Genomic DNA, 72,089 nt, shown 5'->3' on the forward strand with positions numbered 1-72,089 from the left:
AGAATCAATACTACTTGAAAAACACGTAGTGGCGAACCAACCTGTGGTTGGATGGTTAGAGGGACAGTGGTATCCCAGCCCATCAGGGTTCAAGTCCTGGTGCTCGCATTATTTCCGAATTTATTTTAGGATTTCCGGTGACACGACAATGAGACGCGTACGGTGACTTCGTAAATCTCAAGATGATATGCCGGCTTAGTCACAGCGAAGGAGAAAACTCGGAAAGCCCCACACGCACGGATCTCTGACGCTCTCTCCTCGAACCCACGACCCATCGCCGCCGCCCCACGTATGCCACTACCCCATATGAGCTACTCTGTGCCGCCACCAGCCATACATCGTGCGTCGCCATCTCTTCCCCACGGGCCCCTTCTTCCCTTTGTGCCGCCATTCTCAGATCCTTGAAGAGCTCGACGTCAACACGCCGGAGAACGCGCGTGATTCCCACGACCACGTGTTCGACCCTATGCCCCTCTGAATCACGTCGGGGCCGCATCTTCTTATTCAACTCCGACATCGCACCGCCGTGTCGCCAATCTCCTCCGTGAACAAACCCTAGCCAAAATCCCATATCCACCCTGACCAACCCGCCCGCTGATGCAGGCGGAGGCGCGGGAGGGCAATATGGTGCGTCGGGGTGCCTACCGCTAGGATCAGCAATGTCGGCATCGCCACCGCGGCGCACCTCACGCTGACGGGTTCGCAGACATCGTCAGCAAGACCTGCACCACTCCCCTCCCCTGCCTCACCATACTTTTCTTGGTTATTGTTTCTGGCTCCCAATTTCTCTCGCGCGTTCTTGTATGAAAGATTGGGGAGCTTAGGCAGGAGAGGGAGATTCTCATAAAGAATTGGGAGCTGGCTGCCACTACTCAACACCAACCTGGTGGTAGTTTCCTTGGTACAATGCTTTCCTTCAATTCAAATTTCATGACTATCATATGCTGCATTTTTGCTTTATTCTGCAGAATCCTCAAATGGATTTGCAGGCTATGGATCGATACCACTGCATTGGTCAAACACAGCCAGTTCATGTTTATAGGTTGGCAACATAGAATTTTTTCCACCTACTGCTTGGGCTTGGAAATTTTGTCAACATTAAATTTTGACAATTTCGTGATGAAGCATGAGCGGGTACGGTCAAATCTTTCACGTCCGGGCATGCACCCACGCCTCAGTCTACGCCGAGCGCCTGGTCCAGCCCGCTCTGCCCTCACCCGCGACATGCACACACACATCCGGGTCGTGGCGAGCCCGCCTTGGACCAACTCCACGCGCCCCCCTTTCTCGCCAACAAACAGAACACACACACACCGACGGTGTACCAGTCCACGGACATGCCCGTGCACTCCACACGCACGCACACACGGACCCGCCGCGGACCTAACGCGTCCAACGGACCCGGTGCGCGCCCATACACGCGTCAGGCGCGTTCGACCCGTCGCCACGGCTTATTAGCCCAACAAACTAGGTCTCAAACCTCAGCTATAATGACATTCTCCGCCACTGTCTTCATCATGAAAATGAAAATACCAACATGTCCCATAATATCAACAGACAATGAAGCTTCGCGTGACACCCTCCTGAAGCCACACGTGCTGAAATAGGGCGCACACGACCGAATCCGATCCGATCCAGCAATCTACATGCGTCAAGCACCTAATGAAGATCTCTAGCGGAGCCTTCAGAAAATCGTCAACGGCCAGATGAATGAAGGTCGGCATCAAGCAGAACACCATCTTGCACTAGAAGGACCCTAGGACTGCCGCCGGAGGGGAACATATCTGGGCCAGGAACACGAGATCCCCAGCCGTCGGAGTGCTGCTCATATGGCCGCATGAGATTGCAGCCGCTCACCGCCAAGCCGTGCAGCAGATCAAGTCCTGCATGCAATGCCGCCGGAGATACGTGCAGCCGCCGGTGGTTGAGCCGTGCGGCAGATCGAGGTGGTGCTCCCATGGCCGCAGGAGATACGTGCAGCCACCGGACACCAAGTCGTGTAGTAGATCAAGTACAGCATGCAAAGGTGGTCAGAGATACGTGCAGCCGCCGGTCGCCGAGTTGTGCCGCAGATCAAGTGCTGCATACAAGGCCGCTGGAGATCCATGCAGCCATGCAACAGATCGAGGGACCGTTGGGATAGGAAAAAGCTTCCGATGGAGAAGCGGAGCGCCCCGCCGGCCGCCATCGTCCTAGGTATCCGCGCAGGCTTTTCTGGCGGTTAGCCTCTGATGGCGGCGAGACAGGATTGTAGACGGCGGACTAAGAGGCGGCGGCGCGAGATCCCCTGAGTCGCTACGGGCAACGCGGGGTCGTTTTTGTCCGGAGGCGGGGATGAAGATGAGCTCGTATATGATACTGTTATCTGTTTAGGAAAAAAAAGGTAGAAACAGGAGCTTTGTTCTATATTCTGAATATTAACGGATGGATTGATCTGGTAGATTGTTGTTACCTGCACAGTACTGACAGCTACCAATGCTCCACCAAGAACACCTTCAATGACATGCCTCTCCGGGTTGCAGAGCGTGACGCTGATCCTGTCAGTTTGATTTTGCTGGCCATCATTCAGATTGTAAGAGCCGGATAAACTCAGGATTTCATGCAACCCCTACAAACAAATTCACATCATGGATGGGTTACATACAAGTCAACCTCAGTGTTGATAGGTGCAGCAGGATAGCAGAGGAATAAAATGGAATTCAGTAGTGTTTGTATCAGTGTTGATGCCGGTCTAATTTGTCATGCCCCAGAGGTCATGCCCTCTTCGTGGGACTGCTCTGGAAAATGGGCCGTGGAGCTTGGGCTGGGCCTAGTGGCAAGGATCTGGAGCAATGCTATATAAAGAGGCGCGTGTCACAGAAATCGGCATGGAACGATTGAAACGTCTCGAAGCCTCTCATCCTCTTGCTCCTGTTCCTCACCTCCCTGCTATCTGTATCTCACCCTTGTTGCTGATTCTCACCTCAAATCTCTTCTCTTGTATCTGAAATCGGTACTGATCTGATTGCTCACCCCAAGCACATACAATTGTCACGACCCAAGCACATACATGGGGTGAGCAATCAGATCAATACCGATTTCAGATACAAGAGAAGAGATTTGAGGTGAGAATGAGCAATAAGGGTGAGATACAGATAGCAGGGAGGTGAGGAACAGGAGCAAGAGGATGAGAGGCTTCGAGACGTTTCAATCGTTTCATGCCGAATTCTGTGACACGCGCCTCTTTATATAGCATTGCTCCAGATCCTTGCCACTAGGCCCAGTCCAAGCTCCACGGCCCATTTTCCAGAGCAGTCCCACGAAGAGGGCATGACCTCTGGGGCATGACATTCTCGCCCCCTTAAAATGCGGCTTGTCCTCAAGCCGATGATGTGAACCACCCGGATCCCATGGTAGTAGCAGATCAATGAGAAGTCCAATAATGTCGACGAAGCGGACACCACCTGGGTCCCATGGAGATTGTCTCACGGGTACTCTTCCTACGAGCTTAACAACCTGTTGCATATCTGATGGAAAAATCGGGTTGTTTTCTCTGTCCCTCGGGTCAAGATAACATGATGTGCATACATATTCCGAGTAGTCTGAGCAAGCTGGGTGACCATGCAGGTTCTGAGTATGTAACATAATTCCTCCATGAACACCAATGGAATGTGGTAGGAGCGGAGTATACTTGACAACTGTGAAACTCCCTGGTGTGCAACTGTTTTCAACCGAAACTGCTAGAAAGATATTCGTGTTGGAATTTATCTCAAACATATGCCACTTCGTGAGCGTCCATCCAGGGCTGGGTTCAGGCAACATGTATAATGCTTTCTGAGAGTGGAATATGGTTCCATCACTCAAAATATCAGAACCAGCAAGAATACAGTAACTAACCACTTTGCTTACTTTCTGATCAGTTGTAGTAGCCCTCCTTGACATTTTGTCCTCAAATAAACACCATACTGTGGTGAGATCAAACTCTCCAATGATGCCGAGGAGCCATACAACCAGATAAAAACACCCACTGTCAACTTGCATAACTTCCATCGTGAGATGTAGCGTTGGACGCCACCAGGGCAAATGATATGGCAAAGCTACTCTACTCTCGTGCAGATGTATATATCCAATGGATACACTACTAATGTTAAGAACCCACTGTAACTTATGGTCTCCTGGATCAAAAGGCAACTCAAGATCCATAGGAAAAGATTTATAACCGGAAAGATAGCCACCCTGAGTGGAGAACTGAAGTTCCACCACCGGTAACTTGAGCCGCTCCAGTGAGAGATAAACATTAGCTTCACCACCAGAAGATATCTTTCCATCAAGTTGTATGTGCCACATCTCGTAACTGAGTCTTGCCGTGTGACATAGAGAGTATATCTCTTGAGCTGTAAGCCACCAAGACACTACTGTTGCACATTTTGTTTGCAGAACTGGCTTGGAATCAAAGGCATGGACACTAGCATGGTTTTGTTCTGTAACAGAGCTCGTGAGAATACAGCAGGGGTAAGCATCCATTTTCAGTTTACTAAGATTATGCAGATGAACAATAAAGGGAATCTTCAACTGCCCTTGGACTGTAATGTTTAACATTCCATTATCCCACCGAATAACATAGAGTGTCGTCAGAGCTTCAGGCTGCATAGTAACTGGAACATAGAGTGTCCTAAGAGCTTCAGATTGCATAATAACATAGAGTGTTCTAAGAGCTTCAGGCGTCCTAGTATCCATCTGTTTTGCAAATCCCAAATGCAAAGTAGCATGACAAATAGCATGAGCTTGATGTACAAATTTAAAATCAGACCACCAATCAATGTGGTGCAGCACGCTCGCTTTAGTTGCAGAAAATAGTTTGGAAAATTCATTTTGAAGAGACCACCAATATAAAGGCATGCCTTCACAGCGACCACTGGTTTTCCATGAGGAATTATGAACAATGGCACTGTCTAGCTTCCACCAAGACTGCATCGACTTATAGCAAAGAACATCTGTAGCACTGAACCGCCAAGTAAACGCAGAAGATGCAATGATATTACTGCAAGTTGGCTTTTCCCACACTATGCTGTGGGCAAACATAATTGAAGGGCGATAGGCTTCGCTAAAGAGTTTCACTTCTGCTCTGCATAATATTAGGGCCTGATTAGCCGCTGCGCAAATATGCAAACGCTTCTTTTCGATGGATTTCCCCAAGATACAACAAGGTACATATTGTGCTCTCCATAGACATCCATCCACCTGGCACTCTGTCATTAGTGAACTAGGTGCAGCCTCACTGAACAATATGTTCAGAACTGAACCAACACCCAAGACTTGCAAAGGGAGTCCAGTGTTGTGTCGTCCAGCAGAAAATAGAGCTTCAAAACTCACATCAACTGACCGTACATATTGAGCATCAGACCAGTAGTTTTGGAACCTCCAGAACACGTCCACCAAACACCAAGGAGAGTTGGAGGGATTACGCCTTAAGTGCAGCACCTCTGATTCTGCTAGAGCATACATTACTTTCGAGGACTCATTGAAAATAAACCACCAATACCAGTCGATGTTCCCAAGGCTTGAGTTGCTACGGATGATGTCTCCTGCTTGCGTAAGAGATTGAGGGGTTGTTTTGTGTGAGTGCGGTCGATGCCAGAAAGAGAGCTTCCTGCGGCACACCTTTGCACAGTAAATATCCTCTGTCATCATTCCTTGCCAATTCACACGGGGAGCCACCCCCCTGATTAACAACGTGGCGGCGCTTGGTGGTGGCTCGATGATGCCGCCACGAGCTGTACTGCTGTTCTTGTCAAGGAAAGAGGGCCATGGTGCCGGCCGGACCACCGTCCCTTGTGGCTTCAAACCCGGTGTCACACCTGACATGAACATGTCCGTAAACACAAAGCCTTTCAACAAAAACCTGGTGGGCGTCGTCATGATGAGCTTGAGGGAAGGAATCAATGGCCACCACGGGGTTGGTGTGGCGACACTAAAGGTGTTGGTGTCGAGAGCTTCGCCACACATAGCAGAAGTTGCAAGATCATGGAAGATGTCGATGGTGGCGTCATGACTCGGGTAATCCGTTGAGCACATGGTCGGTGTTGGAGCAACAAGGCTGCTCGCGTCGACGCCGTGATTTGCACTGCACAACACAGGGACATCGAGCTCGGTGGAGACGATGCAGAGGGTCTCGGTAGGCACGAGACCATGAACTCCATGGTCGCAACCATTGCCATGCTCCTCGACAGCCATGGCCTCATCCTTCATGATCTCTTCCTCCCTAATTCGAGCAAGGCAGGACGCTCTGGTGATGCTAGGTGGTGATTGCGAGTGCACCGCTGCTTGAATATCCTTGCGCAAGCCATTGATGTACGGATGGACAAAGCTCTTGATGCTTAGACTGGAGTCAAGATGCAGCACATGGTGTAGCCGCTCCCAGAACAACGTCGTGTACTCAGCCACGGTTCCCATCTGCGTCAGCTCGAGCAGCAAGCGCATTCGCAGGTGGAACTCACTCTCAAGCATTTCGTCGAACAGGTGATAGGCAGGAAGTGGGTTGGTGATTTTTTGTTTGCTCTGATTACCAAATTGTCACGACCCAAGCACATACATGGGGTGAGCAATCAGATCAGTACCGATTTCAGATACAAGAGAAGAGATTTGAGGTGAGAATCGGCAACAAGGGTGAGATACAGATAGCAGGGAGCTGAGGAACAGGAGCAAGAGGATGAGAGGCTTCGAGACGTTTCAATCGTTCCATGCCGAATTCTGTGACACGCGCCTCTTTATATAGCATTGCTCCAGATCCTTGCCACTAGGCCCAGCCCAAGCTCCACGGCCCATTTTCCAGAGCAGTCCCACAAAGAGGGCATGACCTCTGGGGCATGACATAATTGTTCGCAGGAGGACAAACAAAAGAAGGCGCTGCAAGTTCAAAGCATCGAGACTTTGCGGTATGTCGTAAACTTATGATGTCTATTTTCTGTGGTGGTTTGTGTTTCTTGTGACGATTGTGTATGACCATGGCCCTGCACAATAGGAAGCATAGGATCCCTGATGATGCATATTCACTGTTGCACACTTCAGGGTCTTTTTGAGAGAGATGCATGCCTGTCAAACTGCTCTTGAAGTGAACCGCTTTCAAACTCTGTTCATGGAGCCAATGGGGGTAAATAGGGTGTGGCATTGGTGGGTAGTGACCCAGTTTCTTCTTGCTTGTATGACCTCGGAGTCGCATTCCCCCTCCCCTGTCCGCGACAAGCCTACCTTGCTGGAAACAGTCGGTTTGAGCGTACCTCCAGGGATATGCTGAGCGCTTTGACGATCATGCAGGCATGTTTCTCCAAGAGGGCCAGATTTGCACACCCCCAACCAGAGCCTGCATGGGTTTGAGGTAACCAAGTGATCTACCCAAAAATTCAGTAAAATGAAGAAAAAACTTGTATATAGGAATAAAAGCATTGAAGTAAAGAAAACAACAATGGTTGAAGCATATATACTAGTAGTGGTTGAATATAAATGTTTGAATGAAGAAAGTAAGTGCATGGTGATTGTAAGTTGGTCAAATATAGCAACGGTGGTCGTTGGAGTCTGATCTTTTTTTTAAAGGGAGGAAAAAGCTTTGCCTCATCTCATTAAAAAGGGGGAAATAACAAAGTCTGTAGAGGGTCATTACACCTCACACAAATGGAAAGAAAACACAAGCCTGCTCTCGCAGCATCAAAAAACCCAAATGGGTCGCCCCTGCGATAGTCCTGAGCCTCGCCTCGGCTTTAATAGCCTCGACCAACACGTTTCGCAACCTACATACATGCTGAAACACCCTCGCGTTTCTCTATTTTCACATTTCCCAAGCAACAAGCATGATGAGTGATGAAATCGCCTTCCTCCTGTGGCCACGCCTAAGAACCACCGCCGTCCACCACTCTTTGACCGTGGGGATCCTGTTCCAGGCCGCAACATCCAGCTCAGGGGCATACATCCAAACTCCGATCGCATTCCAAATGCGGTCCGAGAACCTGCATTGGAAGAGAAGATGAGCTGCGGTGTCTGGCTCCCTCTTGCCAAGTTAACACAAATTGCAGTTGGGCCACCCTCTTCTTTGCAGTCTTTCTGCCGTCCAAATTCTATCCTCCATAACTAGTCACGCAAAGAACTTGCACTTGGGTAGTGCCCAGTTCTTCCACACCATCGTGGTCATGTTGGAGGCGACCACACCCTCGAATTGGGCCCTATAGGCCGAGGCCGAGGAATAAATACCGTCGGCGGTGATGTCCACTTGATATCATCGGGTAGCTCATCCTGAAGGTGTACCATAGTGAGCTTGGTCCAAAGGGCGCAGAACTGCTCAATGTGCTCCACAGAGAGGCCTCCGGACATGATGATCCATTGGATCCAATGATTTTCAAGCAAGACCTCCCACATAGACTTGTTCTTGTTGACAGAGATCGCGAAAATGGTCGATGCAATGTCCTTGGGCTTCACTCCATCTAGCCAGGGGAGAGCCAGAAGCGTGCCATCCTATCGTCCCAGACAGAGATCGTTGTGAAGCACAGACTTGATGAGCTCAGCCCTCCCCACAGTCGTGATGAGCCGACCCTGCCAAGGCACTAGCTTCCCGACGGCCTTGTCCACGAGGTGTTGGAGATCGACCTTCCGCAAACGATGGAATGGAAGACGCAGTCCAAGGTATCTCAGTGGGAAGGCAGTGCGAGTAGCCGGGAAGCACTCGAGGATGTCGTCTAGATTGAGAGCGTCGCAGCGAATAGGGGCCACCAAGCTGTTCTCCAAATTTGTCACAAGGCTGCTGACCTGACCAAAGCCCTCCGACAGAGAGGTAAACTGGTGAACGTCCTCCTTAAAGGGAGATACAAAGATTGCGGCTTCGTCTACGTACAGGGAGGTGCGCATGCAGGTGCTCCTCCCGCCTATCTGGTGAACTTGCCATGGCATGTGGCGGTGTCAATGATGCTCTGGATGGGGTCAATTGCCAGGACAAACAGTAGAGGCGACAACAGATCTCCCTGACGAAGGCCCTTGCCATGCCATATAGGCCCACCTAGAACACCATTGATTTGAACTCTGGAGGATGAGGACCACGACAGGACAGCAATCATATCTCTGAATCTGGTTAGGAAACCGCAACGACGGAGAAGCTCCAACAGATAGTTCTACCGCACGAAGTCAAAAGCCTTTTTGATGTCCAACTTAAACAAGAGAGTAGGCTTCCTCAACCGGTGCATCCGTCTAGCCATGTTGTGCACATACATCAAGTTATCATGGATCATGACTTACGTTTATATGTACCATCAGTGAGATGTATATTAGTGAAATTTATATACGTACATGCACGCATGTTTATACCAAAATAAAATCACGCGGGAGTTCCAAATTATCGTTGGTTTAAATTTTAGTAAAGGGGCATGGGATATTGGGCCGGTCCACTTCGCTTCACATCGTGGCTGCTTCACACCCGCACCTTGGGGAGGAAGTGAGGAGGGTGAGATGACGGGCAGATCCTATTTGACGCCCGCAGGCGTCAAAAGGATGACCCTTCGCTGAAGGGAGTCACCACATGGGCCGGCCCACGTACAGATTTGGTTTGCTGCTGTTTCCATGTTTCTTGCGGGGTTTTTTTTCTTTCGTTTTTCTTCTATGTTTTGGTTCCTTTTTTTCTTTCGTTTTTCTTCTATGTTTTGGTTCCTTTTTTCCTTTCTTTTTTTTATTTTACGTTTCCCTTTTTTTTGTTTCTGTTCCAATTCTCTTATTGCGTATTATATAAAAAGTTCACCAAGTATAACAAAAAAATCATCATATTAAGAAAATGTTCATTGTATACCATGAAATAGTTCACCTTGCATTATAAAAATGTTCATCATGTATTACAAAAATGTTCATCGTGTATTACAAAAATGTTCATCATAGATTATGAACTTGTTCAACGTATTTTTAGAAAATGTTTATTGTGTATTTAAATTTTGTTCATCGTATATTAAGACATTTGTTCAATGTATACTATAAAATGTTCATTTTTAGTATTTTTTGTTCAATATGTTTTGCAAAAAACGTCACTGTATTTTAAGTTTTGTTCAACGTATATCATAAAAATGTTGAATGCAATTTTTAAGGATATTTCCGCTGTACATTGTACTTTAAGGTTTGCGCTGCATTTATACCTCTCCACCTCGTTAGTTCGGCTGGCTAGCCTTGCTAAAATCTTTCGTGAGGTCAGGGGTTCGATTCCACGCGTTTGCTTCTTTTTAATTTTGGTAAAGCTTATAACAATGATTTTTCTGCATTCATCCCTTAGGATGATGTGCAAGCTCTTCGTGAAAAGTTCTTATATTCCATAGTCAACTGTAAAGACAACGAAATTCAATTCCCGGTGGTGAAATCATTCCTGCAGCTACATGTAGTTCTTCTTTCTTCACTCTAGTTTGTTAAGTTTTTGGAGCCTATTTTTTCTATCCATGTAGTTTCTCTTATGCATTTTATCTTTATTCATCAGGGATTCCGCATATTCAAATGAATCTCAAGGAGTACTTTTGCCTTGGAATTCGAACAAGTCTTAGTGGTATATATATAGACATACTTTACCTCATATTACAAGAAACATATTTTTTGACCCATTTTTTTGACACTTCATTATGTTCTTTTCTAACAAGTAAAAACATAATTAAATTTGTTGTAGGTAAAGGGAGAGCAGGAGATATGGATGAGCACATATATTCAAGTGGATTATACTTTTCAACTGGAAGAAGAGAGCGAACAAATATCCGGCCATACGTGAAACTTCTTCTTTCTTTTCTGAGAACATGTGTTCCATTTATTTGCCGCTACTTTGTGGCACGAACAATGTATTTGCTTATACTTCTTGTCTCAGTATTCTATGCTTTTTCCTCAACTTTTTTTCATATATATACATACATTTTATTGTATTCTTTGAACATTAATTTGTTCTTTTTAGCATACTTCATTTATTTTCTTTGTGTTTTCGGGTATATTTTTATCGTATTAATTATTTTTTGGTACTCCGGCTTCAATTTTGTTGCCAAGAGAACAGTTTTCTTGACCTATATTTGATAAACAAGTTCAGGAAACAGTTCAACATATATTGCTCAGGAAACAGTTCAACATATATTGCTCAGGAAACAATTCAACATATATTGCTGAAGAAAGTTTCACTCTATTACTGAAGAAACAGTTCAACATATACTGAGAACAGTTCTACGTCTCAACGTCTGGCAAGCACCATCAAACAGTCACCAAAAAAACGAATTCCTACCTCCACGAAGAAACCATCCCGAAACAGACACGAAACAGGCACGAAGAATCCAGCGGGAAACAGACGCAACGTTCCAGAAGTACTTTACAGAAAAACTTTCTTAGGAGGCCACGAAGAATCCAGCCCGCAAACAACTCCTATCAGCGGAAGGTCGACTTTCTGACGCTAACGAGCGTCCAACAGGGACTCTCCTAGCTGACGCTCGCGTGCGTCAACAGGAGCAGCTTTCACGCAGGGTGTGAATCGAATTGGGCCGGCCCATTCAGTGGCTTCAATTAAATTACTTACCAGTTGAGCTCTCAACCAACGATAGAGAGTCAGCATTACTTACCAGTTGAGCTGATTATTACTAGTGATTACAGTGGTGCGAGATTGTTGAAGAACTAATCGCATCGGTAGATTAAAAAATCAAATAAATTCAACCATTGAACATCTTTTTAAATATACGATGAACAATTTTTAAATACACATTGAACTTTTTTGTGATATACACTGACTTTTAAAAATACACATTGAACATTTTTGTGATAAACGCTGAACATTTTATTGATATACGCTGAACATTTTTTAGTACACAATGAATTTTCTTAAATACAATGAACATTTTCTTAATATATGGTGAACATTTTGTTAAATGTATGATGAACATTTTCGTAATGCATAGTGAACTTTTTCATAATGTACAGTTAACCATGTTTTTCATATACGATGAATATTTTTGTAATAGGAGGTGACCTTTGAATATAACACACAGGAAAGAGAAGAAGAAATAAAAAAACAGAAAAGAAACGAAAAAGAAAAAAAACGAAAGGAAAAAGGAACCAAAACAAAAAGAAACAGAACAAAACCAGTGAAGACCGGACAAAACATTGCAAAGAACCGGAAGCAAAAAAACACAGAAAAAAAACGAAGGAAGCTGTAGCGAACGGATAAAACGCGGACCCTGTACATGGGCCGGCCCACCCGGTGGCTCACCTCAGCGAAAGGTCAACCTTTTGACGCTAACGGGCATCAAATAGGTTCTGCCGAGATGAAGGCAACCCTCCGCAGCGGCCCCACCTCGCCGGCGGCGACACCACCGCTGGAAGACGAAGATCTCCTAACCGAGGTACTCCTCCGCCCCCGCAGCTCTCCTCCCTCTCGTGCGCCTCCTTCGTCTGCGGACGCTGGCGCCGCCTCGTCTCCGACCAGCGATTCGTGCGCCGCTTCTGCCTCCGCCTCCGCCGCAGTCCTCCCCTCGTCGGCTTCTTCGACATGGGCACTCGCGGCCACTACTTCGTGCCTACGATGGAGGACCCCAACCGTGTCCCACCCAGGGGCTTCGCCTTGCAGTTGGACGACGGGGACCAGGCCATGCCCCTCGGATCACGCCACGGCCTGGTGCTCCTCTTGTTCCTCTCCTCCTGTGTACGTCAGCATGGCAGACAGCTGAAGTTCGTCCTCCCCTATTCCCAAGTTCCTCTCCTCCCCTATTCGTCGCCATGGTCGTCAGTCCCGGGATTGTCTTCAGCGCTCGGCCTCCGCGGTAACATGGGGTCGCCAATCCCCTATTGGCAGCTTCCGTACGCGACCACGTTTGCATCCGGCCGGAGGTAAGACCATTCCGTAGTAACATTCACATGATTCCAATTTAATGGACTGATTGTTCGATCTTTCAGGCTGAGATGGATAAACTTCTACTGGATCATTGATGAAGTTGACCCTGTGTCACACTCATGGCTACTATCCTCTCCCAGAACTATTAAGTAGAAAGAAAAGAAACATCAGCTAATATCAGGACAAAAGAAAACATCAAACTAGTATGAGATTTTTGTACTCGTTTAAAATAGCTGAAACCGTATAAGATCCAGCTAAAATTAGATTACTAGTTTTGGTAATTATTCCATATGTGTACGATCCTGTGACCTTGTTTACAACCAGCCGGAGGTAATGGTAATATTAGATTACTAATTTTGGTAATTATTCCATCAGGAAATTTGATTTGCTCTTTTGTGTGCATAATTGGTAGGCTGATGGATGTAAATACTTCTACTGGCTGGAAGCAAGTTGGACACACATGCTGAAGTTGTGACAGCAAGCTTCAGAGTTTGCAAAGAAGCCAGAGATTCAAGAAAAGCTAGGTGCACAGAAGCTTTCTAAAGTTCAGAAAATGAAGAAACTTGCAATGCTGTTCTGGCTTGTTTCAGTTGTTTTACCATTTGTCTGTGTAAAGTGTAATGGTAGTGTTGGCTTAGTTAGTATGAGGGTGAATTAAGCAGTACTTTGGCATTGTGGCAGGTTGAGAGATAATAAAAAGCAGTGAATGTAATGTGGAACTATTGCTGAATTTTGGCTATGTCCTGCTTCTTAATTTTCCTTTTCAAATTAGCAGTATTTGGGCTGTATGATGTTGCTCATTTTCTATGTTAATTGGCAGTATTCTTAGTGTTGTATTAGCTGACCGAAACCGAGCCATGCATAGGAGGAGCCCCACGAGAGCGCCACCACCCAGTCCGGGGCTGACGGCCCGCGCCGGCCTCCCCGCACAAAGGGACGAAAGGGGCCTTCGCCCGGCCCCGCCCTCTGGCGACGGCGAGGGAGGAGGAGGCGGGAGGAGGGGGCGCTGGCGGCAGTGGCGAGGTCGCCCTCCCCGTCGCCCGTGGGAGGAACGCGCAGTGAGATGGTTTGGATCTGTTGGATGATTTTGCTCATGGGGGTCTTTGGACTACTCGAGTGCTTCGTTCCTCGGGCTAGGCGGCGAAACGGCGTCGGCGTCCTGGCCTTCTGGGATTCGCTCTACCTTACCTCTTCGTCGTGGTGCCGCGTCTTCCCTGGCGTCGCTGCGGAGGCAGGGTCCTATGCTTGTGGGGGTGCTCCAAGGATTTCTGAGATGTATTGTCGCTGGTGTGGTGTACTGATGGTTGTCCTTCTTCTCTCTCCGTCGTACTGGTCCTCTAGGGCCGAGGTTGAAGACTTCCCGTCCGTGTTCAATCTATCTGCAGATTACAAGGTCACGCCAGCTCTGTGTGGGAGCAGCGGTAGCGGCAGTGGCGGCGCGCCTGCAGCCCGTTGTGGTTGGAGGAGTGGGTTGGTTCCCCAGGGACCTGTTTGTACTTTCTTATTTTGTTGGGGTGCTTTGTACCACTGTTTGGTTGCAATATAAATCAGAGGTCCTTTTCGTAGAAAAAAAAGATGTGTTCTAGGAGTAGTGAAATTTATATACGTACATGCACGCATGTTTATAGGACAAAAACAAAATTACGCAGGAATTCTAAATTATCGTGGGTTTAAATCTTTTTTAGAGGGCTCGTGGGCTTAAATCTCTTTTAACATTTGGGCCGGTCCACTTCTCTTCACATCGTGGCTGCTTCTTCACACCCGCACCGTGGGGAGGAAGTGAGGAGGCCGAGATGACGGCGACCCTCCGCAGCGGCCGCACATCACTGGCGGCGACGCCGCCGCTGGAAGACGAAGATCTCCTCACTGAGGTACTCCTCCGCCTCACCCCGTAGCCCTCCTCCCTCCCGCGCGCCTCGCTCGTCTGCGGACGCTGGCGCCGCCTCGTCTCCGACCCGCGATTCGTCCGCCGCTTCCGCCTCCGCCACCGCCGCGACCCTCCCCTCGTCGGCTTCTTCAACATGGGCACTCGCGGCCTCTACTTCGTGGCGACGCTGGGGAGTCCCGACCGTGTCCCGCCCGGGCGCTTCATCTTGCAGTTGGATGACGGGGACCAGACCGTTCCCCTGGGATCCCGCCACGGCCTCGTGCTCCTCTTCAATGTACCGCGGAAATAGGTCCTGGTGTGCGATCCCGTCACCGCCGAGCAGCACCGCATCGCCCTTCCCCCGAGGTTCACGGGGCATGTGAACATGGCTGCAATCCACGGGGCGGTGCTTCGTGCCGTCGGAGACGTCCAGCACTTTCAGGTGGTCTTGCTAGTGGTGGACAACGACGATGACATACACCATATACGAGCGCTGGTCTGCGTCTACTCGTCGGAGACCGGTGTTTGGGGTGATGTCATCTCCGCACCGCTTCTGCCCAAGTTCGACTTGAACAGCCTTTACACCAGGGTTTATCGTCCCAAGGCGGCTGTGCTGGTTGAAAATTTCCTTTACTGGATCCTTGTTGGGAATTTGGTTGGCATTATCAAGCCTGATTCGGTGAAGCAGAGCATAATCGTGATACCGGCGCCGGTGGATGTGTTTAAGGAAGGAAAACATGAATTCACAGTTTTGCGGACAGAGGGCGGTGGGCCTTGGTTTCCTCTTCCTGTGAAAGTGAGACTTCAGTGCCCAATTATGGAAGAGAAGACGAACAGTGATGGTATTGCTTCATGGGTACTGGAAAGAACTATCGAACTGAACAAACTAATTCCCCTTAATTCGGAGGAGAGTGCGCACCCCTTCATAGTAGGGTTTGCTGAGGACAATAATGTGGTGTTCCTGTGGACGGTGAAGGGCGCCTTCATGATCCATCTTGAATCACTGCAGCTCAAGAAACTTCCCAATCCCACCGTGATTTCATGCTATCATCCATTTGAAACTGTCTCCGCAGCAGGTAATGGCATGTCTTTACACATCTCAAAATAGATAAATTAGCATGCCTTTACACCGTGGTGTAACAAACAAAGTTTATTTTTCGATGCTTAGCTGATGGCAGTATGTTCAGACTTCAGACCCTTTCGTGTAATGCTAACAATTTGTAATAGTGCTGCATCACTTGTTTCTTCTACTTCTTGATGACCTTGTCAACATATAGCGATGTTCTTTTGCAGTATACTCTTCTGATACTTGTGTCATGGCATTTTGCCTAGTGCATATAGGTGCAGTGTCTTTTTTCTCTCTCAAGAATCAGGATGACTGATTACTTAGGTCCCCCTGTGTATGCATAGGATCATTTCTGCTCAGAGATGCGAATGTTGTCATGCTAAGTAGTATCAAATGTTCCGGCATTTTTTTTAGTTTTACTAAGCTAGTTGCCATGCCATTTCACATTCCTACTTATTTGAAATCATTGTGATAACTAGTGAAGTAACGATTGTTCCAATACTTAATGAGTATGGATTCAACTTATGCTGCTGTTGATTCTTTTGCTTGCAGCAATATTATTGTAGGTTATGGATGGTTATTCTAGATATAGGTTGGTTGTTTGATAAAGAACTTGCTCAGCATGGCACTTCAATCTTGGCCTTCATTGGCTGGTCCAAACTATATGTTAGCTATGCTTTATGTGCGGTCTGATTTCTTCAATCTTGGCCATCATGGATGTTTAATACTCCTTATTGAACACATGATCAAAATAACATCACTGGATTGTCCATATCGAACGCATGATCAAAATAACATCACTGGATTCATCATAAAAGCTTCTTTCATTACTAATAACTTTTATACATATTTTCTAGCATATTATCATTAAAGTAGTGGTGAAAGTATTGCCTGATGCAATGCACAGTAAAATAGTGAGAGTCATTTTGAGACCGGCTTGTACTGCATATTTTTTTATATCAAATTTGATTTGTTAGTGATTAGTGGGTAGCCGTAGTTTGTACATTTCTAGAAAGTATCCCTGTGAGCAAGAAACAAGACGTTTCTGTTTTTCCTACTCCATGTGTGCCCCTCGTGTGTTCAGTGTTGTGTTAGCCACTAATCAGACCAGATGTAGCCAAAACTGCTAGTATTAAGAGTTAAAAGGTGTGCCCCTACCAAGGTTTTGGTTACCGGTCGAAATTTGAAGATTTCCCATGGTTACCGCGTATATCCGTGCCCCTCGGAAAATCACTATACCAAGCAAAAAATATCAGTTTTTTTGAATTTTTTGAATTTAAACACTCAATTTATAGTAAAGTACGTAGGATCTAATTAATGCCATGAGAGTTGGTTCTGGCGTGTTGGTAGCAACCTGGTTCCTATTTGAGAGGTCTCTGGTTCAAATGTTCATTCATTCACTTATTTGAATTCAAAATTCAACTATAAAATTTGTTCGATATATTGTCGGTATTTCTCGGTAACCGTGGTAACCGCGTTTACCGGTCCCCCTTAGTAAAAATGCCTCATTCGGTAACCAAAACCTTGGCCCCTACACTAGAAGCGGATTTTTTACAGCTCCCCGCAAATGAAACCCCAAATCCCTCATATATTCAGGTTTTGAAGCCTTTTTCCGGTTCCCCTCATCCGATGAGGCAGTTGCCAGGAAGGAAGTTTCAGCCCAACCGTCACCGAACCGGTGTCGAACTCGTCGGAATCCCGTCAAATTCCACCACTGTGCTACAACTCCGTTCAAATTCCCGCTGCTTTCTTGCAAGTGGCGGAGCGGCGGCCAGCCTCGGTCCTAATAGGATTGGGCACAACGGTGGCGTCTCCGCATGCGAGCAAGAGCTGCCCGGCAGCCGTTTCTGCACGCCAGTAGGAGCATCTCTCCACCACGACGGCGTCTCCGCAAGCGAGCAAGAGCTGCTCTAGCGGGACTACCCCGTTTTCGTCGCCCATGGCCAGGATGGTGAGGCGTGCCGCCGAGCCAGGCTAATGGCCGCTGCCACATTCGGCCATGCCAAGGGAGGCCACGGACACAGATGTTGCCAGCCGTTTGGCACCACCTCCACCGCACCTAGGCGGCCACGCCGCCACAAAGAGCCAGGCCGAGGGCCATCGTTCCAGGAGGAGTAGCGTCGGGCCGGGTCGCCTCTACGCCCGTGGGGGCAAGGCCGTTGGCCAAGCGCGGGGCGTGCCGGGAAGAGCAGCACCGGTGGCGGGAGGAACGGCCGCTCATGATGCTCTCTTCGCTCGTGCGTCGGAGGGTGCAGCCGGCAACCAGGGGAGCGAACCGGGCTCCATCCCCTTCTGCGACAAGGGGAGGGAATTGAATAAGGATCCATTTATAATCTTTACTTTACTTGTAGGGGCTTTATGCTATTTTGCAGGTACTATATTTTGCTTGTAGGAGGGGGGGGGGGGGGGTGGTGGTGTTTTTATACGGGATCCGTTCTGCCGACAGACAAATCATACCATAAAAACATTTTACGGTATACCCTAAAATGATCTTACAGTACGAACTTTTAGAGGATCTGCTAGAGTATTAGACAGTTCACATGATTAGTTGGATTTGGCCACTCGTGCTTTTATAGTGGTATATAGTAGAATGTTAAATTTCACACAGTGGATGAAGCTTGAGGAGACAGAGAGAAGAGAAAGACGGAAGGCCTCTCACGGTACAAATTTCTTACTTTTGTCCACGACTCGTACAATTTTTATCTACAACTCAAGGAGTAGTCCTGATTGATTTACAACTCAACTCAACTAAAAACTCCCAACTTTTGTCTACAACTCGTATATAAAAAGTGACAAAGGAGACGTAACAAGGGATACGCCATGAACCTGCCGGCCTAGGGACGATGGATTCAACCAACGTGCCATCGGCGGTGTGCAACGGCGGAGCGCATATCAGCGACCTCAGCGACGACCTCTTGCTCCACATACTCAGCCTCCTGCCCACTGGCCGTGACCTGGCACGCACGTCGGCGCTCTCGAGGAGATGGCGCGACCTTTGGATGCGCGGCCGCGTCCTCCGCTTGGACAAGGTCGGATGGAGTACCGCTGATCCCGATGCTGATGTGCGGTATAACGATCTCGTGCATGACGTCCTGGTGCGGCGCGCCAACAGCGGCGCCTCCGTGGACACGCTGAAGGTGAGCAGCTGGCTCTGGCCCGGCGATGCGCGCGCCCAAGTCTGGCTGCACCGCGCCATGGAGCTCGCGGTTGGTTCCCTAGCCTTCCACCTGCAGACGCCAGAGAGGAAGACGGTGCCGGGGCATACGATGGACGAGCTGCGGCCCAGGCTGACACTGCCTAGTTCCACAGGGGCGACGTCCATGTCGCTGGAGTTAGATAACACTTTCCTTCTGCTTCCGCCCACGGTGGAGTTCCATGCGCTAACGGACCTGACCCTCTGCGCCATAAGACCCACGGTGGAGGTCAACGGCGGCCGCCTCAGCAGCCTTCTGTCCTCGTCCTCCTGCTGCCCGAGGCTGCAAAGGCTAACACTCAAGAAGCTGGCCTGGCTGACGGAGCTACAGCTCAATGGCAGTGCGCTGGAGATCCTGCACCTGGAGGACCTGTCCGTGAGGGGGCTGCTGGATGTGAACGCCTCACGGCTCTGGGCGCTCCACGTGGACTGCTACTTCATGGACTGCTACACCATGCCCCCTAACAGCCTCACCATCCGGGCACCGGCGCTTCAGACACTCGATCTCACCCTCGACATCAACTATTGCCAGATCGAACGCCAAAGCCACGCCATCCAACTACTGCAAGAATGCAGTCCCATCCATGGCCACGTCTTAAGCATACATGTTCCAGAAGTACGTAATTAATCTCATGCATTTTGCTCCCTCCACATAATTAAACCGCGTTTTGTTGATTTTAATTTTATTAGGAGTACTTAATTTACTTTGATTTTCTTATATATCAAAACTTTCCAATGTGGTTAACTGGCGACACTTCCTCTGAGATGAAGGGAATTTTTGTGGTGATGGTGGCACTGGTGGGGGATTGTTCAACATATACTCCCTACGTCCCATAATATACGCTTTTATAACATCCAATATACTCAAATATTAAATATAATAATATCTTATATTATGAGATGAAGGGAGAAATTAGTACTATATAACTTTTAACGGGTGTATGTATTCTATATACAGAAGCTAAAGAAAAGTGTGGCAGAGGATCAATTGGAAGAGATGCCCAAACTCCCTAGCGTCACAAACCTGACCTTAAAATATTACTCAAAAATAGCCACTGCTTTGAAGCATGTGTGACCACTCTCCTGGCTCGATGCAGCAACCTCCGGCATCTCCGCCTAGACAACTTTATCCACAAGGTGAGTTTTTAACGTTTCATATAGTACCCCATACGTATTTAGAACATTGATTATGACTCCAAGGTCACTAATTGTATTTCTCGGGTTGAATTGAATGGATCGCCACCAAAGTATGGTCCTCCTTGTGATGTGGGGTGTAGCACCTGCGACCTCCGTGGGAGCTGGAAAGACAATGTGATCTCGTTGGACCACCTCCAAGAGGTGGAGTTCAGTGGCTTCTCTGGGCAGGAGTACTGCCTCGACATGGTGCAACTGCTGTTCACTAGCGCGCCCACATTGGAGAGGATGCTCTTGACCACACATGTACCTATAGAAGGTTGTTCACGTCCACCAACAATTGCCATGGAATTGTTAGAGTTGAGGCTGCCACGTGGGATGGGGAAGTGGACGGCTCACCCATACGCTAACATGACAATGCTCGAGTGGATACCCGCTTCATCGACGATGCTCGCCGGAGCAGTAGATGCATGAACTACAATCTTGCAACTTATAGTGAAACCTTTTTATGTGCATGGTGAATTCCAAAGTGTATGCATGCCAAACATTTAATAAGAGATCCTTGTGTTTGTGTTTGAAATGTTTAGACTGAAAACTTTTTGTGATTCAGAAGGTGGGAGACCGGTGCTCCATACGAAGCTTAGTAGTCCATGATATTTTTTATGTTGAATACATTGTTTAGGCATGCTGCAAACTCATGCTTGTTTTGCTTCAAGCTCACGAGGTACACGCTGCAATGACTTTACATTTGTACTGTAAATGTTGTGTTTGTGTTGAAGCCTTTTTTCGTGGATTCTGTGTTGCATGCACACGAATGACTTTCTAAGTGATTCGTTGTGACAAACGAGATTTGTTGCTACTAATTAATGGACTTGCGTTGCATGGGTTTTGTGCTAAGTGTTGCAATAATATTCATGCTTTGTGCCATACTGCCATGATTTTTTATGTCACGATGTTGCAAACCAAAAAAATTACTACATTGACAATTTTCATGCTGCAAGGATCAGCCATTTCAATTTGTTTAAGTAGGAACTAACGGTAGGAGAGGTGGTCAAGTGCTACCTTTGCCTAGCACGCCCCTTATTGAAGTTGGGATTTTGTGACACTTAACTTGTGATTGGATGCTTAGAAGCCAGGGATCATCCTTATGTTTGACGTCATGTGTGTCTCATGAAGACGAGATATTATTTTGGTCTGTCTTTCAATGTTACTTATCTGTGGTCTGTCTTTCACAGTTGCATTTATATTTTGCTGCGTCAATGTTAACTATGTGTTTTTTCCTCGGGCGTAGATAGTTGAGGATGAAGAAATGATAAAAGAAGAGGAGGAAAGGATAAGAGACAGCTTCGATGTAATTTTATAACTGTGTGGCAAAAAACCATTTTGCGGCAACTTGATACACTTGACTAATTATTTCTTCCGTGTTTATCATCTTCTGAAGTACCTTGATGATGCTGTTTTTTGGGAGAATGTCCGCCACAAACGTCTTCATTTTCGCATATGGGAATCAGAGACAAATATGCAGGTTCGAGTCCCAATCTCCTTCAATTTGTTAGTAGTTGTGTGCCTGTCAAGTTTTTGTCCGATTCCCATGTGAATTTTTAGATGTATTAGAAGAAGAATACCTGAAAGCTCCTCGATGTTTGTAGTTATCAAACTGTTTTTAGTTTCGAGCCTGTTTTCTGGCGACCTGTTTATCTTTTTCGTGCTTGTATCCCCTGAAACTTGATGATTGTTCTGAGGTTACTAAATCTGTTTGGTGTCCATTTTTGGTGTTTGAAACTGCTCTGCTATTTGTTTTTCTTTGCTCTTTTAGTTGTGCCATGTACAAGATTAGTTGTGCCGTTGCATGATTTTGTTTAGATGACTCCATATACTCGTGGACTGTGCTGAGAAAAGTAGTGTTGCTGATGTGATTTTGAAAATTGAACCACTGTACAATCAAGAGCACTAGTTGGTCTGTAACTGAAGTGGAATGTCACTATGTATTTGACCATCAGCCACCTTTTTTGAATGTTAGTCGTCTGCAATTCTCTATCTCTATTGTCTTTTTGGGAAACACTGCACATGTGTGGACATGTTGAATATGCGACATGCTGTCAATTCATCTTGCATTCAAATCTTGTGTTCTTCACTAGTTTTTTTTTCATTGCTGCCATTTTATAGAGGATGGACAAAGGGCTGCCTCTAAAGACTGAAGAGTGAAGATGAACCTTGCTTATTATCGCCTGTTTTCATTTATCAGTAGTTTGAACACAGTGGAGCTTTTGAGTAATTGTCATTTGTGAAGTAGTGACCAAGTTAAACACTCAACTTATGTTAGCTACTATGATGTTTGTGTGTAATGTCATATGTCAACAAGGCTGGAAGACTTCTCCAAATTTCTTGTGTGTATTTGGAGAGCATATCAAATGGAACTTCACGAAGTTTCTAGTTACAAAGAGGGGTCATGAATCGATATGCGCCGACCTGCTCCCCACTCGGCATTAAGGTGATGCTCAAACTCAACAGTTTATTTTCCACATTCCTCGTCTCCACCGGAATGGTAATTCACTTGGGGAATGTTGTTTCCACAGAATGACAAGCTGTTGCAGGTAAGAGCAACTCCAGCCTTGTACGTTACGATGTGTTCCATATGCTGAAAGGAAAATAACATTTTCGCTGAAATATAAACAAAATTATATTGATGCAACAGCAACACAGCCTGGCGAATAATCTATAAGAATCTCTACTAGTAGTGGCGAACCAACCTGTGGTTGGATGGTTAGAGGGACAGTGGTATCCCAGCCCATCAGGGTTCAAGTCCTGGTGCTCGCATTATTTCCGAATTTATTTTAGGATTTCCGGCGACACGACAACGAGGCGTGTACGGTGACTTCGTAAATTTCAAGATGATATGCCGGCTCAGTCACATCGAACGAGAAAACTCGGAAAGCCCCGCATGCACGGATCTCCGACGCTCTCTCCTTGAACCCACGCCATACGCTGCAACTACCCTCTTCCACCCATCGCGGCCACCCCATGTATGCCACTACCCCATATGAGCTACTCTGCGCCGCCACCAGCCATACACATCGTGCGTCGCCATCTCTTCCCCACGGGCCCCTTCTTCCCTCTGTGCCACCATTCTCAGATCCTTGAGGAGCTCGACGTCAACACACTGGAGAACGCGCGTGATGCCGCTTGGGAACCCGTTCGACGACCACGTGTTCGACCGTGTGCCCCTCTGAATCACGTCGGGGCAACATCTTCTTATTCAACTCCGACATCATGCCGCCGTGTCGCCGATCTCCTCCGTGAACAAACCCTAACCCAAATCCCATATCCACCCTGACTAGCCCGCCCGCTGATGCAGGCGGAGGCGCGGGTGGGCGGTATGGCCGGGGTGCCTGCCGCTAGGATCAGGAACGTTGGCACCGCCACCACGGCGCACCTTGCTACTGACGGTTTCGCGGACGTCGTCAGCAAGACCTGCAGCACTCCCCTCCCTTGCCTCACCATACTTTTCTTGGTTATTGTTTCTGGCTCCCAATTTCTCTCGTGCGTTCTTGTATGAAAGATTGGGGAGCTTAGGCAGGAGAGGGAAATTCTCATAAAGAATTGGGAGCTGGCTGCCACTACTCAACACAACCTGGTGGTAATTTCCTTGGTACGATGCTTTCCTTCAATTCAAATTTCATGACTGTCATATGCTGAATTTTTGCTTCATTCTGCAGAATCCTCAAATGTGGATTTGCAGGCTATGGATCGATGCCACTGCATTGGTCAAACACAGCCAGTTCATGTTTACCGGTTGGCAACATCGAATTTTTTCCACCTACGGCGTGGGCTTGGAAATTTTGTCAACATTAAAATTTGACAATTTCGTGATGAAGCATGAGCGCGTACGGTCAAATCTTCCGCAGCCTTGTAATTTTGTCATGTAGTAAGCTGCAGACCTCAGTTATGTTGTTGACTGTATGATGTGTCTAAGAAGCATTAATTGTCATGTAGTTGCTACTTTGACTTACTTTTGAAAAAAAGAGCTAATGGTGTTATGCATATCATCATTGTAGACAGCTTTCATGTCACTTAGTCGATCTAATTATGATATATGAAATGTCCAGGTGCTAACCATAAGTGATCGGAAGCCTGCAGTATGTGCAATATGTGGTGTTGTGTTACATTTGATCAGTCTAAGTGGCCATCAAATAACAGTTTTGGAGGTTTGATAGTGTGCTTCAGCGGGGATACCACACTTCCAATCTTGAATGGCCGGGAACGTATTGTCAATTGGATGTGTTCTGTGAAACTAAGACAAAGATATATCTAAAATACCAGTTAAATGGATGCCTATCTATATATGTTCCGTTTCTAAATAAAATGGTGCTATCATTTCTTTCCTAACAGAAATTTCAAAGCTTAATGTTGCATCTTATAGTTGTTTTCTGTGGGTTGTAAATCACATGAATCTGTGTACATTAGTGCATCTAAAGATAATCACGGAGTCGCTTGTTTTGGGACTATGGGGAGAGTTAGAGCTTTCATCGTGCATGTCATCTTAACTCTATGAAGTCCTTTATTTGAAAAATGAATATTTCTAAAAAATAAATTTTTCTTCTCTATATATAGTTCAGTGAAATGATGGAATCAGTACCTGCATATTATTGTTCCCTGATAAAATAGCCCTTATTTGACTAAAGAGAAATTCGACTGATATCATTAAGCTGGAAGAGTTTTTGTGTAGTCCCTTTGGTCAGAATATCAATGCTTAAAGACGGTGAAGTGTTTCCGTTAATCTGGTGTAGGTACTTCATTTTGTTAGTCAAAATTATTCAGGTAGCTGGTTATGTATGCAATCTGGGTATTGCATGTCACAACCCTCGAAACACACTAGAGACACATGGTCTGCTGGCTTGGCGTTTGTATAATTATAGGCATGCAAAATCATGGATGGATGTAGATTCGAATTGGGATAGACTAGATGTATGACAAAGTAAAGTTTTAAGAACAATACTTTTTAGCAAAACATGCCGTTTTAGATAGAAACAAGGGTTTCGACCACCTGAGAGTGCTAAAAGGAGACGTGTTTATAACTCACTTGAAAGTGTTGCAAAGTTCTTACTTATTTGCTTACATGAATATTGTCTTCAAGCTGGGAAGAAACTTTCAGCTATTATGTCCATAAGGAGTTCCTTAAATCTGGGAAGAAATTTTCATCTGACACAACCAGCAACATCTATATTGCCTTGCATATTCTTCCTGCAGGAAGAATAGATTGAAAGTTTGTAGTAATCGCCCTGCCCAAATGTGAATTCTCACTCGGGCGAAAGCTATATCACTTTTTCTTTTGCCTTTGGGAACTAGATATCTGGCACTCTGTTCTGCACATGGACATAAGCCAATGATCAAGATCATAGCTCTCCTATGGTCGTGGTGGAAGATAAGGAACAAGAAAATGAAGGGTAAAGCATCCTAAAAATAGATGAGATTGTTGTATGGTTCATAGGAGTGCACATGAGTGAAAAAACCGCCTTCAGCCAACGTGCTAAAGAGAAACAGTGATGTGTCTTTTGACTCAACTAAAAACGCTTGAGGCTAGGGCTTTGTAATTGCGGGTGTTCGGGGGACTATGAGTCGGACGAATTCAAAAGGCAGCTGATACTTTGCAAACTGAAGCTATTGCATGTTAGCAAAAAAAAAAACTGAAGCTACAGATGCTTTGCAAACTGAAGCTATTGCATGTTAGAAAAAAAAACATTTTTAAATGGCATATGTGCGGGATCCAGTGAGTGGAGATAGAATTTGACGCCCAAGTCCTCGTCCAGAAGTATGATTTTTACGAAAAAGGGTTTTCCCCCGCTTTATATATAAAGCACCAACACTTACATCCAAGTAACCGATACAAACGCATGCCACACAACCCAAGGCAAGATACAAGAATACCGGGCACCGACACACAACTTCAACGACTACCAAGTATCAACAGAAATGAGCAAAAAGAACCGCTTGTAGCCGACGGAGACCACCATCAAGAAGAGAGATCGTCCGGGAAGAAGTGCAACGGACCACGCCGGACCGAGGGTTCCAAGATGATGCCTCCAAGAAGGGCACGACCACGGACCGTCGCCATCGTCCGATCCAAAGATCAGGTTTTCACCCGGAACACGACAGGAGGAGTGAGAGCACAACGACGGAGCCTGCAGGGAGGAACACGACATCCGCAGATGCCGCCACCGTCGACCCGTGTCCGGACAGGTAAGTGATGAACCCCGGTGCTCCACCCTTCCGCTGCATCCCCGGTCCGCCAACCACCTGCAACCATGCCACCCAAGCGGCCGTGGTTGCTCGCCCGCATCCGAGGCGCGCAGTCCGCCTACGACCAACGCGACTCCCACCGCCAGGGCCGCCGCCCCGCCACCGGACCACCCCGAGAAGCCCCAAAGGTCACGCCTTGGACAAGATCCATGAGCCCAACCACCTCAGAACCGCCGGCGACCACTGCCTCAAGAGGAACCGTGCCCAGTTGGCCGGGGGAAGGGGGAGGAGGAGGAGCGGCCTATGGCCACGACCGGCATCGCTGCGCCGGCGACGGGGTATGCATCGGCGCACCCGTCCCTCCTACCAGCTACCCTCCCCCCCCCCCCCCCCCCGAGACCCTGTCTCGCCCCCGAAGCCGAACGCCCAGATCCGCAAGAGAGTGCCGGCCACCGCCCGCTGCCGAGGAGGAGGGAGCACGGAAGACGGAACCGCCGAGCCGCAGCAATGAGAGGTCACCAGGGAGGCCTTCCCGCGCCGAGCGCCGCCGTCCAGCCGTAGGGGCCCGGCTGGACAGGGGCCGCCCACCTCCACCGCTGCCGCGCCGCCCCTCTACCAGAGATCCACGGCGAGAGGGTCGCCCGCGACCCGCAGCGCCAGAAGAGGCGCCGAGGCGCTGCTGTGAAGCAGCCACCGCCGCTGCCACCCGCCGGCCTGCACCACCACCCTGCCGCCTGTCGCTCGACGCCACGCCGCCGTCGCTGGCCCACTCCAGAGCGCCGCCGCACCGCTACGCCCTACATCAAGCGCAGCAAACCCACCGACGAGATCTGGCCCGCGCCGCACCCCCCGCGCAAGGAGACGAGATGGCCCCGCCGCCGCCGGCGACGACCGGGCTTCGCCCGCTCGTGCCCCCTGGCGGCAGCGAGGGAGGAGAGATAGAAGGAGGGGGGTGGCGGCGGCGGCGCTAGGGTTGCCTCCCGGACGCCCGCGGGAGCGTCGCGGGAGGGGAGGGGAGGGGGAAAGGTCAATTTGTCCTGCTCGATTTTCACGTTAGAAACTGAGTGAGCTTTCATAAGTATGATTTTTCAGCCAATAAAGTTTATGTCCAAGAAGTTGTAATAAGGTGGCTCCGTGGATGATGTGGCTATCGCAGTGTAGCATTGCCTGGGAGGAGGATGTTCCATTATTTGTGAGGCTAGTCATAGTGGGAAGTAACTTAGAGTAGTAACATGCATATGTTACTATCTATGTTACTACCTTCATAGTGGGTAGTAACATAAGTTTAGTGTCATACAAGCCTTCATTTATTAGGTTGTAGACTCATTTTGCATTGGGGTGTGTTATGTTACAGTAACATAGTATGTTACCACAAACACCTCTCTCCTCATTAACTCTTTGTCACATAAACATGTTTGTCTTGGGATGCGTTATGTTACTAGCTAAGTTACTCCCACTATGGCTAGTCTGAAGAGCCCTGTAGCCAGCGATTCCGCTTAGCTTGTCCATTAATGAAATGTGGTTCCAGTTCAAAAGAACATGTAAACCTTGTAATAATTCATCTGCCATTCTTTCATTCACAATGAGATAGAATGGTCCCGCATTTTCATTCAAAAACCCGGGCTTCTGAGGAAGATATGCCTAAGCGCCTTCGAATATTGGACTCGACGAAGGTAAGATGGACAGGACAGGTGACACAAGCTGGTATGCCAAATATAAGCATGAAAATTTTCGGCTCCCGTAGCAACGCACGGGCATTCACCTAGTGATATGAAAAACCAAATCAGCTATTTCAAAGTATACATATGGTACTTTTGGAAACAGAAAAATCTGTCAGGAGATGTAAGTGTCGACAAATATGAGCTATCCTCTAGAAGAGTTGGTATCAATGTTGGAACTTCTCGTGTCAACTATCCCAGAGCTAGGCCACCCTCCCGTCATCATAATGGAGGGCGGCGATGTTAGGTTTTGGTTATTTCCTGAGCTGGGTGATGCCACGTCGGGCCCAGCGCCGGTGAGCGAGCCCGGAGGACCGAAAACCAGGCCGGCGGTTTCCCGGCTTTCTTGGACTTTGATTTGGACCCTCCTTGCACATAATTCCCTAGCACCACCTGGACATGCCAAACAAAGTTACAAACCTTTGTGTTCTACTCCCTCTGCCCCATAGTATAAAAGCGCTCTTATATTATGGGAGGAAGAGAGAGTATATGGTACTGTTTTTTTAACAAAGAGAATATATTAATATCACGAAGATACCGATTACACCCAGTCTCTGCAACAACAAAATGTCCAAGACATTACGAATGTACACAACCCAAAAATAAAAAGAATAAGAAGAAACAAAAGATCCCGCTGAAGTGATCAGTTTCTTGTAACAACAGCAAGAACCACCACCAAGACGATACCCGAAGTCCAAATTCTCCAAAAGCGACGCATCCAAGAAGGAAACAGCGCATAAAGCGCCATCATGGCCCCATCGTACATTTTAGGTTTTCACCCTGAAAAAAATCTGCGCTCCCAAAACAATGCCTTTAACAAGGCCACTATGCAACAAATTAAGGCCGAACCTTGGGTTTACACCCTGAAAGCTAAGACTTTATACTCCTCCTGTGCCGCCGCCCCGACTTGCCGATGCCGCTGCTACGAGTTAGGAATCACCAAGCAAATTCCCCCTCGCCTCGAAGACTCGATCCGCCATAACTAGGTCTCAAACCTCAGCTATCATGACATTCTCCGCCGCTGTCTTCGTCATGAAAATCGAAATACCGACATGTCCCATAATATCAACAGACAACGAAGTTTTGCGTGACACCCTCCTGAAGCCACACGTGCTGAAATAGGGCGCACACGACCGAATCCGATCCGATCCAGCAATCTACTTGCGTCAAGCACCTAATGAAGATCTCTAGCGGAGCCTTCAGAAAATCGTCAACGGCCAGATGAATGAAGGTCGGCATCAAGCAGAACACCATCTTGCACTAGAAGGACCCTAGGACTGCCGCCGGAGGGGAACATATCTGGGCCAGGAACACGAGATCCGTAGCCGTCGGAGTGCTGCTCATATGGCCGCATGAGATTGCAGCCGCTCACCGCCAAGCCGTGCAGCAGATCAAGTCCTGCATGCAATGCCGCCGGAGATACGTGCAGCCGCCGGTGGTTGAGCCGTGCGGCAGATCGAGGTGGTGCTCCCATGGCCGCAGGAGATACGTGCAGCCACCGGACACCAAGTCGTGTAGTAGATCAAGTACAGCATGCAAAGGTGGTCAGAGATACGTGCAGCCGCCGGTCGCCGAGTTGTGCCGCAGATCAAGTGCTGCATACAAGGCCGCTGGAGATCCATGCAGCCATGCAACAGATCGAGGGACCGTTGGGATAGGAAAAAGCTTCCGATGGAGAAGCGGAGCGCCCCGCCGGCCGCCATCGTCCTAGGTATCCGCGCAGGCTTTTCTGGCGGTTAGCCTCTGATGGCGGCGAGACAGGATTGTAGACGGCGGACTAAGAGGCGGCGGCGCGAGATCCCCTGAGTCGCTGCGGGCGACGCGGGGTCGTTTTTGTCCGGAGGCGGGGATGAAGATGAGCTCGTATATGATACTGTTATCTGTTTAGGAACAAAAAAAGGTAGAAACAGGAGCTTTGTTCTATATTCTGAATATTAACGGATGGATTGATCTGGTAGATTGTTGTTACCTGCACAGTACTGACAGCTACCAATGCTCCACCAAGAACACCTTCAATGACATGCCTCTCCGGGTTGCAGAGCGTGACGCTGATCCTGTCAGTTTGATTTTGCTGGCCATCATTCAGATTGTAAGAGCCGGATAAACTCAGGATTTCATGCAACCCCTACAAACAAATTCACATCATGGATGGGTTACATACAAGTCAACCTCATAAATGGCACCCCGCCAAAAACAAAACCTCGTAAATGGCAGGGTTGTTGTAGGACGGAGGATGATTGCCGGGTGGCGGAGGACGGCCCTGGAGAAAGATCCCATCGCTGAGAGCGCGCACACCGCCCTCGCAGATTGGCTCGCGAATGTCGCAATCTTCCCCATGCGACGCCCTGTCAAGGTGATTGATACAATTTTATCTGTCAGTTCATTAGGTGCAGCAGGATAGCAGAGGAATAAAATGGAATTCAGTAGTGTTTGTATCAGTGTTGATGCCGGTCTAATTGTTCGCAGGAGGACAAACAAAAGAAGGCGCTGCAAGTTCAAAGCATCGAGCCTTTGCGGTATGTCGTAAACTTATGATGTCTATTTTCTGTGGTGGTTTGTGTTTCTTGTGACGATTGTGTATGACCATGGCCCTGCACAATAGGAAGCATAGGATCCCTGATGATGCATATTCACTGTTGCACACTTCAGGGTCTTTTTGAGAGAGATGCATGCCTGTCAAACTGCTCTTGAAGTGAACCGCTTTCAAACTCTGTTCATGGAGCCAATGGGGGTAAATAGGGTGTGGCATTGGTGGGCAGTGACCCAGTTTCTTCTTGCTTGTATGACCTCGGAGTCGCATTCCCCCTCCCCTGTCCGCGACAAGCCTACCTTGCTGGAAACAGTCGGTTTGAGCGTACCTCCAGGGATATGCTGAGCGCTTTGACGATCATGCGGGCATGTTTCTCCAAGAGGGCCAGATTTGCACACCCCCAACCAGAGCCTGCATGGGTTTAAGGTAACCAAGTGATCTACCCAAAAATTCAGTAAAATGAAGAAAAAACTTGTATATAGGAATAAAAGCATTGAAGTAAAGAAAACAACAATGGTTGAAGCATATATACTAGTAGTGGTTGAATATAAATGTTTGAATGAAGAAAGTAAGTGCATGGTGATTGTAAGTTGGTCAAATATAGCAACGGTGGTCGTTGGAGTCTGATCTTTTTTTTAAACGGAGGAAAAAGCTTTGCCTCATCTCATTAAAAAGGGGGAAATAACAAAGTCTGTAGAGGGCCATTACACCTCACACAAATGGAAAGAAAACACAAGCCTGCTCTCGCGGCATCAAAAAACCCAAATGGGTCGCCCCTGCGATAGTCCTGAGCCTCGCCCCGGCTTTAATAGCCTCGACCAACACGTTTGGCAACCTACATACATGCTGAAACACCCTCGCGTTTCTCTATTTTCACATTTCCCAAGCAACAAGCATGATGAGTGATGAAATCGCCTTCCTCCTGTGGCCACGCCTAAGAACCACCGCCGTCCACCACTCTTTGACCGTGGGGATCCCGTTCCAGGCCGCAACATCCAGCTCAGGGGCATCCATCCAAACTCCGATCGCATTCCAAATGCGGTCCGAGAACCTGCATTGGAAGAGAAGATGAGCTGCGGTGTCTGGTTCCCTCTTGCCAAGTTAACACAAATTGCAGTTGGGCCACCCTCTTCTTTGCAATCTTTCTGCCGTCCAAATTCTATCCTCCATAACTAGTCACGCAAAGAACTTGCACTTGGGCAGTGCCCAGTTCTTCCACACCATCGTGGTCATGTTGGAGGCGACCACACCCTCGAATTGGGCCCTATAGGCCGAGGCCGAGGAATAAATACCGTCGGCGGTGAAGTCCACTTGATATCATCGGGTAGCTCATCCTGAAGGTGTACCGTAGTGAGCTTCGTCCAAAGGGCGCAGAACTGCTCAATGTGCTCCACAGAGAGGCCTCCGGACATGATGATCCATTGGATCCAATGATTTTCAAGCAAGACCTCCCACATAGACTTGTTCTTGTTGACAGAGATCGCGAAAATGGTCGATGCAATGTCCTTGGGCTTCACTCCATCTAGCCAGGGGGAGAGCCAGAAGCGTGCCATCCTGTCGTCCTAGACAGAGATCGTTGTGAAGCACAGACTTGATGAGCTCAGCCCTCCCCACAGTCGTGATGAGCCGACCCTGCCAAGGCACTAGCTTCCCGACGGCCTTGTCCGCGAGGTGTTGGAGATCGACCTTCCGCAAACGATGGAACGGAAGACGCAGTCCAAGGTATCTCAGTGGGAAGGCAGCGCGAGTAGCCGGGAAGCACTCGAGGATGTCGTCTAGATTGAGACCGTCGCAGCGAATAGGGGCCACCAAGCTGTTCTTCAAATTTTTCACAAGGCTGCTGACCTGACCAAAGCCCTCCGACAGAGAGGTAAACTGGTGAACGTCCTCCTTAAAGGGAAATACAAAGATTGTGGCTTCGTCTACGCACAGGGAGGTGCGCATGCAGGTGCTCCTCCCGCCTATCAGGTGAACTTGCCATGGCATGTGGCGGTGTCAATGATGCTCTGGATGGGGTCAATTGCCAGGACAAACAGTAGAGGCGACAACAGACCTCCCTGACGAAGGCCCTTGCCATGCCATATAGGCCCACCTAGAATACCATTGATTTGAACTCTGGAGGATGAGGACCACGACAGGACGGCAATCATATCTCTGAATCTGGTTAGGAAACCGCAACGACGGAGAAGCTCCAACAGATAGTTCTACCGCACGAAGTCAAAAGCCTTTTTGATGTCCAACTTAAACAAGAGAGTAGGCTTCCTCAACCGGTGCATCCGTCTAGCCATATTGTGCACATACATCAAGTTATCATGGATCATGACTTACGTTTATATGTACCAGCAGTGAGATGTATATTAGTGAAATTTATATACGTACATGCACGCATGTTTATACCAAAATAAAATCACGCAGGAGTTCCAAATTATCGTTGGTTTAAATTTTAGTAAAGGGGCGTGGGATATTGGGCCGGTCCACTTCGCTTCACATCGTGGCTGCTTCACACCCGCACCTTGGGGAGGAAGTGAGGAGGGCGAGATGACGGGCAGATCCTATTTGACGCCCGCAGGCGTCAAAAGGATGACCCTTCGCTGAAGGGAGTCACCACATGGGCCGGCCCACGTACAGATTTGGTTTGCTGCTGTTTCCTTGTTTCTTGCGGGGGTTTTTTTCTTTCGTTTTTCTTCTATGTTTTGGTTCCTTTTTTCCTTTCGTTTTTTTATTTTATGTTTCCCTTTTTTTGTTTCTGTTCTACTTCTCTTATTGCGTATTATATAAAAAGTTCATCAAGTATAACAAAAAAATTCATCATATTAGGAAAATGTTCATTGTATACCATGAAATAGTTCACCTTGCATTATAAAAATGTTCATCATGTATTAAAAAAATGTTCATCATGTATTACAAAATGAAATTGTTCAATGTATTTTTAGAAAATGTTTATTGTGTATTTAAATTTTGTTCATCGTATATTAAGACATTTGTTCAATGTATACTATAAAATGTTCGTTTTTAGTATTTTTTTGTTCAATATGTTTTGCAAAAAACGTCACTGTATTTTAAGTTTTGTTCAACGTATATCATAAAAATGTTGAATGCAATTTTTAAGGATATTTCCGCTGTACATTGTAGTTTAAGGTTTGCGCTGCATTTATAGCGCTCCACCTTGTTAGTTCGGCTGGCTAGCCTTGCTAAAATCTCTCCTGAGGTCAGGGGTTCGATTCCACGCGTTTGCTTCTTTTTTATTTTGGTAAAGCTTATAACATTGATTTTTCTGCATTCATCCCTTAGGATGATGTGCAAGCTCTTCGTGAAAAGTTCTTATATTCCATAGTCAACTGTAAAGACAACGAAATTCAATTCCCGGTGGTGAAATCATTCCTGCAGCTACATGTAGTTCTTCTTTCTTCACTCTAGTTTGTTAAGTTTTTGGAGCCTATTTTTTCTATCCATGTAGTTTCTCTTATGCATTTTATCTTTATTCATCAGGGATTCCGCATATTCAAATGAATCTCAAGGAGTACTTTTGCCTTGGAATTTGAACAAGTCTTAGTGGTATATAGACATACTTTACCTCATATTACAAGAAACATATTTTTTGACCCATTTTTTTGACACTTGATTATGTTCTTTTCTAACAAGTAAAAACATAATTAAATTTGTTGTAGGTAAAGGGAGAGCAGGAGATATGGATGAGCACATATATTCAAGTGGATTATACTTTTCAACTGGAAGAAGAGAGCGAACAAATATCCGGCCATACGTGAAACTTCTTCTTTCTTTTCTGAGAACATGTGTTCCATTTATTTGCCGCTACTTTGTGGCACGAACAATGTATTTGCTTATACTTCTTGTCTCAGTATTCTATGCTTTTTCCTCAACTTTTTTTTCTTCATATATATACATACATTTTATTGTATTCTTTGAACATTAATTTGTTCTTTTTAGCATACTTCATTTATTTTCTTTGTGTTTTCCGGGTATATTTTTGTCGTATTAATTATTTTTTGGTACTCCGGCTTCAATTTTGTTGCCAAGAGAACAGTTTTCTTGACCTATATTTGAGAAACAAGTTCAGGAAACAGTTCAACATATATTGCTCAGGAAACAGTTCAACATATATTGCTCAGGAAACAATTCAACATATATTGCTGAAGAAAGTAGAAAGAAAAGAAACATCAGCTAATATCAGGACAAAAGAAAACATCAAACTAGTATGAGATTTTTGTACTCGTTTAAAATAGCTGAAACCGTATGAGATCCAGCTAAAATTAGATTACTAGTTTTGGTAATTATTCCATATGTGTACGATCCTGTGACCATGTTTACAACCAGGCGGAGGTAATGGTAATATTAGATTACTAATTTTGGTAATTATTCCATCAGGAAATTTGATTTGCTCTTTTGTGTGCATAATTGGTAGGCTGATGGATGTAAATACTTCTACTGGCTGGAAGCAAGTTGGACACACATGCTGAAGTTGTGACAGCAAGCTTCAGAGTTTGCAAAGAAGCCAGAGATTCAAGAAAAGCTAGGTGCACAGAAGCTTTCTAAAGTTCAGAAAATGAAGAAACTTGCAATGCTGTTCTGGCTTGTTTCAGTTGTTTTACCATTTGTCTGTGTAAAGTGTAATGGTAGTGTTGGCTTAGTTAGTATGAGGGTGAATTAAGCAGTACTTTGGCTTTGTGGCAGGTTGAGAGATAATAAAAAGCAGTGAATGTAATGTGGAACTATTGCTGAATTTTGGCTATGTCCTGCTTCTTAATTTTCCTTTTCAAATTAGCAGTATTTGGGCTGTATGATGTTGCTCATTTTCTATGTTAATTGGCAGTATTCTTAGTGTTGTATTAGCTGACCGAAACTGAGCATGCATAGGAGGAGCCCCACGAGAGCGCCACCACCCAGTCCAGGGCTGACGGCCCGCGCCGGCCTCCCCGCACGAAGGGACGAAAGGGGCCTTCGCCCGGCCCCGCCCTTTGGCGACGGCGAGGGAGGAGGAGGCGGGAGGAGGGGGCGCTGGCGGCGGTGGCTAGGTCGCCCTCCCCGTCGCCCGTGGGAGCAACGCGCAGTGAGATGGTTTGGATCTCAGGTTCGTTCAAGGCTGTGGCGATCTGTTGGATGATTTTTCTCCTGGGGGTCTTTGGACTACTAGAGTTCTTCGTTCCTCGGGCTAGGCGGCGAAACGGCGTCGGCGTCCTGGCCTTCTAGGATTCGCTCTACCTTACCTCTTCGTCGTGGTGCCGCGTCTTCCCTGGCGTCGCTGCGGAGGCAGGGTCCTATGCTTGTGGGGGTGCTCCAAGGATTTCTGAGATGTATTGTCGCTGGTGTGGTGTACTGATGGTTGTCCTTCTTCTCTCTCCATCGTACTGGTCCTCTAGGGCCGAGGTTGAAGACTTCCCGTCCGTGTTCAATCTATCTGCAGATTACAAGGTCACGCCAGCTCTGTGTGGGAGCAGCGGTAGCGGCAGTGGCGGCGCGCCGGCAGCCCGTGGTGGTTGGAGGAGTGGGTTGGTTCCCCAGGGACCTGTTTGTACTTTCTTATTTTGTTGGGGTGCTTTGTACCACTGTTTGGTTGCAATATAAATCAGAGGTCCTTTTCGTAGAAAAAAAAGATGTGTTCTAGGAGTAGTGAAATTTATATACGTACATGCACGCATGTTTATAGGACAAAAACAAAATTACGCAGGAATTCTAAATTATCGTGGGTTTAAATCTTTTTTAGAGGGCTCGTGGGCTTAAATCTCTTTTAACATTTGGGCCGGTCCACTTCTCTTCACATCGTGGCTGCTTCTTCACACCCGCACCGTGGGGAGGAAGTGAGGAGGCCGAGATGACGGCGACCCTCCGCAGCGGCCACACATCACCGGCGGCGACGCCGCCGCTGGAAGACGAAGATCTCCTCACTGAGGTACTCCTCCGCCTCACCCCGCAGCCCTCCTCCCTCCCGCGCGCCTCGCTCGTCTGCGGACGCTGGCGCCGCCTCGTCTCCGACCCGTGATTCGTCCGCCGCTTACGCCTCCGCCACCGCCGCAACCCTCCCCTCGTCGGCTTCTTCGACATGGGCACTCGCGGCCTCTACTTCGTGCCGACGCTGGAGAGTCCCGACCGTGTCCCGCCCGGGCGCTTCATCTTGCAGTTGGATGACGGGGACCAGACCTTTCTGCTCGGATCCCGCCACGGCCTCGTGCTCCTCTTCAATGTACCGCGAAAACAGGTCCTGGTGTGCGATCCCGTCACCGCCGAGCAGCACCGCATCGCCCTTCCCCCGAGGTTCACGGGGCATGTGAACATGGCTGCGATCCACGGGGCGGTGCTTCGTGCCGCCGGAGACGTCCAGCACTTTCAGGTGGTCTTGCTAGTGGTGGACAACAACGATGACATACACCATATACGAGCGCTGGTCTGCGTCTACTCGTCGGAGACCGGTGTTTGGGGCAAGGTTTTGGTTACCGAATGAGGCAATTTTACCAAGGGTGACTGATAAACGTGGTTACCACGGTTACCGGGAAATACCGAGAATATTTCGAACGAATTTTATAGTTGAATTTTGAATTCAAATAAATGAATGAACGAACATTCAAATCAAAGACCTGTCAAAACAGGAACTAGGTTGCTATGAACATGTCAGAATCAACTCTCTTTGCATTAATTAGATCCTAGGCACTTTACTACAAATCGAGCGTTAAAATTCAAAATTTTCAAAAATAATGGTATTTTTTGCTCGGTATGTGGATTTACCGAGGGGCACGGAAATACGCGGTAACCACGGGAAATCTTGAAATTTCGACTGGTAACCAAAACCTTGGTTTGGGGTGATGTCATCTCCGCACCGCTTCTGCCCAGGTTCGACTTGAACAGCCTTTACACCAGGGTTTATCGTCCCAAGGCGGCTGTGCTGGTTGAAAATTCCCTTTACTGGATGCTTGTCGGGAATTTGGTTGGTATTCTCGGGTTTGATTTGGTGAAGCGGAGCATCCCCGTGATACCGGCGCCGGTCGATGTGTTTACCGAAGGAAAACATGAATTCACAGTTTTGCGGACAGAGAGTGGTGGCCTTGGTTTCCTCTTCCTGTCAAAGTCAGACTTCAGTGTCCAATTATGGAAGAGAAAGACAAATAGTGATGGTGTTGCTTCATGGGAGCTGGGAAGAACCATTGAACTGGACAAGCTAATTCCCCTTAATTCGGAGGAGAGAGTGCACACATTCATAGTAGGGTTTGCTGAGGACAATAATGTGGTGTTCCTGTGGACGGTGATGAGCACACACTCATGATCCATCTTGAGTCACTGCAGCTCAAGAAACTTCCCGATCTCACCGTGATATCCTGCTATCATCCATTTGAAAGTGTCTTTGCTGCAGGTAATGGCATGCCTTTACATATATCAAAATAGATAAGTTACCATGCCTTTACACTGTGGGTATCACATACCAAGTTAATTTAGACAATTGGTTGATGTAACTATGTTGACATCCATTCGTGTTAAGCTAACAATTGCAAGTGTTCTGTAGTGTTCTCTTCTATAGTTGTGTCTTGGCGTTTTGTGTACTGCATTGGTGCAGGCTGCAGTGTCTTCTTTATTTCTCAAGATGAGATGCACAACATTTGGAAGTTGATTACATGAAAAACTAACTTGAACCAACTAAGATGTCAAGTAGGTAGCTGACTAGGTACATTTGGAAGCTTACGGCCAGTTGTATTTTTTTCATTCAGTACTATTATGTACTTACCGGTGCGGATATTTGCTAATAATCTTAAATCCGTAATCGACCTCGTTCTTAGGGTTTGTAGCATAATAACCCTTTTCTTGTTTATTGATAATTAATATTTCCACATGACACATTTTTTTATTTTACTTGTAATGCCTGAAAAAAAATGCGTTAGTGGTGGAGGCGACGAAGCTGAGCTATTGATCAATACATAAGATGATTGCCCCGTTAGACATGCCTTGCCTTCAGTCACCCCATGTATCAAGTACCGAATTGCTGCCTCTTCACTTCCTGAACGACACTCCATTCCTTTCTTATGCCTTGCCTTCAGTTACCCCATTATCTTCTATGTATGGATGTTCTACCCCCTTTCTTATGCCCTCCCTTCCATCCAGCTTCCTTGCTTTTGGTTTAGCTTCTCATTGGTACTCCCAAAGTTTGTTGTGGCACTTTTGGATCTTATAGATCTAGTCCCTCTGATGATTGATGACTTGGGTCCCCTCGCAATTCCCGGTGTGTGGATATGATCATTCCTTCTCAGAGATGAGAATGTTGTCATGCTAAGTAGTACAAATGCTCATGGATTTTTGTTTTAGTTTTACTAGTTGCCATGCCCTTTCACTTTTGTGGTTATTTGGGATCTTTGTGATACCTAGCAAACTAGTGATTGTTACAATACTTGAAGAGTATAGCTTCATTAAATTGTATGCTGATGTTTATTGCTTTGGTTGCAGCTATTGTAGTTTATGTATGATTATTCGAGATAGAGGTTGTTTGGTTAAACATTTCCTAATCATGGGGATTTTCACTTTCAGTATCAAAAATATTTCAGCACGAACCGGAACCACTGAAATTCAGTGAATTTCAGTGATTTTGGTTTGTGTTTCGGTCAAAAGGCCGAAATATTCACTTGAAGTCATTAAATATTTTTATTTTTTAAAATTCTTTATGAAAAATATTTGAATTCATGTGTACTACTGAAATTGCAGAAATATTTTGGCCGAAAAGTAAATGTTTCATTGACTGCTGAAATAAGAAATTAAGTGAAATTCATCGAAATCTCACTGAAAGTGAAAACAATCCACACATTGTGCGCAAACTTGAAAATTATGTAAATGTCAATTAGCCACTAATATAATTGGCTTGTCTAAACTATATGTAAGCTATGCTTTGTGTGTGTGGTCATTCTTCAATCTTGCCAGCATTGATGTTTAATACTCCATATTGAACACATGATCAAAATAACATAATTGGATTCATCATAAAAGCTTCTTTCATCACTAATTACATTTTTGAATATTTTATAGCATATTATCATTAAAGTAGTGGTGAAAGTATTTTGTGATGCTATGCAGACTAAAACAAAGTGAGAATCATTTTGGACCAGTGGGGGTATCAACTAAAAGATGATGCACGACCATTTGCTTGAGGCTTGTAGTACATAATTTTAATGAAATTTGATTTGTTAGTGAATAGGTACCTCATATATTTCTAAAAAGTATGCCTGTGAGCAAGAAATCAGATGTTTATGTTTTCCTACTCCATATGCCCCTCATGTGTTCGGTGTTCTGTTAGCCACTAATCGGACTAGATGTGCCAAGACTGCTAGTATTACAAGTTAATGTGCTCTTTACACTAGAAATGGCATATTGCTGTTCTCTGTTTCAAATTTCTGGTTTTGTCTAATAATGCTGATATGTTCCAACTTTCGTGCTTTTGACGCAATTTCAACCATGCAGAATGTTTAATGCTTGACTTAATATAAAAATTATGAGAATAGCTCCCAATGATTTTCCTGAATAAATATATAGTACACATATGTTTGACTGATCAGTGATGATATTTCTTGCTCGGCAGGTGTATAGAGTCGCATTCCAGTGGCGGAGATGCAGAAATGGGTTGTGGGCCGTATGCTCTTCCGATTTGTGTGCTGGACGTGGACCCGGTATGTGGCATGCACCTAGCACCGGTCACCTGTGAAATGGACTTGTAGGAATTAATTGTTAATTTGCACAGAATTTATGTAGACATTCGTCAACTGGCACAAAGGTTGAAGTTACATCCTATTGTTTGAATGCATAATTAGCACTTACATTGCGGTTCATTTAATTTGGCTTCATGATTTTCAAGCATGTTGTGGTAACCTCACCTGTCAATCGATCTTGCCTGCACTTTGATTGTTGTATCAGGCGGGGAGATTTCAATGTTGGATTTGTTCTTATGTTCCATGATGTCCCCATTTGTGCGTTGTTAAATTTCTATCCGGTTTCTGTGCTAGTTCAAACTACTGAATGTTGAATTGCCGCTGGCTTAGCCTGATGCTATCAGCTACTGTATAAATAGGTGGCGATTCGATCATGCTGGGATTCAGTGCTATTTTGCTTTCTTGGAGATACTGTTAAGGTCGATGTGTCACATATGATTCAGAAAAAAAATCCGCCCTCCCCCGTGTCGCTCCAGCGAGCGACCGGGGGCAAATCCTAGCCCCAGAGACTTCGGCTCCCTCTCCTCCCTTCCCTCCCCTGCCGCCGCCGGAGTGCGCTGGCGAGCGAAGCCCTGTTGGCGTTGGCGGCGGCGGGGTGGTCTCTCTTCCACGTTCGACGGGAGTTGGCGCGGGGCAGCTTCCCCGAGCAGCGGCGCGGTGCTGGTGGGGGACATGGCGGCACGACACTGGTGGCTAGCGGCGGTTGCCCCTGGCCCCTGGAGGTTGCGTGGAGGGCTCCGGGGTTGCGGGCGTCCTCGGGCGGCCTGGATTGCGGCAGTTCATGCTGGGAGCGCGATGGCGGCGGGAGATCTGGTGCCCTGCGTGCTCCCGCGGCTGGAGCTGGTGGCGACGTGGCCTGTCGTCCTGAGGTCGTCGGGCTTGGCTGCTGCCGGTTGTAGGTTCCGTTGTCCATCCCGCTGTTGGGAATCGTAGCATAATTTAAAATTTTCCTACGCTCACCAAGATGCATCTATGGAGTCTACTAGCAACGAGGGAAAAGGAGTGCATCTACATACCCTTGTAGATCGCGAGCGGAAGCGTTCCAATGAACGTGGATGACGGAGTCGTACTCGCCGTGATCCAAATCACCGATGACCGAGTGCCGAACGGACGGCACCTCCGCGTTCAACACACGTACGGTGCAGCGACGTCTCCTCCTTCTTGATCCAGCAAGGGGGAAGGAGAGGTTGATGGAGATCCAACAGCACGACGGCGTGGTGGTGGATGTAGCAGGTCTCTGGCAGGGCTTCGCCAAGCTTCTGCGACAGAGAGAGAGAGAGGTGTTGCAGGGGAGGAGGGAGGCGCCCAAGGCTGTAGTATGCTGCCCTCCCTCCCCCCCTTTATATAGGCCCCCTGGGGGGGGGCGCCGGCCCCAAGAGACGGGATCTCAAGGGGGGGCGGCGGCCACAAGGGGGGGAAGGGGTTGCCTTGCCCCCCAAGGCAAGGGGGAACTCCCCCCTAGGGTTCCCAACCCTAGGCGCATGGGGGGAGGCCCAAGGGGGGCGCCCCAGCCCACTAAGGGCTGGTTCCCTTCCACTTTCAGCCCACGGGGCCCTCCGGGATAGGTGGCCCCACCCGGTGGACCCCCGGGACCCTTCCGGCGGTCCCGGTACAATACCGGTAACCCCCGAAACTTTCCCGGTGGCCGAAACTTGACTTCCTATATATAATTCTTCACCTCCGGACCATTCCGGAACCTCTCGTGACATCCGGGATCTCATCCGGGACTCCGAACAACTTTCGGGTTTCCGCATACATATATCTCTACAACCCTAGCGTCACCGGACCTTAAGTGTGTAGACCCTACGGGTTCGGGAGACATGCAGACATGACCGAGACGCCTCTCCGGTCAATAACAAACAGCGGGATCTGGATACCCATGTTGGCTCCCACATGTTCCACGATGATCTCATCGGATGAACCACGGTGTCGAGGATTCAATCAATCCGTATGCAATTCCCTTTGTCAAACGGTATGTTACTTGCCCGAGATTCGATCGTCGGTATCCCAATACCTTGTTCAATCTCGTTACCGGCAAGTCTCTTTACTCGTACCGCAATGCATGATCCCGTGACTAACGCCTTAGTCACATTGAGCTCATTATGATGATGCATTACCGAGTGGGCCCAGAGATACCTCTCCGTCACACGGAGTGACAAATCCCAGTCTCGATCCGTGCCAACCCAACAGACACTTTCGGAGCTACCCGTAGTGCACATTTATAGTCACCCAGTTACGTTGTGACGTTTGGCACACCCAAAGCACTCCTACGGTATCCGGGAGTTGAACGATCTCATGGTCTAAGGAAAAGATACTTGACATTGGAAAAGCTCTAGCAAACGAAACTACACGATCTTTTATGCTATGCTTAGGATTGGGTCTTGTCCATCACATCATTCTCCTAATGATGTGATCCCGTTATCAATGACATCCAATGTCCATAGTCAGGAAACCATGCCTATCTGTTGATCAACGAGCTAGTCAACTAGAGGCTTACTAGGGACAGGTTGTGGTCTATGTATTCACACATTTATTACGATTTCCGGACAATACAATTATAGCATGAATAATAGACAATTACCATGAACAAAGAAATATAATAATAACCATTTATTATTGCCTCTAGGGCATATTTCCAACAGTCTCCCACTTGCACTAGAGTCAATAATCTAGTTCACATCACCATGTGATTAACACTCACTGGTCACATCACCATGTGACCAACATCTAAAGAGTTTAGTAGAGTCAACAATCTAGTTCACATCACTATGTGATTATCACTCAATGTGTTCTGGTTTGGTCATGTTATGCTTGTGAGAGAGGTTATTAGTCAACGGGTCTGTTCCTTTCAGAACCGTGTGCTTTACGAATATCTATGTCATCTTGTCGATGCTACCACGCGCTATTTGGAGCCATTTCAAATAATTGCTCTACTATACGAATCCGGTTTACTACTCAGAGTCATCCGGATTAGTGTCAAAGTTCGCATCGACGTAACCCTTTACGACGAACTCCTTTCCACCTCCATAATCGAGAAAATTCCTTAGTCCACTAGGTACTAAGGATAAGTTCGACCGCTGTCATGAGATCCTTTCCCGGATCACCATTGTACCCTCTTGACCAACACATGGCAAGGCACACTATATGTGCGGTACACAGCATAGCATACTATAGAGCCTACGTCTAAAGCATAGGGGACGACCTTCGTCCTTTCTCTATCTTCTGCTGTGGTCAGGTCTTGAGTCTCACTCAATACTCACACCTTGCAACACAGCCAAGAACTCCTTCTTTGCTGATCTATTTTGAACTCTTTCAAAATCATGTCAAGGTGTGCTGTCTTTTGAAAGTATCATCAGGCGTCTTGATCTATCTCTATGGATCTTGATGCCCAATATGTAAGTAGCTTTATCCAGGTCTTCCTTTGAAAAACTCCTTTCAAACAACCCTTTATGCTTTCCAGAAATTTTACATCATTTCGGATCAACAATATGTCATTCACATATACTTATCAGAAATGTTGTAGCGCTCCCACTCACTTTATTGTAAATACAAGTTTCTAACAAACTTTGTATAAACCCAAAAACTTTGATCACCCCATCAAAGCGTATATTCTGACTCCGAGATGCTTGCTCTAATCCATGGAAGGATCGCTGGAGCTAGCATACCTTTTAGCATCCTTAGGATCGACAAAACCTTTCTGATTGTATCACATACAACCTTTCCTTACGAAAACTAGTAAGGAAACTTGTTTTGACATCCGTCTGCCAGATTTCATAAATGTAGCTAATGCTAACATGATTCCGACGGACCTAAGCATCGCTACGGATGAGAAAAACTCATCGTAGTCAACTCCTTGAACTTGTGAAAATACTCTTTGCCACAAGTCGAGCTTCATAGACGGTAACATTACCGTCCACGTCCGTCTTCTTCTTAAAGATCCATTTATCTCAATGGCTTGCCAATCATCGGGCAAGTTCACCAAAGTCCATGCTTTGTTCTGATACATGGATCCTATCTCGGATTTCATGGCTTCTAACCATTTGTCGGAATATGGGCCCACCATCGCTTCTCCATAGCTCATAGGTTCATTGTTGTCTAGCAACATGACTTCCAAGACAGGATCACGCACTACTCTGAAGTAGTGCGCATCCTCGTCGTCCTACGAGGTTTGGTAGTGACTTGATCCGAAGTTTCATGATCACTATCATAAGCTTCCACTTCAATTGGTGTAGGTGCCACAGGAACAACTTCCTGTGCCCTGCTACACACTAGTTGAAGAGACGGTTCAATAACCTTATCAAGTCTCCACCATCCTCCCACTCAATTCTTTTCGAGAGAAACTTTTCCTCGAGAAAGGACTCGTTTCTAGAAGCAATTACTTTTGCTTCCAGATCTGAAATAGGAGGTAAACCCAACTGTTTTTGGGTATTCCATGAAGATGCATTTATCCGCTTTGGGTTCGAGCTTATCAGCCTGAAACTTTTTCACATAAGCATCGCAGCCCCAAACTTTTAAGAAACGACAACTTAGGTTTCTATAAACGGTGTCGTCTCAACGGAATTGCGTGGTGCCCCCTTTTTAAAGTGAATGCGGTTGTCTCTAATGCCTAACCCATAAACGATAGTGGTAATTTGATAAGAAACATCATGGTATGCACCATATCCAATAGGGTGCAGTTATGATGTTCGGACACACCATCACACTATGGTGTTCCAGGCGGTATTAATTGTGAAACACTTTCCACAATGTCTTAATTGTGTGCCAAACTCGTAACTCAGATCTCTATGATCATATCACAGACATTTTATCCTCTTGTCACGACGATCTTCAACTTCACTCTGAAATTACTTGAACCTTTCAATAATTCAGACTTGTGTTTCATCAAGTAAATACACTCAGCATCTACTCAAATCATCTGTGAAGTAAGAACATAACGATATCCACTGCATGCCTCAGCACTCATTGGACTGTATACATCAAAATGTATTACTTCCAATAAGTTGCTCTCTTGTTCCATCTTACTGTAAACGAGGACTTTCAGTCATGTTGCCCATGTGGTATGATTTGCATGTCTCAAGTGATTCAAAATCAAGTGAGTCCAAACGATCCATCTGCATGGAGTTTCTTCATGCATATATACCAATAGACATGGTTCACATGTCTCAATCTTTCAAAACGAGTGAGTCCAAAGATCCATCTATATGGAGCTTCTTCATGCGTTTTATACCAATATGACTTAAATTGCAGTGCCACAAGTATGTGGTACTATCATTACTATCTTATATCTTTTGGCATGAACATGTGTATCACTACAATCGAGATTCATTTTAGGTGCAAGACCATTGAAGGTATTATTCAAATAAACAGAGTATCCATTATTCTCCTTAAATGAATAACCGTATTGCGATAAACATAATCCAATCATGCTCAACGCAAACACCAAATCTCGATGGCAGAGGGAGCATGCGATGCTTGATCACATCAAACTTGGAAACACTTCCAACACATATCGTCATCTCACCTTTAGCTAGTCTCCGTTTATTCCGCAGCTTTTATTTCGAGTTACTAACACTTAGCAACCGAACCGGTGTCTAATACTCTGGTGCTGCTATGAGTACTAGTAAAGTACACATTCATATAATGTATATCCAATATACTTCTGTCGACCTTGTCTGCCTTCTCATCTACCAAGTATCTAGGGTAGCTCCGCTTCAGTGACCGTTCCTCTCATTACAGAAGCACTTAGTCTCGGGTTTGGGTTCAACCTTGGGATTCTTCACTAGAGCAGCAAACGACTTGCTGTTTCATGTAGTATCCCTTTTGCCCTTGCCCTTCTTAAACTAGTGGTTTTACTAACCATCAACAATTGATGCTCCTTCTTGATTTCTACTCTTGCGGTGTCAAACATCGCGAATAGCTCAAGGATCATCATAACTATCCTTGATATGTTATAGTTCATCACGAAGCTCTACTAGCTTGTTGGCAGTGACTATGGAGAACTATCACTATCTCATCTGGGAGATTAACTCCCACTCGATTCAAGCGATTGTGGCACTCTGACAATCTGAGCACATGCTCAACGATTGAGCTTTTCTCCCTTAGTTTGCAGGCTTAAGAAACTTGTCAGAGGTCTCATACCTCTTGACGTGGGCACTAGTCTGAAATCCCAATTTCAGTCTTCGGAACATCTGACATGTTCTGCGACGTTTCGAAAACGTCTTGGGTGCCACAATTCTAAACCGCACTGAACTATCACGTAGTTATCAAAACGTGTATGTCAGATGTTTCGTAACATCTACAGACGACGCTGAGGTTCAGCACACCGAGCGGTGCATTAAGGACATAAGCCTTCTGTGCAGCAATGAGGACAATCCTCAGTTTACGGACCCAGTCCGCATAATTGCTACTACCAACTTTCAACTAAATTTTCTCTAGGAACGTATCTTAACCAGTAGAACTAAAGCGCAAACTATGACATAATTTGTAAATACCTTTTTGACTATGTTCATGATAATGAAGTTCATCTGATTATGAACTCCCACTCAGATAGACATCCCTCTAGTCATCTAAGTGAAACATGATCCGAGTTTAACTAGGCCATGTCCGATCATCACGTGAGACGGACTAGTCATCATCGGTGAACATCTCCATGTTGATCGTATCTTCTATACGACTCATGCTCGACCTTTCAGTCCTCCGTGTTCCGAGGCCATGTTTGTACATGCTAGGCTCGTCAAGTCAACCTAAGTGTATTGCGTGTGTTCCGAGGCCATGTCTGTACATGCTAGGCTCGTCAACACCCGTTGTATTCGAACGTTAGAATCTATCACACTCGATCATCACGTGGTGCTTCGAAACAACGAACCTTCGCAACGGTGCACAGTTAGGGTGAACACTTTCTTGAAATTATTATAAGGGATCATCTTACTTACTACCGTCGTTCTAAGCAAATAAGATGCAAAAAACATGATAAACATCACATGCAATCAAATAGTGACATGATATGGCCAATATCATCATGCTCCTTTGATCTCCATCTTCGGGGCACCATGATCATCTTTGTCACCGGCATGACACCATGATCTCCATCATCATGATCTCCATCATCGTGTCTTCATGAAGTCGTCACGCCAACGATTACTTCTACTTCTATGGCTAATGCGTTTAGCAACAAAGTAAAGTAATTTACATGGCGTTATTCAATGACACGCAGGTCATGCAAAATAATAAAGACAACTCCTATGGCTCCTGCCGGTTGTCACACTCATCGACATGCAAGTCGTGATTCCTATTACAAGAATATGATCAATCTCATACATCACATATATCATTCATCACATCTTCTGGCCATATCAGATCACATAGCACTTGCTGCAAAAACAAGTTAGACGTCCTCTAATTGTTGTTGCAAGTTTTTACGTGGTTTGTAGGTTTCTAGCAAGAACGTTTCTTTCCTACGTATGACCACAACGTGATTTGCCAATTTCTATTTACCCTTCATAAGGACCCTTTTCATCGAATCCGTTCCGACTAAAGTAGGAGAGACAGACACCCGCTAGCCACCTTATGCAACTAGTACATGTCAATCGGTGGAACCTATCCCACGTAAGCGTACGTGTAAGGTCGGTCCGGGCCGCTTCATCCTACAATGCCGCCGAAACAAGAAACGACTAGTAGCGGCAAGAAGAATTGGCAAACTCAACGCCCACAACTGCTTTGTGTTCTACTCGTGCATAGTAACTACGCATAGACCTGGCTCATGATGCCACTGTTGGGAATCGTAGCATAATTTAAAATTTTCCTACGCTCACCAAGATGCATCTATGGAGTCTACTAGCAACGAGGGGAAAGGAGTGCATCTACATACCCTTGTAGATCGCGAGCGAAAGCGTTCCAATGAACGTGGATGACGGAGTCGTACTCGCCGTGATCCAAATCACCGATGACCGAGTGCCGAACGGACGGCACCTCCGCGTTCAACACACGTACGGTGCAGCGACGTCTCCTCCTTCTTGATCCAGCAAGGGGGAAGGAGAGGTTGATGGAGATCCAACAGCACGACGGCGTGGTGGTGGATGTAGCAGGTCTCTAGCAGGGCTTCGCCAAGCTTCTGCGAGAGAGAGAGAGAGGTGTTGCAGGGGAGGAGGGAGGCGCCCAAGGCTGTAGTATGCTGCCCTCCCTCCCCCCCTTTATATAGGCCCCCTGGGGGGGCGCCGGCCCCAAGAGATGGGATCTCAAGGGGGGCGGCGGCCACAAGGGGGGGAAGGGGTTGCCTTGCCCCCCAAGGCAAGGGGGAACTCCCCCCTAGGGTTCCCAACCCTAGGCGCATGGGGGGAGGCCCATGGGGGGGCGCCCCAGCCCACTAAGGGCTGGTTCCCTTCCACTTTCAGCCCACGGGCCCCTCCGGGATAGGTGGCCCCACCCGGTGGACCCCCGGGACCCTTCCGGTGGTCCCGGTACAATACCGGTAACCCCCGAAACTTTCCCGGTGGCCGAAACTGGACTTCCTATATATAATTCTTCACCTCCGGACCATTCCGGAACCTCTCGTGACGTCCGGGATCTCATCCGGGACTCCGAACAACTTTCGGGTTTCCGCATACATATATCTCTACAACCCTAGCGTCACCGGACCTTAAGTGTGTAGACCCTACGGGTTCGGGAGACATGCAGACATGACCGAGACGCCTCTCCGGTCAATAACCAATAGCGGGATCTGGATACCCATGTTGGCTCCCACATGTTCCACGATGATCTCATCGGATGAACCACGGTGTCGAGGATTCAATCAATCCGTATGCAATTCCCTTTGTCAAACGGTATGTTACTTGCCCGAGATTCGATCGTCGGTATCCCAATACCTTGTTCAATCTCGTTACCGGCAAGTCTCTTTACTCGTACCGCAATGCATGATCCCATGACTAACGCCTTAGTCACATTGAGCTCATTATGATGATGCATTACCGAGTGGGCCCAGAGATACCTCTCCGTCACACGGAGTGACAAATCCCAGTCTCGATCCGTGCCAACCCAACAGACACTTTCGGAGATACCCGTAGTGCACCTTTATAGTCACCCAGTTACGTTGTGACGTTTGGCACACCCAAAGCACTCCTACGGTATCCGGGAGTTGCACGATCTCATGGTCTAAGGAAAAGATACTTGACATTGGAAAAGCTCTAGCAAACGAAACTACACGATCTTTTATGCTATGCTTAGGATTGGGTCTTGTCCATCACATCATTCTCCTAATGATGTGATCCCGTTATCAATGACATCCAATGTCCATAGTCAGGAAACCATGACTATCTGTTGATCAACGAGCTAGTCAACTAGAGGCTTACTAGGGACAGGTTGTGGTCTATGTATTCACACATGTATTACGATTTCCGGACAATACAATTATAGCATGAATAATAGACAATTACCATGAACAAAGAAATATAATAATAACCATTTATTATTGCCTCTAGGGCATATTTCCAACACCCGCGGGCATGGAAGCGGGTAAGGGGGCAGTGGGTGGTGGCCGTGGTCTGCGCTGGCGGAGGCGGATCTAGCTGTGGGGAGTCAAGGTGGAGGTGCGGCTGGCGTCGGCGCAGTTGCTCGGCGGCCGGAGTTGCTGGCTGCCATGAGCATCCCCCTTGTGACGGGGGGTGCCCACCTCGTCCCGGTGCGTGTGTTAGCATTAGGCCGGCGCCGTGGGTTGGCCGTCGGGCATGGAGTTTGACATGGTCCTCCCGCCCGGGGTTTGTTGCTCCTCGTGCAAGGTCTAGCACTTGGAGCCTTGGAGTCGGGTCTCTCGGCTCCGGAGTGAATTGCAAAAAACATCGACATTGAAGGCTAGGGTTGCAGAAATCACAAGTCTCTAGTTTTCTGCCCAAAAACACTAATTCCCAGGATAATTTTTTGCAGAAACCACAAGTCGCTCGGTTCGCTCGTTTTAAGTGTGATTATGACAGGTGGGGCCTGCTTTTGTCGACGTGGCATAACTGTTCATCCGTTTCACTCGTTAGACGTCGTGAGACGCCGTGCGCGGGCCGACTCGAGCCGGAACCCCGTTGACCGGTCCCTCCCCGCTAGCCCTTCTCCATCTCTTTCCCTCCCCCACACCCTCTCCGCTCAGACATGGCGACGGCGAGTGGCGGCGGCTACTGCGGTGGGCCTGCCGGTGGCGGAGACGACAGGCCACCGGAGGCGGATCTTTGCGGTAGCTCAAACCCCGGCGCCCCTTCGGACAGCAGCCCCAACACCAGCCCCCAGCACTCGCTGGAGTTCGCGGCGGCTAGATCTTGGGCCAGGGCCGTGAAGGCGGATCCGACGGAAAGCCACCGGTGGGGCTCTTCATTCGGCGGCGTCTAGTAAGTTAACCTCATTTGTACAGATTCTAGGGTTAGGGTTAGGATTCGACGGCTGGATCTTGGGATGTATGTATGTGTGGTTATTTTGATTTGCAGTGTTAAACCCTAGCTTGTGTACTGAAACACTCAATTTGATTTTGGGGGATGGGCAGGGGAATAGCCCACTGTCATAGACTCATATAGTTGATATGTAGCAATGTGAACTGTTAATTAGAGCAGTGCCAATACAGAACACATTAGAGTAGCTTATATTGTTAATATGCAGTGTTAATTAGAGTACATTAGAGTATCTACATCTGTAGTTATGCATTGTTAATTAGAGCAGTGCCAATAAAGGGCAAATTAGAGTACCTTATTTTGTAGTTATGCATTGTTAATTAGAGCAGTGGCAATAAGAGGAAAGTATAAGAGTAGCTTCTTTTGTAGTTATGCATTGTTAATTAGAGCAGTGGCAATAAGAGGAAAGTATAGTAGCTTCTTTTGTAGTTATGCATTGTTAATTAGAGCAGTGCCAATAAGAGCAAAGTATAGTATATTTTGTTAATATGCAGTGTTAATTATGGCATATTACTGTGAACTTTTTTATAGTAATTATGCAATGTTAATTAGAATTGTTGTTTTATTTTGTTGTCTAGTTTGGACGATGCTGTTTGGGAAGTTAGAATGCACTTCCATGAAAGAGACAACTTGGAGAGATCCCTCTGCATTTCAGACATCACATATCACAATTTGGTAGCATTAATAGAGACAGAGGGATATGGGCTGAATGATTACATTTACTTTGTGAGGGAGCCTGGTGTGGGTATTGAAGGATTGGTAGAAATTTCTGATGATGACAAGGTGGATGAAATGCTTGACCATATTGCTAATAAGGATCAGACTGTAGTGAATTTGACAGTGATTAGGGCCACTGATCCAAGACCTGCAGATTTGAATGCAGGATATTTGTATGAGGAGCAGGTTCCTTTGAGTCAATTAGGAGAAAAACCTGTCTATGAAGTCAATCCTTCTGGAGTTCTATTCAGATCACCTGAGAAATCAAATAAACAGAGGTAGTCAGAGCCACTTCAGTTCTTTTCCACACAGCAGAGCACAAACTTAGATATTGCTATGGAGCAAGATGAGCAGGAGACACTAATGGAGCTAAAGAGGAGAACCAAGATTGAGAACTTTAGGAAACATAAGGAGGCATCTGAGCATGTTCAAATGGTTAAGCAAAAACTACCAGTTCTTCTAACTGAAGATGACTCTGATCTGGATGCAGATGAGGACTTTGTTAAAAGGCTTAATGATTTGAGGAGGCAGAGAGAGGACCCACTCCTTCATTTTGAAGGAGACACTGATGTGGATGAAGTGTATGGGGAAGATGAGGAAGAGGAGCAAGTGGAGCAAGTGGAGGAGGATGAGCAGATGGAGCATGAGGAGGAGGAGCAGGTGGAGGAGCGGGTGGAGCAACAACAGGAGCCACCAAAGAAGAAGGAAAAAAGAAAAGGGCCAACCAACATGTCACATTCAAGCTTGGAGCAAAGATTTGAGGATGTGTGGGTACCATCATCAGATGAGGAGATAGATGTAGGTGATTTGGAGCAGGAATATGATGATGGAGCTGAGAATGCACCTTTTATTCTGCCCAATGGAAGGAAGAGCAGAGCATATAAAGCACAACCAAGGAAGTGGTACAGTGAAGAAAGAGAGAACCTAGAGGAGCAGTTATGTAGAAAGCTTTGTTTCCTTAATGTGTACCAATTTAGGAGACCACTTCAGACATTTCACATAAGTCAGAATAGGAACTATTGTAGGAGATATGCCCTAGAGGCAATAATAAATGATATTATTTATCTCCGAGTTCATAATTATGTTTATGTTCCATGCTATAACTGCAATGATTCTCGAGTCTGCAATATCCACGAGGCTTGGAGGAAGACTCATATGCACGTGTGGAATAATAAACGGTAAGAAGTATTCCTAGTCTGGCCTCTAAGACTAGCTCAAGTGTTGCATGATGATTCTGTTTTCTTGGTCATGGGCATGTCTATGCCAGCAACTTTGAGGGCACAATGTTAAGAGAACATTTGTGTTGAATCGACCCGGATTGATGTTATGCTATGAGATTCATGCGTCACAAGTTTATTGGTACATAACACAGAGATGGTTAACGTTTGCATGATTCCTTAGACCATGAGAGTATCAAGTTTCTTCATGCTTGCTTCATGAACTTTGGGGTTTGTTAAACGTCATCCGTAAATGGGTGGCTATTACGGCGGCTTACGGGTTCATGGAAAAGTGTGTCAAGTAACTTGATAGCTCAAGATTGGGATTTGCTCCTCCGACGATGGAGAGATATCTCTGGGCCCTCTCGGTGTTACGGTATCCATCATCGTCTGGCCAGACACTTTGTGATTTGATCACGGGGATGCCGGAACACGATAACGAGAAAAGAGAACAATACCGATAACGAGGTAACTAGCATAGTGGACAAGTTGTTGATCCACGGGAATGCCAATATGTCTCACCTCGGGTATTTGTAACATATCGCAAAGCAACAGGAATAGCACACGGCAACTGGAGGTTCACTCGAATATTTATTCGTGTGGGTATAGGGGTCAATATGGGTGTCCACGGCTCCGATGTTGATCATTGATCGGAAGGGGTTCCGGGTCATGTCTATACTTCACCGAACCTATAGGGTCACACGCTTAAGGGTCATCTATCTGCTGAATACTAGACAGGGAGTCTGAGAGAAAATCACCGAAAAAGTTTCGGATACCGAAAAGTTTCGCACAGCGGAATCGTACCGCAGAGAGAGGTCATCGGATAAGTTTCGATGATACCGAAAAGTTGTTTCGGGATACACCATTATGTCAAATTGGTTTCGGCACATGCCTGATAATTCTTGGAGGATGCCAGAATCATTCTGGAAGCTTTTTGGAATTTTCTGAGATAAAAACCGGAAATGTTCCGGAGCTGCCGGAGCCACTTCAGATGCGTTTCGCAGATGAAAATCACTAAAACCGGAATTGTTTCGGAACGCGTTGAAAATCATTTTAGTGGGTACTGGAAATGTTCTTAGCCCACATAAATATTTTCAATTCGATCAGACGCTGAAAAATGTCGTCGTGAATAGTGAAAATCAGCTTTATGGTTACTTTATGGAAAGCCACCTTTTGGGGGTTTGCTCCAAAAGATCTTGGGGATGACATGGATGGATAGGAGCCATTTTTTGGGCTCCTCATGGGGGTGTGGCCGGCCACATGGGGTATCCCCCCTTGGGGACCCTCTTGTTCCTTGGTTTCACTCCTAGGTCCTTGTGGAAGGACTTCATTCATGTGCATTTTGGGTTTTTTGTGAAACTACCCTACCCCCTTGGGATTTCCTATAAATAGAGGTGGAGGGGCAGCCCTCCACACTCATCCCTTGCTCTCATACACATGCCATGCATTATCTGGCTTCTTCTCTCCCTCCCACAAAAAGAGTTTCGTAGAGCCGTAAGGCTGTCTGGGTTCCGGCAGGAACTAGTTCTGGACGGCGAAGCCCTGCCGGATAGATGACACCATATGTGTGCAACTCTGTAGAGAGATCGTAGTTTCGGTCTTAGTTCGTGAGTGCCTCCCGAAGGGCTGTCCGTGTGACCGTCCGAGTTTCGAAGGTCCTCCCGAAGGGCTGTCCGAGTGACCGTTCGAGTTTCGAAGGTCCTCCCGAAGGGCTGTCCGCGACACCGTCCGGGGGGCTGTTCGACCGCCTCCCGGAGGGCTGTCTGAGGAGCAGATGAGGGTATACATCCTCGCGGTTGGGAGGTTGTAAATCCTAGCTGCGGGGATCTGCACCGCCGATCGTCATCGACTCTACTTCCCGCTGCGCTACGAGTCGGTAACGAAAAAGATCAAACCATGTATGCAGTCTCCATAGTGGTCCTGGGCTGGTGCGTAGGTCGGAAAATTTTTGTTTTCTGCTGCGTTCCCCTACAGTGGCATCATGAGCCGTGCTATGCGTAGATGCAGGTTGCGATCTAGAATACATAGAGATGTATGGGTATTGCATAATATAATTTTGGAGTGGATGAGATCTATTGCTGAAAATTATTTATGCGGGTGACAGATGAAATCTGTTACCCGACGTTCTTGTTGCTTCCCTAGAATTTGCGTTTGCTCAATCTCGAGACAGCATGGTGGAATTTGACAAAGTTCTGGCAATCCGTGATCCTGATTGATCATGGAAGTGCTATCAGTTCTTTGGGTTCTCCCGTAGTCAAAAGAAAGATGAAATTCGCAGATGAAAGGGCATTGCAGATATGATCTGCACGGGGGTCATGCGTATGACGAAGTTTAGTATGGGGCTCGGGATTTAATTATCCCGTGTTTCATACACCCCGAGATGTTAATCTAGCAACCTGAATAATCATACTTGATGATAAAATGTTGGTAGCTGCGGTTTAAGTCAAAACCTTAGAAGCCATGTAAAATAATTTTTGCATAAACCGATTAGAGGCGTCTAACTTGGTTTTGCAGGATATGCATGTGATGTGGTATAGCAGTGCTCATACTAATTCGATTATGTATGAGATGACTATATGATATAGTTTGATTAACATGACCTGCGTGTCATGATTCGGCATGATGGCTGGAGCCATATGATTGCACTTTAATGACCTGCGTGTCAACCTTGTTGTAATGCATTATTTTGTTAGCTATAGAGATAGCAATATTATCTGGTGCATCGACAAGGTGGTGGCAATCTTCGCGAAGGTGAACACCGACGCGAATGCTGAAGACGAAGAAATGAAATACTTCTCCGTCGGAAAGGGCTATACCATATCATGCTATTATGAATTGCCTGAGATGTTTATCCCTTATGATGCACCCTTCTTGATTGCGCGGTAGTCGCTTTTATTAGGGTGATCTCTCACTTAAAATATCAAGTAGTTAGTGTTCTCCCAAGTGTAGCACCGTCACGGCACCTATCTTTTCGGGGTGCGCCATGGATGCATGGGTACGAACGATTAGAGAAGTGTGAGGCGGGTGAGGTCAGACCTCGCAGCAAGATCACTTGGTTGTCTTGACGTTCATGGCAGGATCGTCCTGAGCTCGGAACACACGCATCGAAAGATGAGCAAGAGTCACATAGAGATGTGATCGGCAAGTTGCCTACCGATTAAAATTCCCATTATGAGATGATGATTCTATGGCGATGAATTGAAGTCTGGATCTTGTATCACTCAAAATTAATTGTGAGAGATATTGATTTGAGTGGGAGCGCACTGTTGAATTAACATGTTTAATTCTCAGTGCAATTAATTATGAACACTGTCTAAGTGTTTCTTGCATAATAGTTGTAGAATAATGGCTCGCATTTCCACCTTCCCTATTAAAATTGAATAGCTGTTAAATATCTGGTTAAAACTTTACGATTGGTAACGTAATATGAGGATTGTCCTCAAAAGTGCCGAGAAGGACTTTGTCCTATCGCATGCTTTCCGTATCCACCCGCTAATGCTATGGATCATGTGACTCTCGTCCTTCGATCCAAAAGCTAGAATTCTGTTACGGTCAAGTGGAATATGTTTGCTTCCATGAAACCCAAACTTCGAAAGTTGGGATAGTTATATGATATTCATGGAACTGGAAATTATTTTCAGATACAAACAAAGCAATGTTTGTTTGCAAGTATTAGTAAAAGTGTTTACTATGCATTTGACTGTTGGGAAAGGGATCCAGAAGAACACCTGTCATATAATGAAAGGTGAATAAAACAACAACTTAAAGAGAAAGGAAGTGTCCAAAGGGTGTTAGTATGACTTACACGCCTAGGAAGTCCGGGGCTAATGCCACTCTTAAGTTGGGTGCTTCTTCTGAGAGTAGGAGAAATACTAAAAGTTAAACTGTTAGAAGTATAAAGGCAAAAGGAAAGAAGACTGGAATATCCAGCTCATGTATGAATGTCATACAAGTTTTTGATGTATAGAAGGCTGGTCAAAGATATAGTTCTTGCGAATTATGGTTAAACATGTTAATCACTAATTCTTGGGTATTGTGAGTTCATCACAAAAATGCCCGCTCGATTGCATTATGTTGCAACTCGATGTAAGAACTACTATGGCCTGAAAGACTAGCTAGAAATAAGGTTAAGGTATACACAGGGAACATAGTAAATGTTACTATACCTTCCATCGGTGTATTGCCGTCTGTATTTATTTTCATAATTCATTTAGAGTTTTACAAACTCTATCCCATTGCATAAGGTATCTTGCAAGAAGGTTGTTCATAAGAGAACTTTTTATGTTCGATGTTATGAATAACACAAGGGCCATACTTTCATTATGAATGAGATGTATGTTATGAATATTGATAATAATACAATACCTCTGGGTTTACTTTCATAATTCATTTTAGAGTTTCATACACTCTAGCCCATTGCACAATGTTTGTTGCAAAAGAGTTGTTCATAAAAACAACAATTGTTGTTAAGTATTATGAATAACATAAGGGCCATACTTCCATCATTGATGGGACATATGTTATGAATATTAAGGGTAATATGACATCCATAACACTGACGCTAAATGTCGCAAGACTAAAAGAATACCACACAAGTGTGGCACTACATTTGGTCACATTGGAGAAACCTGCATGGAAAATTCCATTATGATGGATTTTGAAGTCTTTTTGATTTTGAATCATCTGACACTTGCAACTTTCCTCCGAAAAGTGAAGTGACTAAAATACCGTTCATAGGCCATAAGGAACAAACAACAAACTTATTAGTGATCATACATTTGATGTGTGTAGTCCGATAAGTGTTGTTAGTGGTGGATTCATTTATCTTCAGAAATGACTCAAGTAGATATATGGATATTTACTTGATGAGACGTAAGTCTGGATCTTTTGAAATCATTCGAAAGGTTCTCAAAAATGAAGTAGAAGTTATTGTAACAAGAAAATTATGTTTCTGCAAATTTGATTGCACAAAGGAATATTTGAGTTACATGTTTAGCGAATGTCTGATGAGTTGTGAAAGGGGTTTCATAACTTGCACCTCCCGGAACACCACTGCAAGTGGAAAGTCCGTGGAGATGTAATCAAACCATTTATGACATGGTAAGGTCAAAGATGACATAAATAAATTTGCCATTATCCCTTTTAAATTGATGCTTTAGAGACTGCGGCTTTTACACTGAAAAGAGCTACATCGGGTCTCTTGAAATGAAGCCATGGTATGGTACGCCCAACCATCTTATATCTTTTCTTAACATTTGGAATATGGGGCTTGTGTAAAAGGTTACAAACCTATTCCAAATCAGACAAGTGCTACTTTGTAGGTTATACCAAAATGTTGGGTATTCCTCCCTCACTATACCGAGGCAAATAGTTTTTCCGCGAAACGGTGTGCTTTTAAAGAGAATGGTTCTTTCTAAAAGGTGAGTGGGAGAATAGTGCAACTCGACGAGATAAACAGTATCTTCATCAGATCAAAGGAAAGAGACCTTGGAAGAAATTCCAGAGTTTCCTACTGCGACTGATACAGAAGTCTCTACAATAAAATGTATGAACTTCGGTCGAACTTGCAGCTGAACCACGTAGGCAAGGCTCGTGCAAACCTCTCAGGTGCGCAAACGAGATATTGTTGTTAGACAACATTATACCTACGATACACAAGGAAGCGTTGATGGGCCCTGACTCCGGAATTGGCTAAATGCCAATACAACCCGAGTTAGTTTCCATATAAGTGATTCAAGATTAAAACCTTGATACACCTTTCGGAAGACTTAGAGTCTAACGAATATTTATGGAACTTAAAACTGATACAGATAAAATGTTTTATCCATAAAGCTCGACTTGTTGAAATAATACGATGAGGTTGTTTTCATCGTAGCGATGCTTAAAGTCGGTTCGGGTTGAACTAGCAATTAATACATATTTCAATCAGGAGATATGAAACATGGATGATAAAAGGATTTCCATCAGATGGAAATGAAATCTAGGACTTGTATATGATACAGTCCAAAGTAATTTGTCGATCCAGAGGATGCTAGTAGGTATGCAAACTTCAGAGTTCCAGCAATGGACAGAAGAGAGCAAAATGGAGTTGGAATCTTCGTGTTTTGATGAAATGGTCAAAGGGGTTTTGACTTCATCAATGGGTAACGAAGATGCTTGTAATTCAAGAAAGTAAGTGGGAGCGTAATAATATTTCTAAAAACCTTATGTGCTTGGCACATTGGTAATTGGAAATAAATTTCTTGACACAAATTAGGACTTCATTTGAAAATAGTTTTTCGATGAAGTGCTTAGGCTAAATAGCCTCAATATTAGGCATGATGATTTATGGAGATAGATTTACCTAATGGGGCTAAGCAATGAATACATATTGACAAGATGCTAAAACCTTTTAGCATTTAAAACGCCAAGGAGTGATTCTTGCCAAAGTCACATGGAAAGAGTTTTTGCAAGACTCGGTGTCCCAAAACACTGATGAGTAAAATACATGATGTAGATTCCACACACTTTTGTGTTTGGATTAATCATGTATTCCATGGTATGTAAAACAACCAGATATGTCCGATACTCCCAAGGTGTTGCGAGTATGGATACCAAAGTGATCAAATTACTGATCATGGGACAACAGTGAAAGATGTCACAGAGTACTAGAGTAAGTACTGATGACATGGTTTTCTCGCAAGCAGAGATCATGAAGAGTTCGTTGTAAAATGTTACATCGATAGAGTCTTCATCTTTTCTCCATGCGATTTTCAATTAAATTAAGGGTTTTGTGTAACACACAATGTGGTGGCACAGTTAGTTGGAATTTGTTCAAACTAGTTACTGTGGCGAATTCTATAACAAGGGCTAAGTATGTTGACGCTTTAGAAGCGACAAAGAAGATGTTGAATCATATAGTTCATTCATGAACTTAGTATAGTTCCAAGATGGCTTTTGACAATGGGACACTACTGCAGGTAGTTGCTCCATAACTCAGTCTGAGGAATCCAGGTTCGACCTGTGATTCACATACATACAAAGCCAAGTCCACACAAAATATGAATTTTGTGAAAACGTGAAAACGCGAGGACATGCAAAGATACACACGGAACTGAAGTCGTCAGATCCGTTGGACATCAGGCTATACCACAAGTGAAGCATATTTACACCGGTGTGCCACAGGTGTGAAGTGCATTAGCATAAGCTAGATTATTGACTCTAGTGCAAGTGGGAGTCTGTAGGAGATATGCCCTAGAGGCAATAATAAATGATATTATTTATCTCCGAGTTCATAATTATGTTTATGTTCCATGCTATAACTGCAATGATTCTCGAGTCTGCAATATCCACGAGGCTTGGAGGAAGACTCATATGCACGTGTGGAATAATAAACGGTAAGAAGTATTCCTAGTCTGGCCTCTAAGACTAGCTCAAGTGTTGCATGATGATTCTGTTTTCCTGGTCATGGGCATGTCTATGCCAGCAACTTTGAGGGCACAATGTTAAGAGAACATTTGTGTTGAATCGACCCGGATTGATGTTATGCTATGAGATTCATTCGTCACAAGTTTATTGGTACATAACACAGAGATGGTTAACGTTTGCATGATTCCTTAGACCATGAGAGTATCAAGTTTCTTCATGCTTGCTTCATGAACTTTGGGGTTTGTTAAACGTCATCCGTAAATGGGTGGCTATTACGGCGGCTTACGGGTTCATGGAAAAGTGTGTCAAGTAACTTGATAGCTCAAGATTGGGATTTGCTCCTCCGACGATGGAGAGATATCTCTGGGCCCTCTCGGTGTTACGGTATCCATCATCGTCTGGCCAGACACTTTGTGATTTGATCACGGGGATGCCGGAACACGATAACGAGAAAAGAGAACAATACCGGTAACGAGGTAACTAGCATAGTGGACAAGTTGTTGATCCACGGGAATGCCAATATGTCTCACCTCGGGTATTTGTAACATATCGCAAAGCAACAGGAATAGCACACGGCAACTGGAGGTTCACTCGAATATTTATTCGTGTGGGTATAGGGGTCAATATGGGTGTCCACGGCTCCGATGTTGATCATTGATCGGAAGGGGTTCCGGGTCATGTCTATACTTCACCGAACCTATAGGGTCACACGCTTAAGGGTCATCTATCTGCTGAATACTAGACAGGGAGTCTGAGAGAAAATCACCGAAAAAGTTTCGGACACCGAAAAGTTTCGCACAGCGGAATCGTACCGCAGAGAGAGGTCATCGGATAAGTTTCGATGATACCGAAAAGTTGTTTCGGGATACACCATTAAGTCAAATTGGTTTCGGCACATGCCTGATAATTCTTGGAGGATGCCAGAATCATTCTGGAAGCTTTTTGGAATTTTCTGAGATAAAAACCGGAAATGTTCCGGAGCTGCCGGAGCCACTTCAGATGCGTTTCGCAGATGAAAATCACTAAAACCGGAATTGTTTTGGAACGCGTTGAAAATCATTTTAGTGGGTACTGGAAATGTTCTTAGCCCACATAAATATTTTCAATTCGATCAGACGCTAAAAAATGTCGTCGTGAATAGTGAAAATCAGCTTTATGGTTACTTTATGGAAAGCCACCTTTTGGGGGTTTGCTCCAAAAGATCTTGGGGATGACATGGATGGATAGGAGCCATTTTTTGGGCTCCTCATGGGGGTGTGGCCGGCCACATGGGGTATCCCCCCTTGGGGACCCTCTTGTTCCTTGGTTTCACTCCTAGGTCCTTGTGGAAGGACTTCATTCATGTGCATTTTGGGTTTTTTGTGAAACTACCCTACCCCCTTGGGATTTCCTATAAATAGAGGTGGAGGGGCAGCCCTCCACACTCATCCCTTGCTCTCATACACATGCCATGCATTATCTGGCTTCTTCTCTCCCTCCCACGAAAAGAGTTTCGTAGAGCCGTAAGGCTGTCTGGGTTCCGGCAGGAACTAGTTCTGGACGGCGAAGCCCTGCCGGATAGATGACACCGTATGTGTGCAACTCTATAGAGAGATCGTAGTTTCGGTCTTAGTTCGTGAGTGCCTCCCGAAGGGCTGTCCGTGTGACCGTCCGAGTTTCGAAGGTCCTCCCGAAGGGCTGTCCGAGTGACCGTTCGAGTTTCGAAGGTCCTCCCGAAGGGCTGTCCGCGACACCGTCCGGGGGCCTGTTCGACCGCCTCCCGGAGGGCTGTCTGAGGAGCAGATGAGGGTATACATCCTCGCGGTTGGGAGGTTGTAAATCCTAGCTGCGGGGATCTGCACCGCCGATCGTCATCGACTCTACTTCCCACTGCGCTACGAGTCGGTAACGAAAAAGATCAAACCATGTATGCAGTCTCCATAGTGGTCCTGGGCTGGTGCGTAGGTCGGAAAATTTTTGTTTTCTGCTGCGTTCCCCTACAACTATGACTTCCACAAAAACTGCAATGACAGCATCATAGTTGTGTGCACTAATGTAAAATGTCCTTTCTACATTGCAGCTTCTGTTGTTGCAAATGAAACTACTTTTTGCATCAGAAAGGCTAATTTTCTGCACACATGCCCAGCAGTAGCAGAGAATACAAAGGTCACAGGAAAATGGGTGGCACACCAGTGTGAGGATATGCCGAGAATTGATATTGGCACACCAATCACCACAATAATGCAGAATTTGAAGAAGAAATATGGAGTAGAGATCTCAACCAATATGGCCTATAGGGCTAGGAAACAAGCATTGAAGGTTGTCCAAGGAGACCAGAGAGGTCAATACACTAGGATTAGAGATTATTTGCAGGCTGTTTTGGACACAAACCCAGGAAGTAGATGTGTTGTGACCACTAAGCATTTGCCACAGCACCCAAGCAAGAACCCAAGGTTCCATGGCCTGTTCTACTATCTTAATGCTTGCAAAGAAGGGCTTTTAAATGGATGTAGGCCATTCATAGGTACATTGTGTTGTAACTTGTGTAGTGTTTTTGTTATTTGGCCACATTAAATACACTATCTTCTCACATTTGTCACTTTGCAGGGGTAGATGGTTGTTTTATCAAGCTGTCAACAGGTCAGCAGATCCTTGCTGCAATAGGAAGGGATGGAAACAACAACATATACCCTATAACATTTGGAGTTGTTGACAAAGAGGACACAGACAGTTGGACCTGGTTCTTAACAGAGCTGGTTTTAGAAGTGATGAGTTAAAGAAACACATGGATGCAGCTAGCTACTCTTATAGTAAGAATGAACACCTAGCTGCAATGAATGATTTGAAAAGAGAGTGTAAGGCAGCTTGGGCATGGCTTAATAAAGTACCAGTTCATACATGGGCTAGACATGCAATGGATTTTACATGCAAGACTGACCTAGTTGTGAACAACATCAGTGAGGTGTTTAACAAAATGATCCTAGATGTTATTGGGAAGCCAATAAAGACCATGCTGGAAGGAATTAGGACTAAATTGATGGTCAAATTTAACACCAATAGAACTAAGACAGAGACAACAAATTGGGAGATTTGCCCAACATATGCAGAGATGTTAGAGGAGGCAAAGTACAACTCAAGGTGGTGCCAATCTTTGATGGCTGGTCCTAACATTTACCAAGTTAGTAGTGGAGATAACACCTACTCAGTGAACTTGGTGCACAGAACATGTGGATGTAGGAAATGGGATATGACTGCTATGCCTTGCAATCATGCAGTCTCTGCAATTGTGAAAGCTAAGTTGCAACCTGAAGACTTTGTTGATGATTTCTTCAAGAACGCAATGTACAAAAAAGCATATGGCCATATCATATTTCCTGTCCCTGGTCCAAATCTGTGGCCAAGGACAAGAACTCAGGACATAGAGCCTCCAGTTTTCAGAGACAAAGTTGGGAAGCAACAAACAAAGAGGAGGAAAAACCAATTTGAGAAGCCAGCACCAAGAGATACATCTAGAATGGCATCCATTACTTGTAGCAACTGCAAACTTGTAGGGCACAGATACACTGTGTGCTCCAAGCCCTTGAAACCAGCTCTTGCTATGAGACAAAACCAGCATCAGGTTAGCTAAGCATCTTTGTTTCTGTTTTTGTAGTTATGTCTCAATTGATATTCATAGTTCATGATTGTTTCTATTTTTTAAATGCAGCCAAACAGGTCACATGCTTCTGCTTCATCTACAGCTACTGCACCAACAAGGAAGAGGCCATCTCCATGTACAGCAGATGTTGGGACTGCTCCTCCCAGGAAGAAAGCTGCACCTGCTGCACCTGCTGCAACCACACCTACTGCTCCTCCAAGGAGGAGAGCTGCACCTGCTGCTACTGCTCCTCCCAGGAGGTCTCCTAGGAAGAATGCTACCCCGGCACCTACTGCTCCTCCAAGGAGGTCTCCCATGAAGAAAACTACCCCAACTGGTACATCTTCTACATCTACTGCAGGCCATAGGGGAACATTTCATGCTCCAAGACAGACTGGAAGGAAGAGGACAGTTTCCTACAAGATGAAAGAGTACCTATATGCTTCTGGTAACTAGATGTTGCCTTTGTTGGCTGCTTGAATTTGATGCCCATGTTGGTTGTTGAATTTGATGCCTTTGTTGGCTGTTAAACTAGATGCCTTTGTTGGCTATTCAAGTAGATGCCTTTGTTGGCTGTTGAACTAGATGCCTTTGTTGGCAGGTTTGAACCAGATGTTGAACTAGATGCCTTTGTTGGCAGGTTTGAACCAGATGTTGAACTAGATGCCTTTGTTGGCTGCTTTGAACCAGATGTTGAACTAGATGCCTTTGTTGGCTGCTTTGAACCATATGTTGAACTTGTTGCCTTTTGATGGTTGTTGAACTTCATGCTGGATGTTCATGGTAGTTGCACCTAAATGAGTAATAGTTGATGCCTTTTGTTGCCTTTTGATGGTTGTTGAACTTGAATGCATGATGTTGATGCTTGTTGAACTTGATGCTTGTTGAACTTGAATCACCTAAATGAGTCTTGGGTGCCTCGACGTCGGAAAAACCACCTAAATGAGTCTTGGGTGCCTCCACGTCGGAAAAACCACCTAAATGAGTCTAGGGTGCCTCGACGTCGAAAAAAACACCTAAATGAGTCTAGGGTGCCTCGGCGTTGAAAAAACCACCTAAATGAGTCTAGGGTGCCCAGACGTCGAAAAAACCACCTAAATGAATCTAGGGTGCCTCGACGTCAAATAAACCACCTAAATGAGTCTAGGGTGCCATGACGTCGAAAAAACCACCTAAATGATTCTAGGGTGCCTCGACGTCGAAAAAACCACCTAAATGAGTCCAGGGTGCCACGACGTCGAAAAAACCACCTAAATGATTCTAGGGTGCCTCGACGTCGAAAAAACCACCTAAATGAGTCTAGGGTGCCTCGACGTCGAAAAAACCACCTAAATGAGTCTAGGGTGCCTCGACGTCGAAAAAACCACCTAAATGAGTCTAGGGTGCCTTGACGTCGAAACAACCACCTAAATGAGTCTAGGGTGCCTCGACGTCGAAAAAACCACCTAAATGAGTCTTGGGTGCCCAGACGTCGAAAAACCACCTAAATGAGTCTAGGGTGCCCCGACGTCGAAAAAAACCACCCAAGTGAGTATAGGGCTATTTCAGATATACAAATCAACATCACAATTCATCACATTCAGCATATTGGGAGATCCATACATAAGCAATACATAACTAATATGTAGCATAACTTGGAGATCCATACATGAACATTACATAACTAATAAGTAGCATAATTTGGAGATCCATACATGATTAATAAGTAGCATATATAATTGGGAGATCCATACAGGACCATTACATAACTAATAAGGAGATCCATACATGACCATGAACTCCATGACCATTACTGCCCAGTGTGGCTCATTCATCTAAGATTGCCTTGATCCCATTCAGCTTGGCCTTGGTCTGCTCCACAACCTTCTCAACCTCATCAATATGGGCCTGCAACTTAGTCTTCTCTTCAGCAAGCTTCAACTTCATATTCCTAATGACACTGGCTTGAGATACTGTCAGGTTCTTAACCATGTCGTACTTCTCCTGGAGCTTGCTCTCATCAGGCTTCCTTTCCATCTGGGCTCTCCTCTCATTCTCATCCAAAAGGGCTTGAACATCTCCAACCAACTTGTCATAACTGGCCTGCAGCTTGATCTTCTCTTGTGTCAGTTTGTGAACAGCAAATGAGTTCATCAGGTTGTCCTCAGTCTTGTTTCTCTTGGACTGCTCATACATATCCCACAACTTGGACAGTGCATTCTCCATTGTAGCTGGCCAAGATGGATCAACCCATTCAACTAGTCCACAATTTTTACCATCCTGTTAAATTAAAGTGTTAAATAGCAAGATATGTCAAGATGAGTTCTTTACTAATAACAAGTAGGCACTCCAACCAGTACCAACAATTAGGCAATCTAAATAATGAGTGCTTACTAACTAAAAGCAACTAGGCCAGCAGTACTTAATAACAATTTTTAATGAGTGCTTCCAAACCCATGCACATGCTTGACATATAAACAAACCTCACTTGTCCACACTGTCACATGCTGACATATTAACAAATGACCTCACTTATCCACACTGTCATATGCTCACATATAAACAAATGAACATGCCACAACACTCTGCACATATGCTCACATAAATACAATGACTTCACTGAGCCAATAAGCATTGGGCACATATTTAAACAGCCTAACTAACAAGACAGATCTGCTAACTACCAGAATCAGTACTAAACAATGACCAATATGGATGCCCACAGCAGCTAATTAGCAGAAATTTGACACATACCTTCACAGCACAAGCAAGGAACCTCCTGCCAGTATGGATGCCCTCGAAAGCAACAAGTCTATCTGCTCGCTTCCGGTGTTCATGGCACAAAACATAATCATTGCCCTCGAATTCGGAGTCATCCGTGGTAGCAGGGATCTGCACGTGCAAAGGAAAGCAAGAGATTTGGGAAGGAAACTTCAGATCTAGCTCAAGAGGAAAATCCCCAAATCCAAACCCTAACCCTAACCCTATTTCTACCAACTCACCTTCACGATGCCGTCATCTGAACCTGAGGTGGCGTACTGGTAATACCTGCCGTGCTCACCTTCACTGCTGTCATCATCCTCACTCCAGGAAACCATCGCGACGCGGTGGCGGCGGCGGCGGTCGGAGATGTGGACGGGTCGACGGCGGCGAACGAGTGGGAGCAGAGAGCGCGAGCGAATGACTCGGGTTGGGGTGGGTGGGCCTGTAACAGCTAGCGGGGAGGGACCGGTCAACAGGGTTCCGGCTCGAGTCGGCCCGCGCACGGCGTCTCACGGCGTCTAACGAGTGAAACGGATGAACAGTTATGCCACGTCGACAAAAGCGGGCCCCACCTGTCATAATCCCACTTAAAACGAGCGAACCGAGCGACTTGTGGTTTCTGCAAAAAATTAGCCTGGGAATTAGTGTTTTTGGGCACAAAACTAGAGACTTGTGATTTCTGCAACCCTAGCCTTCAATGTCAATGTTTTTTGCAATTCACTCCTCGGCTACGCGTCGTGGCCGATGTAGCCAAGGTGGGTGCTTGCGGTGTGTTTGGGGAGTCGTACGTCTTCATGTTGTAGCGTCGATGATGGTCCATGGATGATTGGATGTGGTGGTTGGGACAACGTTGTGCCGGCCGTCGGACCGTTGCCACATGCCATGGACTTGGCGTCGTTGAGCTGTTCCCGACGACTGCCGCCGAGTCACTAAGTTATGTCCCTCCTGGTCCAACGGGGCTGGAGGGCACTGTAGGCATGGGCGCCCCTACGGTGGTGGCGCTGACCCTGGCTCGGTGACTGATGCCGGGCTATACCTGTCGCGGTTTGTGCATTGTGAAGTGGGCGGTTGGCGTTGTCTCGGGGTTTGGAGGTGGTATGCATGTTGGGTTCTCCGGCGGGCTCCATGGCGGCGGCGGTGGCTTTGTCTCTTGGTCGTGTGGGCGGCAAGAGGTATAGTAGTGGGTGGCTCGGGCACACTCTAGGTGTGGAGGAGCCTCGATCCGGATCTCGGGATCAGCGCTCGACGCGGTCATCCTGGTGTGCTACTGGCACCGAGGAGCGACCGAGCGAAAGCTCTGCGCTTTGTCGCCGACGACGGCAACACTTGTGAGCGCCGCTTTCTTCTTGAAGACGTTGTTGTGGTGCTCCTTTTCGTGTCTGGGCTCCGGGTTAAAACCTTTGTCCGTTTCGAACTCGGCAGCGGCGACGCTTTGCGCCGTTCTTCCTCCCGAGGGCATTGTTGTGGAGCTTAGGTTTATTAGGGTGTTGCATGGTGTGGTACTCCTTTCTTCCTTTGTTCTCTTTCGGTTGCGTAGTCGCATGCGTTCTATGTGTACCGGTTATCCTAGGATCGGCTTTGTAAGAGGGCTATCTCTCCACCTTGTATCGTTCGACCGTGTACTTTGTTCGGTTGGTGCTTTATATATAAAGTCAGGCGAAAGCCTGTTTCGAGGTGAGTCACACATACTTATCTCTTCCGATTGGTGCGGATAGTGGGTAGCAAGACCGTCTGCATTTCTTGGTTATATATGCTTATGCAAAGCTGGCTTTTACTGTCTATAAAGTTTCATGTTTTTTCATGGTTGGACGATTCATAGAATTAGTGATGTTGGTTGATTCAGTAGCATCAGTAAGCTCGGCAAGCGCTTAGTTCACTTAACCATCACGTATTAGTCCATCATGTTCCTTGGAGAAAAAAGGCCTCCATTTTCTGGTAATCCACCGGGCTTGCGTAGGTTGATCTAGGCGCCTTGCAGCGGACAAGCAACCAGGAGAATTGGACAACATGGCCCATGCTTGAGCTCGAACTGCACCTGTCAACCAAAATGAAGGAGAGGAGCCGGATGGTGGAGTGGTTGTAATGGCACGGCAGGGAGTGTGTTTTCCTTGCATGTGATATATATAGAGGGGTCGCCCTATTCATCACCCTGGGTGAGGAATAGTTATTCTTCACCCCATCTCTATTTTGATATCAATGCACCGTATTAGGTTTCGTAAATTTTGTGTTATCTCATACACAGAAAGAGAACGTAAGAAAATATGTACTCGCCGTAAAAAATATTTTATGTTACGTAAAGTTACGAATGTAAAAACATACATAAAAGTGAATCAATATGAATGTAATTATTTGTATTCCAAACGTAATTTATTTATGAAGCAATCGTAAGATTACCTCAGGTGAAGAATAACGTATTCTGCATCTTAAATGATGAATAGTAATATATATAGAGTAACACTATTCTAATCCTGGGATCAAAATAACTATTGGAATCACTACTGGCCCCAGACGCGCCTGGATGCTCCTGAACCTGAACTCCCGAGACCACCCGAATTTACAGCCTGAGAAAAAAACCACCCCGCACCCCCGACCCCCACCGCCCACCCCAGACGCCGCCGCCACCGGCCCACCCTGCGTCGCCGCCGCCACCCGCCCACCCCGCGCCGCCGCCGCCTAACCTCTTCAAAGCCCGCGCGCCGCTGCCCCCAACAACCACGGGCGTCGCCGTCCCCGGCAACCCCGGGCATCGCCGTCCTCGGCAACCACCTGAGCCGCCGCCTCGGCAACCCAAGGGACCGCCGACACCGGCCTTCTCCCGCGATACCGCCGCCAGCCTCCTCCGGCGGCGCCACCGCCGGCCTCTGCCACCACGTGCAGTCGCGGCCCCCGCCGGCGCGCTATCCGCAATCACGCGACGCGTCGGCCCCAGCCACTTCGCGCGCCGGAAGCTCTATCCATCCCCCGTCCACTCCAACCATCGCTTCAACGACTGGCGCAACATTTTCTCTGCTCCGACACGACCTTCCCCCCATCCGGCGTGACCTTCCCTCCCCACCGGCGTGGACTGCCCTCTGCTCCGGTGTGCGCTCCCGCACCTCCACAGACCCATCCCCATCCTCCCTCGAACATCTTCCTCCCGCCTACAGCCACCTGTGCCAACTCTACCCACTGCATCTTCCTCCTTCCTCCCGCCGTTCAACTACAGCAACTCGCACCGTTCAACTAAATCACCTAATGCCTCCCATCTCTATTTTGCTCCTCAGCCAGCAGCGGAAACGCCGGCAACCGAGCCATCTCCTCTAGATGCTCTGTGTGCAGCCGCTGGCTTCTCGCACGATGGACTTCCTCTCGCGCAGCCTGTGACCTTCATACTCCCGTGCGGCTGCTAGCCAGCACTTGCAATCTCGCCCACACATTGTCCGATGCCGCTTCAGACCCCTTTGGTACCGTTGCTTGAGAGCCCTGTGGTGTTGCTGCAATTGCTTCAAATTTTGACTTGTGCTACTACATGTCTACTGGTTCCTTCCTCCATCTGATGTCGCTGATGCTGCAGTTGTTCAACATCACGCTGTTGTAGAGGGTACATGGCAGGTCGAGTAGATTTCTCATGGTCGCTCGAATAGAAAATGGCAGCGACATCGCGATGGTCAGCATCTAGAATGCATGGTCAAAACTAAAGTCTGAGTGTTGCTAGGTACATTCAGAGTAAGACGTTTACATTTTTCTTCAGGAAGACATTTGTAAGTCTGAACATCGTATTCCTTTTTCTTCAGGAAGACATTTGCTTTAAAAAGAACTACATCTCGTCAGACTACTTATATTCTTCTTCAGTAAAACAAGATGAGTGCACTAACATATGTTGGCCTGGGATGCATCCATGTGGAATTGTATGAAAAAAGGAAGGAACTGTCTAGGTGGATAAGAAGTTCAAGTTGAAATCTTCCCTACAGACACTTTGATTTTTATTTCCATGTATTCAGTTTTTAGATGTTCTACAGTCTCTGAACAAAATCTGATCTTGTTTCATCCACAGAACTTGTTTACAGTCCTTGATCAGCAATCACACTTTAAATTTTACTATTTCTGCATTACACAAAAAATGAAGGTGCCCTCCTAGCCATGGTGAAATCTTCCACATCCCTGATGAACAGCGACAACCTCGATTTATGACTCGCAGGTTTGCAATCGTCCCATGGTAAAGTTTCTGTTCCAAGTTTCCGTTCACATGACATTATTTTTATTGACATTGTGGTAGGGAAAAATAGTATGTTTTCATCGAAAATCCTTGGGCGCTACTGTGGACTTGAGTATCCTACGTAGGCATGATATTCAATATTTACTTTAATAAAAGTTCCAGTTTTAAGAGAAAAACAAGATACCCTGCTCATTTACTTAACTATTACATTGAGATACTGAACCACTTGATCCTCAATGCTCGTGCCCGATCCCAACCTGCTGTCCCCAAAGACCGCATATACATTGCAGTTGCCCCTGCCCGTGCACCACTGCCGTAACCTGCACCCTGCAAAAAAAATGCAAGTTCAGATTCAAATAAACAAGAAGTTAAAAAGGTATTGCCTTCACTCATGTTGTTTTGCCAACGATCTTTAGTTTGTTCAGTAGCTCGTAAACAATTGCCAAAAGCTCGTAACTTCAGAATCATAAGTTGATAGTTTGCCAACAGGGACAACCATGCTGATGGTGATTGAAGAACGATTCTGAATTATTATTATGGAGACTGAAGGCCATGTTTTATGCATGATGTGGCAGGATTCCAGGGATTGTTTTGAGGCGGTCGATGGCTTTTGAGAGATGTGTTCATACTTACAAGTTTGAAGGTGTTCAAAGCTCATTTATACAAGGAGGAATTGCAATTTGGTTGCACATCTGGTTGCGAAAAAGAGCACTAAAACTAGATGTACTTTCTATTTCTTTATTTGTAACCCCCTACCTACCTGATTGAGACTATTCAATTAGAGTTAGTTTTGCCTCAATAATGAAGTGACAAGACATTAGTTTTTAAAAGAAAGACTAGGTGCATCTACTTCGTTGGTGGTAATTCTATCATTTTTGTTTTTCAAAACAAACACAAAAATGATGCTCATAGTTAACAAAAATACCTCTGTCTAGACGTTTAACGTTCTTTTCTTATTCAACGTGTTGGTAGTTTGTATAAAAAGATGAAAAATGATGTTAAAAAACAAACCAATGAGCGTTTACCCAAAAAAGGGTCTGCCTAAAACATAAACTCCAAAAATTTCACATAACCAAAAACTATTCGTAAGTTCAAAAAATAGAGCATAGATGTTCAGAATTAAAAGCAAAAGAGCGAGCATTACTTGAAGACAAAAAAGTGTTGATGCGAAGTACATATTGTCTGGCGCGGATAGTTCAAAATGTATTAAAAAAAGAATAAAACCAAGAAGTTCAAACTAAAATAACGAATGGGAACATTGAAGAGGGGAACACACAAAAAATCCATGAAGTTCAAAATTAAAAATAGAGAAGTCTGAAGTTTATTAAAAAAAGGAAAAAGTATTTGTTCTAAAAAATAAAATAAAACATTCAGGTTTAAATACCACAACAGTTGGATGTTTATTAAAAATCTGCTAGCAAAAATAAAAACTAGGGAGTTCAATTTTCAAATAATAGAATAGTTTGATGTATATTAAAACATCGGATTTTTCTTGTTAT

General features: G+C 46.0%; 1 protein-coding gene and 3 pseudogenes across 1 annotated transcript; 3 read left to right on the forward strand and 1 right to left on the reverse strand.

Annotated features, from left to right (window-relative positions):
* Window positions 1-15,093: 15,093 nt before the first annotated feature.
* On the forward strand, window positions 15,094-16,340 carry LOC141025741 (uncharacterized). Its single transcript, XM_073501661.1, has 2 exons — window positions 15,094-15,784; window positions 16,327-16,340. Exons 1-2 carry the CDS (start codon window positions 15,094-15,096, stop codon window positions 16,338-16,340), a joined length of 705 nt encoding a protein of 234 aa, XP_073357762.1.
* Window positions 16,341-18,617: 2,277 nt separating this feature from the next.
* Window positions 18,618-20,575, forward strand: LOC141025742 (uncharacterized; annotated as a pseudogene).
* Window positions 20,576-28,201: 7,626 nt separating this feature from the next.
* LOC109784372 (AT-hook motif nuclear-localized protein 9-like) lies at window positions 28,202-30,393 on the reverse strand (annotated as a pseudogene).
* A 6,023-nt stretch (window positions 30,394-36,416) lies between these two features.
* LOC109784373 (uncharacterized) lies at window positions 36,417-38,625 on the forward strand (annotated as a pseudogene).
* Window positions 38,626-72,089: the final 33,464 nt, after the last annotated feature.

This window comes from Aegilops tauschii, chromosome 6 (assembly GCF_002575655.3).
Source record: "Aegilops tauschii subsp. strangulata cultivar AL8/78 chromosome 6, Aet v6.0, whole genome shotgun sequence".
In the NCBI taxonomy this organism is placed as follows: domain Eukaryota; kingdom Viridiplantae; phylum Streptophyta; class Magnoliopsida; order Poales; family Poaceae; genus Aegilops; species Aegilops tauschii.

Coding starts and splice junctions, on each gene's coding strand:
- LOC141025741 (XM_073501661.1), top strand. CDS start 15,094: ATGGCTGCAATCCACGGGGCGGTGCTTCGTGCCGTCGGAGACGTCCAG.